The sequence below is a fragment of the Rhodnius prolixus genome, unplaced genomic scaffold (genome assembly GCF_049639745.1).
Source record: "Rhodnius prolixus isolate KJV_2025 unplaced genomic scaffold, Rpr scaffold_7, whole genome shotgun sequence".
NCBI classification, from domain to species: Eukaryota; Metazoa; Arthropoda; class Insecta; order Hemiptera; family Reduviidae; genus Rhodnius; species Rhodnius prolixus.
This window is the reverse complement of record NW_027411582.1, coordinates 16,984,621-17,044,287: the sequence shown is the minus strand read 5'-3', so window position 1 is coordinate 17,044,287 and position 59,667 is coordinate 16,984,621. Positions and strand designations below refer to the sequence as shown.

The window sequence follows — 59,667 nt, the reverse complement described above, 5'->3', positions numbered from 1 at the left end:
ATTGGTCTAATTTTGCCGTCACAAAGAAGAAAATAAAAATTGCAGATAAGGATCAAACATACAAAAATAGAAGTAAAACTTACGTTGACTAATAACCTGAAAAAAAGAGAATACAAAAACTTATAGCCCTAATGCTTAGGTTCAAGATTACTAACACAGCATATTCCACTAATTTCACCAAGCTAAATAATTAAAAAATGTATATATTCCATTCAAATACAGCAAACTGATAATTTCCTGTTAACTGGTGCCTGGAAATCATTGAAATCTCTCACTAACACTAACTTTCCTTTCACCAATTTAACTATTGTTCATACTGTAAATATTTTTGCTCAAACTGAAAATAAATCCAGTAACAGCATCTTTCTGTATACTTACAAAACTCAAAAAAAAAAATTAAATAAATACACTATTCGCCAACAAATAACATGTTCTTTAAAGTATATTAAATGACACCAGTCGTTTTGTACGCTGAGCAGACATAACATTCAATGAAATGTTAAAATGTCGCAAGTGTCAAGGTAATCAACTCCACGAATGCTTGAAAAAAATGAATCATGGTTGATACTACCTACCTTAACTCACTATTTATTTTTGTACAGTTAATTTGGAAAAATATGACAGCATAGTTAATTAATGAAAAACTTATATAGTTATCCAAAGGACGTTATACAGGAAAGATTAAACTAAGCATAAAAACAGAAGAAAATTTCTCAAAAAATAAACTTGTGCATAGTTTTTATTTTATCAATATATACATACAATCGTAATGTTTTTAAAATTTTAATTTCAGCAGTAGAAAAATAAAATCTTTTATAATTTTTATCTGTACAACTTATCTATTGATTTTCGTCATTATAACGTCTTTTCAACGTTCTATACTTTTTCAACATGTATAGCGCTTCAATTTCCTTTTTAACAAATTCACCATGGGCAATCATTTTCTTTATCTTTTCAGGATCGGAAACATCTTTGTTTTTCATAAACGCTTTTTTCAGCCTGCTTCTAAAATAATCATAACCTTGAGGATAATCCTTCCCTAAATGTAGTAACTGAAAATAAATTACTACCTTTTATAATTATCTATGTCACAAAAACAAGTTAGAATAAATTAATTATGTGACTTTTATTAAGTTTAAAAAAGTTACTTTTATCCAGGGAAGACAAGAAATTATTGAATTCTACTCTCGATTATAACATCTAGCCAGTTACAAATCCATATCATTTCAATGAACTTGTTAAAAGAATATTCTTTTCTTTTTTTTTAAATTATGTAATGAATGTACTAACCTCTATATTAAACAAGAGAGTAATTAAAAATAATAATTACCGTCTTGTACAAATCAATTACTTTTGTACGCTGAGACATGATAAACAGAGAAAAAATGATTGCTTGACTGAAATTGTAAAAAATTGAACTTTTTAAACATCAACTACATTAGGTAAAAAATTAAAATTTTAAAACACTGTAAACATGAAATGGCCTTAACCACAGACAAATCAACCAAAAATTGAAACCTCCTAACCAAAGTTAACCTGGACTCTCGTAATAACCTTTTACCGACATCTATGGACAGAACTGGGAACTAAATTTCAACTAAAGAATTTACGGTTATGAAGGATAACTGTGTTTATTTGTTCAGAAATACAAATTTAACCAGTTGGGTAAACAAAAATATTACTGAAATTCCGCCAGATTGTTTATTAATGCTTTGTTTTAAAACAATCAGTATACAGCCTAAGGTTTATGATCAACTTAAATGCAAACCTAAAATCCAAAATGTAATTGCATATTTTATTTTTTGTATAACACAACAGACAAATCTAGTTTTTTCGAATAGACTCTTTTAAAAGGCTTTAAAGGGTAAATTAACAATACAATATTGAAAAGGAAATAAGAGTTGTTGCAACAATCTTGAATAGATCTCGGTAGAGTGATTCCATAGCAAGGAAAATATGGTATTTCATGATCTTGTTATGGACTTAATTCATTTTAGGATTCACTCATTAAAAGGATTTTATAGAAAATTAAATGGATGATAAGGTTTACCCATATTTCTATTCTGTTGATTGAAGAGATGGGAAGTCAAACCATTGCACCTAAAGACCTTCAACAGACTTAATTATGTATCTTATTTCTGAATCTTGTAGCCGCTATGAACTATTTAAATGAAATTTTGAAGTTCTGAAGGCTTTTTTATTTATTAAGCTCATTTTTCAATTTAAGGTTTTTATTATTAGAAAGAATTCCGATTCCAAATTTGGATCCGAGAGAGTTTAGCCTTCAGATTAATCAACTTTTTGCATAAAGTGAATAAAACTGTCTCGTCTTCATTCTTTTCATGCAATTAGGATACTATTATACGCCCCTTAGTAATATTTCTTAGGAAGCGTAAACAAACACTTAAATACATTTTCCTCCAATGAAAATGATTTTCAAAAAAGTTATCCATTTAGGAGTTTTTAGGGAAATCTCTTCTAGGGGCTTGAATTAGATCTGAATTAAAAAAAATAATTGGGAATGAAAATATTAAAGTATAGCTCTGTTACTAAACTACTACTAGAAACTATATTGTTTCAACTAAACCCCCATAAATTTATAGGGTTGCACTAAATCAGATGTTAAAGGCGTGATTAAATACTTTATATAACTTCTAAATTTTGTATAATGTATAAATTGACTGTTTTTGTACAAAATTTGTTTCTCAAATTCAAACATAATTCAGTAGATGGACCATTTAATTTTATTATGAACATTTAATATTAATTATGAGTATAAATGTTTAGTAATCTGCCAGAGATGTTAATTTTAAAGGTCAGTTACTAAAGCATTTTTTTTTTTAACAAATTATAAAACGCATGCCCAAAGTTATTCCATATGTATACATTTAAAAATATGAAGTATTATATCATTTTTTTTTTAATCGGACAAAAACACAGTAATAAATCTATAAAATTGTGTTTTTTAGTACAAAATTTCCACTACCTTGTTGATAAAAATAATCAAGATTAAAAACCAAAAGCCTAACTTTTTTATTTAATTTTTGCCAGTTTAATTTTCTTTTTTCGGTTTGGTAGTTGAACTTGTTATAGATTGAAATATAACTATAAAATGAACTAAATAACAAGTAAAAAGTGTATAATTCTAAACATCGATTAAGAAAACAATAAGCTAAGATAAGCTGTTAATGTAAACTTTTTTAAAACTAAGATCTATAAATATTTATTTCAATATTGCAGACAGATAAGAATGAGGTCTTAAAAGCAAACAAGTACATAAAGACTAAGCTAAATAATGTACTGAAAGAGATAATTTTTGCATTAACTCACAGTTAAAGAATTCCCAATTTTTTGATTCTGGTTGAAATTTTCTCTTTTGATTAGTACTACCAAATAGACGAATTAAAAAAAGAGCTTGATTCATTTATTTTTTTTTTTAAATTATTGATTATTTTTTGGTAAAAGCAAGAATAATTTTGCTCCATCGCTTTACACAGAGTTCCTGGTGATCTGCATTGTTAAAGGCCTCCTCAATAGCTATGAGACCAACAACAATAAATGCTAAATTATTTTGAATTATTTAGTACAGTACAAACATGTTACTTATAGACAGTCAAATAGAAACTGCAAGTTACATTGTATTTTTTTTAAAAAACGCCTTATCTTCTTCAAATAAACATGTTCTACTCTTTATTGTGGATCTGAAGTTATAATCGTAACTAATAATCTTATTTAAATTTTTAAATACTGCACATATTTTTTCACAGTAATGACGACAATTTATTTATTTTATGTCTGATAGTAAAGTTTCCCCTCTATAACCACCATTTCATGACCTTCCCTTATCACCTTGAAGCAATTTAAATTCCATTTGAAATTAATCATAACTTTTTTATCCTTTTGACGTTTCAGCAGGAATTATATTACGCATTATCTGTATTAAATAATTATTCTTTTAACTGTTTATTTAATTAAATAAGATTCTAACCATTTTTTTTTTTTAAGCCAATACTAAAGAAGCTTGTTGAATCCTATGATTGGTTAAACTACAAAATTAAGTTTCGTAAAAACGTTGCTTTTATTCCACTTTTTATAGCATAGAGAAAAATTTGGTAATATTTGGGAATGCTCACAAAATTTAGAAATTTTAAGTGAAGTAGATGATGCGAAACATGCAAGAAAATTAAAAAAAAAAATAATCATCAATAAAGCTTCCGATTTCCCGTCTTAATTAAAGGAATCAACCAAATCTGCACATCTCATTCACCAAGAAACAGTATACCCAATTTTGTGCTCTTCAAATCTGTACATTTTGTGAAATCTAAAGAAATAGAAGCGAAAGTGCTTGATTCCTTTAAAATTGTTTGGTTCTGAGGGCTGTAATTTAAAACGGGGCTGATCAATTGTTTACATTTGAATTTGTAAATGAACCTAGTCTTTACTGTTAGTAAAGTTCAGAAAATTGTAAGGAAAATTTTAGTCCAAGAATGGCGCTTGATGATTGGAAAGAAGAGTGTACACTTTATTTAACATTCAACTAAAATATTTTAGAAGAGCCCAGTGCAGAATACCTCTTCCAAATATATCATATTTATGTTCACACTATTTTTCACACTATTGCCTATTATTTTCTATCAAGGACATCCATGGTTCATGTAGAAATTTCTTTGCTTTATGCACGTGATAAAGCAATTTGTAGAGTTATAATTCAAGAAAATAAGGACAGCGAAAATAGTATCTATCAATCATATTATAGAAAATGGCCAATAATTTTTTAAACTCCCTAACTGAAAATTAAATTGAAATCAATTAGTCTATTTAAACAAAGGTGATAAACAAAAATCATTTTATTTTGCGAAAGTGCAAATAGTATTAAAAGTACATTAAAAATAAAACTCTTGTATATTGATGAGATGTTCAAATTGATGAATTTTTAAAACAAAAGAAGTGGGGTAGAAATTGAAGCTCAATTTAATTTGTGATATGAGTTCTTTGGCCTGTTTAGTCTTTAAACCCCACTTCTAGTAGCTGCTGCGCGTAGCGACGTTCAGAAAATCAATTCTAGTAACAGAACAGTCTTGTATCTCGTTTAAAAACCGGTGTCCAGCAATAGTTTTAAAAATTATTACGTACATTTATTTTGTATTAAAGAAAGTTTCTCCATTAAATTCGGTTAGTGTTTAATAATTATTGAATAGTTATTTTCGTTTAACACATTCTTCTTGTTAAGTGACAATAATTCAAAAATTACATGCTACAGTATATCCTTTTCTTACTTTTGCTTTAGTTACAATAAAAGTTATGTCTCAAATAAAAGATGTAAATATTGATGTACCAAGATGGGATCAAAGTACGTACATAGGAAGAGCCAAACATTTTTTTACTGTTACCAATCCTTTAAATTTGTTTTATTCATCTCAGAAATTAGATGAAGCAAGGGATATTGTTATAAGGCACAGGTAAATATTAATTTTTTTTTCAAATGTTTTTAGATTTACTTAATCAAACTTTAGTTAGTAACTGATTATTACTTAGTTTATTAAATTATACCTTTAAAGTTTCTGTGCCAGTTAGTTCGAAGTTATTATAACTGCTAAATATGCATTCTTATCTTGATATTGTTACAGTTTAAAATTTCATTCCGAAGCCTTTAAAATCATGTTGGTAATATTGTTTAATGTTGTAATACGCAATTTGTTGGAAAACAAAGTTGAAGCCCTCTTTTTAGGGCGCCTTTCATCTCAAATGTCTTGGCGCCCACTAAATACGTTTCATCCAATTGTAATCAGTATACTACTTTTGCTTGCTAAGTTTGATGGCAAGTCTCGCACCATTTCTGATACCTACGATTTTGTGCTAAACTTTTGCTTGTACTACAGCTCAAATTTCAAAGTTCTTATTTGTCAACTTTTAATAATCTTGCGGCAAACCAAAAAAAGTTATTTTATTTATTTATTTTTTAAGCTCGGAGCTTTTTTCAGTGCACTTCCGGCCACCAGTCATTTTCTGAGTTACTCTTAACTTGTCCATTTCCGAACAATGAGCTTTAAGAAGCTCCTAGAAAATTAATATCTATGAGCCAGCTGCTGGATTCAAATTATATTTAGAAATACTTTTTAAATTAATTATTTCCAATACTAAGACCAAATTCCTATTAATAAATAAATATTCTGCAGTTATTTATAAGATGGGAGGCAAATGGACAAAGTAACACAGACTTTCGTCCTTTAAAAGTTTTTTTTAAAGTGGAACAGGACAGGCCGAACTGGTTTACAGTTACATGTAAAATAAAAAGTGAAAGGAACAATCTTGCTTCCGAACATCAATACAGCAGTCTAACAGTTATAGGCGCAGCCTAAAAGCCAAGCTTATTGTGGTATTGAGTTCGAATCTAGGTGTTAAATTAGGATTCCTATTGTCTAAATTAAATTCCAAATATTCGAATAGTTGCGAGCAAAAAAAGTCTTGATCATTCACTCATCTGCAAATTTTCCAATCAAAACAATTATATAAACCGTTGATTGTGAAATCTGATCAACCATATTACACATATTTATAAGAATTTATGATAAGAATCAACATTTTGTTGACCTTTTATTTATGAATGTTATCACTTTAATTTAATTGTTTAGGTTATTAACATTTATTTAGCTAATATTTAAATAAATTTGAGACATATTTGCAAAAGATATTCTTTTTTTTTTAACTGCTACTTTTCCATGTTTAAATTTATGTTAAAATGGAATCCCTAAACAAATACAGAAGTAAATTTTACATACACAGGGTGTTCATTTTAAGACGGCTCAAATGCATTTCATGCTTAAACGGTTAATCTGATCAAAAAATGGTAGAGGAAAAATTTGTTGCCAGTCACCTCTAGTTTCAGAATATGTGACTTGATTTTAGATTCCGGTCCGCATACGCGGCTGACGCGCGACCAAAAGTGAGGGTTTGCAGTTGACCCCCATTTTCATATACACAGTTTTAAAGAGTATAAAAAGTTATGAAAGAAACCGGAAACCGCAATTCGATATCTTCAAAATTAAAGGTGCTAGGCCATTTCAAAATCTGGTATTTATTAATCATATTTCAATTTTTGAACTTGTTATCAAAGAGAAAGAATAGCACGCGATAGGTCATTTTTATGTATTTTTTCATCCCCTTTCTACTAAAAATATTGCCAAGGCAGTAAAGCTAGTATTTTTCTTAATATCAGGAAATAAGTAGTTTTCTGAGTGATTTTTCTAAGAAAAATCAAATGTTAAGAGCTTTAGATGTTTTCAAGCATACACAAAATGGTTAAAAATTAATTTTACATCTGTTACAAACAAGAAGGTTTAATAATTATTTGGTAATTTTGGGGGAGTTGCGTTTAATTACCAAAAAAATTGGAAACCTCCTACCACCGTATTTAATTGATCAATATCTTTCATGTAAAGGATCAAACTTATTCCTTAATTTATCAAATAATGCACTATTTATCAAAATAAATCAAAATTGAAATATGATTAAAAATACCAGATTTTTAAATGGCCTAGCACCTTTAATTTTGAAAATATCGAATTGCGGTTTCCGGTTTCTTTCATTACTTTTTATACTCTTTAAAACTGTATATAAAAATAGGGGTCATCTGCGAACCCTCACTTTTGGTCGCGCGTCAGCCGCGTATGTGGGCAGGAATCTAAAATCAAGTCACATATTCTGAAACTAGAGGTGACAAATTTTTCCTCTACCATTTTTTGCTCAGATTAACCATTTAAGCATGAAATGCATTTTAGCCGTCTTAAAATAACACCCTGTATAGAAGTAGCAACATCTGTATAAATGCAATAGGTGCCTTTGTTTCTAGAGAAGCTGATTAGCTGTGAGATTTAAGTGACGTGAATGGAAAAACCTTCGATTGAAGACACTCTCGAAAAAGTAGTTACCAAAGTTATAACTCCAGCAATGTGTTTGTATATGGAATAGTAAAGGAGCGGCTAGATTTGAGATAAGAGAATTGGCAGGACATAATGGTTGCACCGAAGTTTCTTAAAAGGAGAATTGTCAATCATAAAGGAATCTCTTTAAAAAGCTTACCCGGTAGAATCGATGATCTAATTTTATAAATAAGAACAAAGGATAATTTATTGATAGTAGACGACCTTCCAAAGCACCAATATATTTACAATAAGGCTATGAGTATAGAGGTAAAATCTATGCTGCTTACTCAGTCTTTGTCATGCCTGCGATTAAGTACCTCTCACCACTGTAGTAGAAAATTTTGGCAATGAAAAAGATTAATAAGGTCTGGATTGAGAATCAATTGTTTTGTGCAAGAATTGCCTTAGCTTTGGAAAGATTTCAAAGCAGACATCTGAATTGTTCTTAGTTGCAGCAGGTGTCAGCCAGGGAAGCAAAGTGACGTTGTATTAAAAACTTATTAAACTAAAATTATAATTTCTATCAGGAATATATCAATTAACTTTTTAGTTTCAAAAGGCTTGATAAGAAAAATATGTTTTATCGAAGAAAAATAAAAATAAAACTCTGGTTTTAAGGAGAAGGAGGAAACCTCCGCAAAACAAACAAGTCTACTAATATTTAGAAGATGTAAGCAATTCAGGAGTAATTGTGCGCTTAACTCAAGGTTATTTCCAGCCAGTTATTGCTAAATAACCATTTATTATTCAGAAATAATCCTAAAGATAATATATTTTGGGGTTTATGTACAGATTCTTCAAAGTGTTTAGTTCAAAAACACCTTCAGCCAACTAAAATATCAAAAATAATTTTATAATTTCCAAACAATTGTGAGTGAATATATCCACGTTGATAGTATCGATTGCTAAATTTAATTAGGAGGCCAGACAGAAACGAAATGAAGAGATGTGGTGACGACTATAATAGAGACAAATATTTATATTAGAACACAGTACTAGGCATCATAGTAATGTATTAACTAAAAAAAAAAAAATTAAAGACGTAGAAACATTGCCAATAGATTTATATCATACAGGCCATGTTTAATTTTGTGTAGTCTAACAGACACTAGGAAATTAAATTTAGATTATATTTTTGCACTAAAAAATAATTATAGACTATAAATTATTTGTATTTAAATTAAGCATTTTGTATAAACCTTTGTTTTTTTGTTCATAGCGTAAGGTTTTAATTTTTATCAGTTCGGTTAGAATTTTTACATAAATAGAATGTTTACAAAATTATTAAATCTACAATAAATTTTATTAAAGCAATAAACTATGTAATCAATGTTCAAGACAATCAAACATATTTATTACTTGAAAACACTTTGCCTGGTTGGCTCAGGAAGCCTTTTTATAAACATCATTACGCATTAATAAAAGTCAATTTATTTGAAAGAACTGAAATTAAAGCCTTTCATAATAATGCTGTTTATATTTATACCCTACTCTAGCGGATATTGTTGCTTTCCTCTCTTGATATCACTGTTATTTAATTTAAATTCAAGGTTGATTATTAGATAAAAAATTTAACTATTTTGTTGTTTCTCTAAACAATAGGTATAAAATTTATTTTTGAGCACTTTTTATCAATTTTTTTTTACTATTTTAATTAAGGTTCACTAACAACTGAGTTCATTGTGATGGGATGATAACAGTGCACTCTGACAGTGCCCTCATCTCATTATTTCTCGTTGCCACTAGAGACAACTCTAATCGTTACCTGAGTTTACATTTTTTGACCGTTTCAACATCCATGTATTGTTACTACCCCAGTAGTACTCTTGATTCCTAAAAACTGTACATTTTAAAAAGACCTAAATACTATATTTTCTCCTCTAACAATTATTGAGGGAATACCATTAATTCCTAAAGTTTTGGGAACTTCTACATGACACTAATTGCATTTCTAATGATTTTTTTTCAGAGCTGGAAAATCACAAAAAAGTCATTTAACGTTAGAAGAACTATGGAAAGCCAAACATATTTACGATTCAGCCTTTCATCCAATAACTGGAGAAAAAACATTTATAATTGGTCGAATGTCAGCCCAAGTACCAATGAATATGGTAATTACTGGTTGTATGATGGCATTTTACAAGTAATTAATAATTTCGTTTTAAATTCGATAAATTATTTACTATCCAAAATACGAGTAAATAATCGAATAAACATTTTCATATCAATAGAACAACTCCAGCAGTGGTATTTTGGCAATGGATTAATCAATCGTTTAATGCTGTAGTTAATTATTGTAACCGAAGTGATGCGGACATGCCTGTATCGTAAGTATAATTGAAATTAAATAATACATTGTATAAATATAATTTGGTTTATGAAATATTAAATAACTCAGAAGCCTAATCTCTTTCGTTGGAGTAACGCCAACAAAGATACGCATCGTAGGCTGGTCAAACTTCTATCAAATATTAATGTTAAGGGGATATAAAATAAAAATTGGATGGATGACAACAAAAGTATTCTGCATCTCTTTTTGAACAACTATTCTAATTAATATTCTGTTAATTAGAATAATTCTTTACGGAATTTATGAAGTACAATATTCATTGTTTGTACGTTCATGATATTAGATTTTGTATTATACAATTTGAAGGCTTTAATAAAATCTTCAGATTTAAATAAGACGAATTTAAATAAACACTCTATTTATTTTGCATACAAAACATTTACTCTTCAACGTTTCACCTATATGTACAGTGCAAGTGATTGTGAAGCCAGATCCACTCCGACTTGAACTGTGTTCCTTGAAATGTTGTCGAGTGTAAGTATTGACTAAGTAAGATAAGAAATAGAGGTCGCCAACTAGTTGCACATGTCTACATCATAGGTAGATAGATCCCAGGTAGTGAGTATCGTGTGAATGTTGCTGAAGGCAAAATAAGGTTGTTCATGATGTTAGTTTTTAACATCAACTAAAACTCTTTCTGGTTCGCTTGTCAGAACCAAAATTAGAACGATTAGATCAATTTATTATTCCAACGGCTGCTCAGAAAATGATACCAGGAAAAAGATGGCTTAAAGTCGTAGTCAAGACATATTTATTGAATCTATTTTTAGTAATAGTGCTCATTTTTTTACATTTTAGTACAAAGAATTTAAGATGATGAATGATTTTTTGTCACTGGGTCTATAAAAAATGAACTTGTTTAAAAGTTATTTATTATTATTTTTTACATCAATGATTGATCATTGAAATAATTAATTCTACGATTATCTAATTAAACATTTTTGCATTTATTTATTTATTTTGGCAGACAGATTGTAACATCTTACGTGATTGCAACTACAGGCGCAGTTGGAACGGCAGTGGGTCTCAACAGAATGGTTAAGGTAATTAAAATGAAAACTAATATTTAATTTCTAAGTTTCTGGCTTCTTCATTCAAACCCTAGAAATTCTGCTTTGAACTAGTTAATTTAAATATAAGAATATGAGAAAGTGAATCGATAAAACAGACAAAACACAATTAGCAAAACCTTGAAGATGATTATGATGGGAAACCATGAATATGTTTATTAAATTATTCAATTTTGCTTTAAGGAAATATTTAGACAATTTTTGTTACAAAGCGAATTTTAAAAAACTGTAAATCTTTCACAAAAGAAACAATTGCATTCGTTGGTACATGTGGTTTATATGAACGCAAGACAATCGGATCAGATTTCTGCGTGTTTATTCCTTTCTTAAATTACTGATAACATTTAAATATTTCTTTGTTGAATAAGCACTTAAAAGTAATTTTTATTTTTTTTATTATCTCAACAGTGGGAAAAAGATAATATTTTTGCATCGTGTGGATATTCTTTTTTCCTTCGAATCCGTTTCCTAATTCTGATGAGTTATAGAAAAGAATTGTTATTTCAAGCTTAGAAGTGACATATTTTTTAACTGATTTAAATGAAATTCTGATTGAAATTTGTATATGTATAACTTTAAATAAAATGTGAAAATAATCAAAATAGACGTATATTACTCTATTTTCCTTTTATATACCTATATGTAAAGAAAGTAAAAATATACATACATTTCATTTTTTCACCTAGCACTTAATGCTACGGATCTATTAATTTGAATATTTTGAGTAATTTTCTTTTATTAAAAAAAAATATAGTTCGAAAATATATTTTTTGATCAGAAACTGTAAAACATAGGTATAAATAATTAATTTAGTGTGAAACAATTATTTAACTGCTTTAACTTATTTAACAAGTTCTATGTTATGTTATTAATAGCGTGCACCACCGATTGTTGGAAGATTTGTACCATTTGCTGCTGTGGCTGCAGCCAATTGTGTGAACATTCCAGCTATGAGACAGAAGTAAGTTTTTTCTTTTAAAAATACTGAATTCTTTTCTATTTAAACATCTTTACCATTTATTGCGCTTCATAATCATTTATTTTTGTTTTAAGAGAATTAGTAGAAGGTATTAGAGTGTTTAATGAAGATAATCACGTTTTTGGTCAATCAAAAACGGCTGCCGTTGAAGCAACTGCGGCAGTTGTTATAAGTAGAATTATTATGGCAGCTCCGTCAATGGGTAAGTATTTAAGTATGTAAGAAATACTAGCTTTGAAGGTTTTTTTTTTTTGTAGTTTTTATATAAATACGATTCTTTTTTTAGCGATAACACCAATTGCAATGAATCATCTTGAAAAACGTAAAGTATTCCTTTGCAGACCATGGCTTGAACCACTTTTGGTAGTAGGCCTTTGTGGTATTATTTTAACATTCGCAACACCGCTTGCGTGCGCATTATTCGTTCAAAGGGTACCAATTAAAGTTCATCGGTTAGAGGCGGAAATACAGGTATTTATAAATTATCTTCTTATTTATTAAATATAAACTGAAGGTAATAAAGATGTCATTATTTCGAAGATACTATTTATTTATTTTTTATTTAATCTATGTAAAATTGATGTAAAAATTATATTGTGATAGTATAAAATATGGGGTTTTCAAATGTATTAATACCAAAAAGAATCTTGGACTAATTCTACGAGTTGTTAAACTTTGGCTAATGAATCAAAATTAATCTGGGTGAAAGCCATTTTTAATCCTTGTTGCCACAACAAAGATTTAAAAGTCCCAGCTCTGCCTTTGTAAAAAAAGAAAAGAAAAAAATATTCAAAAACATTACTCCTGATTCGTTTTTACTAGATTTTATCATGGGATAAATTCAATAGTTATTTTTTAAGAATTAAATTAATCAATATTCACGTATATATTAATGACGAATATTATGGTATGATTTCAGGAAAAGGTGAAGAAAGAGAGTCCTTCAACATCAATACTTTATTATAATAAAGGATTGTAAATAGCATAAAAGACATAATTAGTGAAAATAACAATACACCCCTTTAGAATCAAGCTTTAATTATAAAATGTCTACTGCCAAAAAACATTTTACAAATATTTGTCCTTAAAAAAAAACTTATTGTATCCTCTTTTTTTTGAAAGAAACTTATTTCTATTACTTTTTTTATCAAAGAATTTTAAGCGTTTAAATAACAAGAATTAAGAAAAAATGAATTAAATAAAAACTAAATTATTAAAAACACAATAATTAGAACTGAAAAACGCCAATTGAATTGTCACTGTTTGCAACATTAAGTTTTAGAAGTCTATAAAATATGAGAAATCTGTCTAAAAGAAGTTGGCATAAGAAGACAATGTCTACATGGAGGCAGTGTCAGCACTTAATGATGGGCCTGGTATTCTTCGATACTTCTGATGGTGTAGAAGGTAATGGAGAAGAGCTTATGGGCATGCTTTCGACGTCTTCCCTCGAGATCCTCTGTTAGCAAGGTCAGGCTCTGGACGTGCTTTTCGTAGGAGGCCTTTGTAGTGCTGATTTCTAGGTGCAACAAAACTGTATCCAGCTCATCAATATTGTGGAAGAAAGTCAAAGACAGAAGTGTTCGGTATTCTTTTTTGATATTACGCTTAATTATGGCTAGTTTCTGTTCTTCAGAGATGGGTTCAGTAAGACAGGATAATAAGGCCTACATTCTCGCTATGTAAATTGAAGAACCTTGCTAGCGTTTGCGTATTTTTGCCGTAAGTTGGTGGTCATAATCAGGATCCGAAAATATTTTCTGAATAAAACAATTTGTTATTTATAAATACTAGGGACACCCATTAATTTAACATTCCTCAACAGCTAAGAAAACCATATTTGAAAAGATTAGCTTATTATTTAAACACAAAAAATATGTATTGTAAACTATTAATACACAATTTTTGTTATTTGTAATGGAAAAGTATCAAAAAGTGATCCAGCAAATCATTGTTCCGTGAGATTCAGACATCTTTTTTTTTATGTCTTGAACTCTGGTCTATAGATAAAACTGGTCTTTATTCGCAAAAAGTTTTGACAAGAATATCTGTCCTCATCAGTGTCTCATTAGGAAATGAGCAATGTGAGGATTTATGTTATAATTGAAAATTTCTTTCCTTTACCAGAAAGATGAGCTCATGTATGAGAAAAAAGATTTGAAAAAATAGTGAAGAGAAATTCTTTAAACTAATCTCTAACCAGCCATAGTTCTGAATGTAAATGAACTTTGCAACATATTATTTCTGAAACCTCTAAATCAAAAAATTTATGAGAGGGTGAATGTGAATTAATTTTTAAAAATAAGTTCCTTTACAATATTTAAATTTATATTTAGTTCTAATTGTACATTTTTTAAATTGTGTTAACATTATAATATGTACATTATTATTATACTTATTTCTCTTAAGAGAAAAGTATTGTAATATGGATAGTTTTATAATTTTGAGTTTTAAAAATTGGAAATATTAATTTTATGGACCCATGAGAACGAAAAAGCAACATTATAGTACATTAGTCCGGTGTGTGTGAATCACTACAACTTAATTACGAAAAATCGCAGTAATTCTTTTAGATTTAATGCATTGAAAGGAAACTTTATTGAATCGGTCTTCAGTTTTTTTTTTGAGAATTTTTCAACACCGCTTCTACATTTTCTTACAATTTAGCATCTATTAATTATTTAAAATAATTAAATATATAATCAAAGTTCTCCCTGAAGAAAATTGAGTTCCGAAATTTGCCATTTTACTAAATATAATTAGTTATAAATGTTTTGTTCAAAAATAGTTCCATTCCATTAATGTGAAGATGTATACGATATTTAAGTGAGCTATCTTTTTAGTACAAAATCTAAGTTCGCTGTTAAAACGGGATTTATGGCAGCCCTAATTTAGATCTCTTAAGTGTTCTTTGCTGGAACCTTTTTAATGTTAATATCTAAGTTGTTCAAAAAATAAGATTTCTGTTACTGCTATTCTTTCATTATTACCTACTGGCATTACCACGGCGATTCGCATGTGCCATATCTTCTAATGATAAAATTTTAAGTGATATTAATTATTAATATTTATAATAAATATGCTAGTAATTCATTTATCTAGCTAGATAATTTAACAAAATTATTGTTTTTAATTTCAATAATAGTCCAAACATACTAAGAAAAATTAATATAATATCTAAACACATTCCATAACATTACTTTATTTTTCTTTATCATTCAATCTGTAGTATTTTAATTCTAATTTATTTTGATGGTGTCTAGGTTTTCCCAAACCGAAATCTCTAGTTTTTCGAATTGCCGCCTTCGAAACCAATGGCAGAATACATTGTTTAAAAAACATTTTTGTAGGAAAAAATTGTTTAATCAAGAACCATACTTGTTAAAAAAAGAAGTTGTCAAATAAATTTTCCTTATTCCAGACTAAGTCCTTCAAGATTGCAACTACTAAGTAATGTATTGAGACAAAAATCTTAGCTGACTGATAAATTTAAAAAAAAAAAAAAAAATTCTTGTCCTAAATAATATTGATTACTTTAGATTACTTAATGAGAGGCAGATTGTATTTTCAACTAACGTTATTTATTTTTTCAAATTTGTAAAAAAAATCTTTCCTTAAAAAAAAATGGTTACCCAAATTTTAAATGTATAAATGTCCTCAAAGTGTGACAATAATGTGTATTGTTAAATTATAAGGTGTTGTTTGTGATAAGGAGAGTACTAACTTTTTATAGTTTCAAAGACAGAATTTTTAATTAAACGGAAGAAATTTTATATTTATTTTAATTCTTCCCAATTTTCAACAAAAATAATGTGAAAGTAAAGGGAATTTTTCAAGTTTTGGGCTCTGCCAGCAACAAATTTAATTTGAACTAACAATTCATAGAAAAAGAAAGAGAGATCGTTCAGCTTGCCTTTCTCTTAAAAGTCAGGAAGTATATTCTTTTCTTTGCTTATTCAAGAAACTATTGTTGTCATTTCGAATTTCTTTTTCTATAACAATCTCAGAAGTAAAACTTTTTTTTTCAGAAACGGGAATTACAGGACCATGGACAAACACAATATTGTACAAGACTTTGTATGTCTACACTTATCATAACTATCACCTTTCTATTTCTAAGAGCTGGTTAGGATTAGGACAGAAATAATAATTAAAGCCTTCTACTTTTTAAATTTTTCATTCCCTGCGTCACTGTCTCATGGTGTTTCTGCTGCACATCGATTTACCCCAAAGTGTAATTCAATTGCGGACAACAGTGATAAGATTCCTCTCACAAATCAGGACAACCCATCTTTTAACTATTCATTCTAGTGAGATGTTATGTTAGAAGAAGATAAGTTTCAGTTTTTTTTTTGGAAATTGCTTTAACTATGCGGAATTGGGACTGTTTACGATGTCATGAATTCGTACAAAAAGTGGCCCTTAGGAGGGAGAACCACCAGCGCTAATGGCATGTAGTTGTGATAATTGAAGAGTGCAAGCTTCTTAAAACAAAGATGAGCTACGCTCCAGATTAGAGCGTTTGTTTTAGCCAAGATTACCACCAGGAATTTAACCAAAGAAATTAGAGTTTATTTAGAATTTCTTTTTCCTAATGTGTGTTTAGAGAATAAATTACAGTAATTTTCAAATTTATTAACGGCTATTGCGAGTTTGCTGGGGAAAAATGGGAATTTTGGATTGCCTGCGTTCCTTCCACATTTTGGTGCAACCACCCTTTAATACAATACAATTGCGAGTTTACATGGTTTGCAATTGAATATAAACATTTTTTCCTTGATAATAGGGATTTTGGATTACTATTAATTATATCCAATATAAGTATTGGTATTAATTAATTAATTAATTAATTTCTTAATTATTAGGGAAAAGTTATGACTTAGATAAAATAAAAAATCAATGGTCAGTTCAGGCTTAGATTGCTTTCTTTACCAGCTGATTGCTTCACTTTCTTCAGCAAGAGGAAGGTTATGAAATGGCTGTCCCCATTTGACTAAATGAGTAATATCTCTAATCTCTTTAGTTGTATATCAGTGCTTATATTAAGTAGTGTTAAGTAATTCATAGATGAAAGGTAAATATTTCTTGAGTTATTCCCTGCATTTGTAAAAGTATTTTTAGTGTGATATTTTTAAATTTTGTGTGTTCTAAGAATGTCTACAGTATCCCTGCAAGTTGGGCAGAGAGTTGAAGTGACTGGTAAAAATATTCAAGGAGAAGTTGCATATGTTGGAAATACGGCCTTTGCACCGGGAAAATGGATTGGAATTATACTTGATGAACCAAAAGGGAAAAACAATGGTACGGTGCAAAACAAATTCTACTTCAAAGTAAGTGCAATTTATTAAACATCTTTCTTATTTATTTCTTTAGAATAAATGTAAATTATGAGATATTTTTAGTGTAATGAGAACTGCGGAATGTTCATACGACAGTCACAGTTGTCCATTATAACAGATACAGGCAGTAAAATTGATCTTTCGAATACTTCTTCACCTATAGTCACTTCTCCTGATGATTCCGTCAGGCCTACACCTAAATCAAGACTTACAAGGTATTTTTAGTTTATAAAACAGAAATAAGACAAAAGATATGTTGATTTGATTATTGCAAAAACTTTTGATATTTTATGAACTGTGGAAGTTAAAATTTTTTACGGATTACAATAAATCTTCATAATTTTATTAGTAAATTTAAAAATGTTTTTTACTTGCTATCAATCACTTTTGGATTTTGAAGCGTGAGAAGGAAATCTTCACCAGCATCTCACGCCACATCTTCCAGGACAAGGTACTTATAAATTGAATTTAAAGGCCACTACAATTATAAAATTGCAACACTGCACTGAATTAGTCAAAAGTGATGTTAAGTTTTTGGTTTAAATCAAATAAAATAAAGTGTGTTTAACTTTTAAGCTCAAGGCAGTCACTGAGTGGTAGAAGCAGAGAATCAAGAAGTCGAGAAGATATGTCATCTTCAACATCTTCGTTAGCGAGCTCTGAGCCTCAATCATTTCCCAAGAGATCATCTTTTATTGAGGTAAGTGTGCTTATGGAATATCTTTTTTTTTTTATTCTGTTGTTTTTGCTCTTTTGTAATAATAAAAATGAAAGTTTTGGAAGTAGTATAATGTTGTTCATTAAATACTTTGAAGTAAAATGTTATAAATTGTTTTGCGATCAGTTACATTTTTCAATTGTATTTGTTAACTAATTAAAACTTTTACTTTCTTAGGTGGTTGCCCGAGACATCAACTTGTAATTAAGTTGATAATCCTGTATTTTCTCCCCTATAAAACAATTTTTTCCAACTAAAAATAAATAAGATTTCTGTTGCACTTTCATGTGATTGTTCATGCATTTTAGCTTCTATTACTTCTACAATTTTTTTTTTTTTTTTTAATTTTTGTTTTGTCTTTTCTTCTCTGGATTTCCACTATTTAAATTTTTTTGTTTTCCGCACTGTAATCGAAAAACCCTTCTGAATCTTATTTACTATGAAGGACTTTGTGGCACATTTATTTTGTTATAGCTGACTTTTTTTTTTAAGCTCAAGGCAGATCTTGTTTTAATTTTGCACTTGCTTGTTTTTTTCCCACCTTGTATTTTTAATGGATTTTGTTTTAATTTCGGCAATTATTATTAATTAATAATTATTGTTTTTAATATCATTAATTTGCCCTTTATTTGTTATATTTTTTGAGAAGTTTAATTAAGTTTCTTATGATGTTGCCCTGAGAATTCTATATTTTTCTAAATGGCTGCAAACAAAGCCCATCTTTTTTAATTCTTTTAAGGAGTAAAGTTAAAGGCTTCAAACTATTAGTTTACTTACAATATTCCGAATAGTAAATTATTCAAGTTCGGTAATGCGATACGTCCCACAATTAACAATGCAGCATGGAATACAATGGAACACATCCCAATTTGTTGGGATTTTTGTAAGCTAATTAATTTTTTCTGGTTTTAAAATTTTTGTAACTTATTAGCTAAAACTTTGATATTATCACTTTGATATGGATAAAATTAAATATATCTTCAATTTTGACATTCAAGCTCTTGTTTACAAAAAACTTATCCTCAATTAGAGGATTTGAGCGTCTATTGGGTCTTCAAATAAACGAAAAACTGGACTTGTAATAATAGATAATGGGATTGAAAAAATAACTGCCATTTCAGTCTAGTAAAGTTTATTTTGCCGAGCTTTCGACCTAGGGACTAGGTCATCTTCTGGGCTAGTTTAGAAAGTAATACTATTACATTTCAGGGTTGGTGTGTCTTCTGTCTTGTCTGTTCATGGACTGAGTGTGATCGGTCTATGTGTAATATGTGTTAGGTTGACACATACGAGGTGTGTTCAAAAAGTAACGGGAATTTTCGTTTTTTGAAAAAAATATTTATTCATCTACATTAATATTGTCGCCTTCAAAGTAGTCCCCTTCGCATACAATACACTTGTGCCAGCGCTTTTTCCAATCCTCGAAACACTTCTGAAACTCGATCTTTGTGATAGCTTTCAGCTCTTTCAGCGATTCGCTTTTAATGTCATCTATGCTTGTAAAACGACGGCCTTTTAATGTTCTCTTTATGTTTGGAAATAGAAAAAAGTCACATGGAGCCATGTCTGGCGAATATGGAGGCTGGGGCATCGTTAAAGTTTTGTTTTTGGCCAAAAATTCACGAACAAGCAATGAAGTGTGAGCAGGTGCATTTTCGTGGTGCAAAATCCATGAATTGTTTTGCCACAAATCCGGGCGTTTTTTTTCGGATTGCTTCACGCAAATGGCGTTGAACTTGTAGGTAGTACTCCTTATTGATAGTTTGACCTTGTGGCAAGAATTCATGATGCACTATGCCATTAAAATCGAAGAACACAGTGAGCATAACCTTCACATTCGACCGCACTTGGCGATCCAGAATGCCTCCACTGGGATGATTGAGCCTTAGTTTCGACAACATATCCGTAAACCCATGTTTCGTCACCTGTTATAACACGTTTCAGTAGATCCGCATCGTTGTCGACTTCATTGAGTGACTCTTGAGCAACTTCCATTCTCCGCTGTTTTTGTTCGAAATTCAACAATTTTGGAACAAATTTTGCTGCCACACGTTTCATACCCAAAACATCCGAAAAAATTTCATGGCATGAGCCAATTGATATGGCAACATCATCAGCGACTTCTCTGATTGTGATTCGGCGATCGTTCATAACCATTTCTTTCACTTTTTTCACGTTTTCATCGGTTGTTGATGTGCATGGTCGTTCGTCATCTTCAACGTTTTCGCGGCCATCTTGGAAACGCTTATACCACTCGTAAATCCTTGTTTTACTCATAGCAGACTCACCATATGCCTTTATTAACATTTCACACACTTTATTTCATTTTTTACGCAAAATTTAATACAAATTCTTTGATCCATTTTTTTTAACAAACAAAAATCGCCAAGCTCGAAAAACACGTCTAACCTTAACGGCCGCCACTTAAGAAGTAAACAATGAATATTACTGAAAATTTTATCGTACTTCAGGGGCATGTGTACCAACATAATAAAAAAAAAAATTTTACAATCAGACTCTCCAAACCCGCGAAATTTAAAAATTCCCGTTACTTTTTGAACACACCTCGTATGTTAGGTTGTTAGGATACACATAGACCGATCACACTCAGTCCATGAACAGACAAGACAGAAGACACACCAACCCTGAAATGTAATAGTATTAATTTCTAAACTAGCCCTGAAGATGACCTAGTCCCTAGGTCAAAAGCTCGGCAAAATAAACTTTACTAGACTGAAGTGGCAGTTATTTTTTCAATCCCATTGAAACTATGAATCAGTCACCAAAAAAAATGAACATCATAATGGATAATGTTGATCCACCACCGATGTTTCTCTTGGCTTTTGTGAAGTGTGACTATCATAAATAGTAACTTTCTACATGGACGGTAGAAGTGAAGAGCAAACTGCGCTATGTAAATTGGAACTAGGTTATCTATACATTAAACAAAGAATCTTTTCCATCTAAAGATGCACGGAATGAATTCTCATTTTCAGTGGTTTAACTTCGAGTTTCACTGTCTTCGGGCAATTATTGATTAGGTTTCTCCCTCTGTCTCAGTTTTATATCTCATGCCCTCTGCTTGAACTTACCAATTACTACTTAGGTAAATGTAAATAAGCTGTAAATGGTTTCAAGCCTACAATTTTACCTCTTTGGATAGGGCAATTTTTTTTTGCCATTTAGATTTTCTGTAGTTAGTGATCTAAGTTGTTTTTTTAATAGTTACTCGTATAGTTTTTTTTTTCCTTTAAAATTTATCTCAAAATTGTTATCTACTAAGATTATTTCTCTGCAAAGTCTGGACCAATTTTTGCATTCTTGGTTTGATTGCTCTACGTTGTTCGCATAAAGTCAATTACGTCTGATCCATTTTAATATTTATTATTTATAAAAACATTTTTACACAGCTGGGGTAAAGCCAGTTTTTTCAAGCCTTCTATTTGAAAACGCATGTTAGACTGGAAACCTTTGTTTATTCTAGCAATGCACTTTCATTTGTTGTGATTAATTATTTATCACAATTATTTATTCGTATCGGTTCGATCAAGGTTATCGAAAAAGAAGTTATCTTTTTGGTTGCTTATTACCAACATCTTTTATTTTATTATGTCATGTTCAACTTATACTTAGTATTATAACAATGAAGAATATTGCGTGAAAGTGTTCAAAATTTTTATATTTTTAGAAAAAGACTGGTTTAAATTTTTTATTTAAGTGTTAGATTTTCATTGTTGATTTAAAGATGCTTGGAAGTTTTTAATGTTTTCGACATTATAAAACACAGTTGAACAAAGGGTCAACAGGGTAATGTAACCTTCTTTTCAAGGCTTCAGTATCTACATTTTATGAAATTACTTTTAAGTTTATGATACTTTATTTTAGTGTTTTAACGATATAAGCTAGAATATTTGAAAATAATTTATATTTGAAAAATGCACATGCGAAATTTTCAGCCAAAAAAATAATATTTGGTTTTTATTAATTTTGTTTTATTAAATGCGGGATAAAACGACAGTGCTTTCTTATCTCTGAAATAATATTAAAACATACAATGATGCATCTTGATGTGTTAAGTAATCCTAACGGATTACGATGAATTGCTCTGCAATTTAATTGCTTTTTAAAAAGATTTAATTGCTTTACTGTTATCTCACGTAAGTGGAAAGGTTGTGTTCTATGTTCTAATAAGTATCTCTACAAAAAAAATCTAGAATCTCACCGTTTCTTTAATCATTTGATGTTGTCTTCCGTGCAGAAGAGTATGGTTGCTGAGCAAGGTAGATTCAAAAGCCCTGATTGAGTTGTGAGATATTGCATTTAGGCTTAAAATGTTTATAAAAAGAATTAGGTCGGAAGCTAGAAGTTTCGGTTAAGATGCAATTAAGAGTTTGATACGTATGCTGTTGACTGGTCCATTTGATAACAAAGAACAGAAGTGAACATCAGTTTTTAGATCAGTGATCGCCATGTGTACGGGAAACTCTTACGTCATTGTAGTGGAAAGGATTGGAGATGGGGTATTAGGCTCCTCTAGTCTCGCTCCCTTGGAGATAGTTATTGCAATTAGGAGGTTAATGTTGCTAAATTAAGTCGAATGCAATACGTTAGCAATCTATAAAATTGATGATTTATAAGTAGGAATAACAGTAACGAAGAGTGTTGTATATTTATCAGTTTCAGTCTGATTTACTTAACTAGTAATCAAAAAAGTCCCTAATGTTTTCTAATTTCAAATATGAGTGGTTTCATGTTCAGGTTTGAAAGGCACTGGATATAAAAAATTTGTCCAGCATCAATCTAGCCTTAATAAAAGATTTTTCGTTTAAACGGTTAGTTTTCTTCTTTATTACAAAAATAATTTTGAGAAGTTTATATAGAAACCTCTTATATTCTTATTCATTCTTTTTTAGTGTAGTGCATATTTCATCGCTTTTATTATTTTTTTTATTAATGTTTATTAGTTGTAATAGTAGTAATTAAAAGTTAAAGTTTATATATCTGTATGATATATATTTGTATTTTTATATACTCTTAATAATTGACATTTAAGATAAATAAGTTTTATTTTAGTTATTAACTATTTTTAAAAAAATTTAACAAAAAAGTATAAATAATATTTTCAAAATTTTTTATTTATTGTTGCAATCATTTCTTTTTTGTTTTCAACTTTTATTTTTTATTTAGTTTATAATTATAAAATATATATATTAAGGATGTGAAGTTTTTGGATGCTATGGCAGCGATGGCCGGTCTTATGTTTCAGAGATCCTCATTAGGGAGGAGCGGAATACCACAGTTTACTCCTCGAAGACCATCAAAAACTATCTCACAGACTCCTCCAAGCAAACAAGTAAATGTCATTAAAAAAAAAAAGCAAAAAAAAAAATTTTTTTCCAAACAAAAAATTCTAACATTTTCCTAAAAACTTTTAATTTTTAATTTTTAAATAATTAAAATTAAAATCTACTTAAAAAAAAAAAAACTAAGAAAAACACTACCTCTCTTTTCTTTGGCATCCATTTTGTTTATTTTTAAATTCAGTTTAGGGGCTGTTTTATCACCTTTTTTTTTTGTTTTTTTTGTTTTTTGTTAACAAAGCATGTATGAGTATTTTTCTATGAATAATACCCTTTTTTTAAGAAAAAAAATAAATATCCAAGCATTCTATTTTTGGTTTAATTTTAGAAGTGGTGTAAAGTAAATATAGGGGCCTTACTTTTTTCCCTCACTGTACTTCCTTTATTCTTCTTTTATTTATTTATTTATTTATTTTTACTTACCTCACATCTATTCATGTACATAATTCACAACTAGCGGTGAGGGTGCTGAAATTGGTTGCTAATTATTGTTAGTTTTGTTAATATTTTCTTCCATTTTGCTTCCTCATTTATCCGACGTCATCTTAAATTAAGAATTATGTTAAATAATCAGGCAATTAAGAGTTAACAGAGAAGTTGAGTTTAAAATTTTAAATAAATTACAATAAATCTTAACAACAGTAAAATTTAATAATTTTATCATGTAAGTTTGTCTGGAAAAATATAAGGACTTAGTTATTGTTTCTAATGTAAAATACTTTACATTAAATGACCACCAATTTTTAAAGTCATTTTATTATTTACATTGTTGTTCATATCGTTTCAGATGAAAATCTATTTTTATTATCTATTTATGGTTTACTTTCTTGTATCGGTTTTAAAAGATTTCATTGATTTATTCTTGACATTTCACTACTAATCAATTTTGAAGTCACCTGAATGCGAAAAAAATATTCTCTCGCTCCCTTTTTTGTATATGTTTTTTATAGATATTTGTGTAGTGGTAATTCTGTAATAAAAGATAGCTGTAGCTCCATTTGTTAATCGATTAGGGAGTCTCTTTGAGTTACTAAAAATTGAGCCAAATTTTGTATTTGAAAGGTTTTCTCCGTAGCGCTTCTTTTACTTCCAAAATTAGCTAAGTTCAAAGGAGATATTCTTATAGTATTCATCTTAAATAAAATCACTTCAAGAAACTAGAACTTAAAAAAACTAGATTGATTTCCATTCAAATTTGCTAAGTTTTCGTTCGATGTATCTATTTCAGTTTTTCGTTTCACTAGATTTTGCTTGTTAACTTAGGAAACACTTGGAACATTTTGAATCTCAAATTTGGATGCTCAGTTCTTCTTTTGCAAATATTTTTGAAAATTTACCGAATGAAAATCTGAAACACTTATTATTTTCCAAACAATCTTACTGATAATTAAATTAGTAATTAATATTAGTATTAATTAATTAATATATCTTTTGCTTCTAAATTACTTGCATTTTCAACTCCTTATTTACGTCAACTTAAGGCACATATGTTCTATTTGGTTGGCACTATTCGCTGTTTTTGAAATAATAAGGTGAATCGATATTCATACCAATTCACCTTCTCTGAATCAGTGCTTTTTTTTTACATTAATTTAAATATATTAATAACATTATTTTGAGTATTTGCTCTGGTGTTTAAAGGATGCTCAGCCACTGTCTAAAACACCACCAGAAGATACTTCCCTCCCACAAGGGAATCAGGCAAGCAAAATAACTAAAAAAAATAATAATCAAAACTTCTAACAATCTAGTATTCTTTCATCGAAGTGTTGCCTGATTTATTTTTGTGTTATTATAAATTAATTAAAATTATTCCGAAGCTATTTTGTTTTTTTGGATTTGCTTTGTTTAATCAAACTTTATTTTGATTACTATTGTTGTAAAATAATTTCTTTATTTAATAGAAATTTTAATGAGTTCAGTAAAATGCTACTTTTAAACCCCTTCTTAATATTTAAACAGAAAGCTTGTTGTGTGGAGTGTAATTCCTCTTTATGTTTGGTTAAATGCTTTAATTAGTAGAAGTACATTTGTATGTGTTTAATAATTAGGAGAGAGGAAACAAAAATTACATTATTTGAAAATAAATAAATTAATATTTAGCATAGTCATTTAGTAAAACAACAATTTTTTGAGAAAAGTTCTTATTGGCAAATTATAGCCTTATTAAAACCTTTCCTTTTTTTAAAATGAATTTTAAGGATGTTGCTTAGCGAGCAAATGTTTTTCAGGATGAATATTTTATGGTTAGCGTCTTTGTAATAAATGAAATGAGCCTCGTATTATCTCCCTATCATTTACAATGCTGATTTTACTAAATATTAACAGTTCTAATTCGTCAAACTACTGTCCAATAAGTTTGTTCACTGTTTCCGTTTAAAGTTTCCCCATATCAACCTTCAATTTCTCCTTTCAGAATTTAGGACCATCTGAGACTACTTTGCTTTCTGGCTTGCCGATATGATCCATTTTAAAGGTCAGTATTCTGAGCATAACTCCTTGTAAAATCCAACCATTCCTGGATGTGCCAATCCAACCGATGATATACTATGATAACTGTCGATGACACAAATTTCTGTTGCCGCCATTCCAAATAAATAAAAAATAATAATAATAAACACTTTTCTTTCTCAGAGAATCAGAACATAATTTATTATATAATTACCTAAGTAGATTGATATTTAGATAAATCTTTTTTTAACGCTCATTATTTCTCGCCCCACAAAACCTGGTCTCCGTGATATTATGGTTGTCTGAGATCACCAATCTTTGATTTAAGTTGGACATGGTTCTTCTACATCAATACTTGAGTATTCAAATTTTTGTCCCCCATTGCCTTTTTTAGAGTTTACCATCAACAGCAAATATGGTTATTGTTAAGTTGCTGTTAGTAGCTAGTACAATGCAAATTTATGTATTCTTGTTTGCACACTTATAGAAGTTTGTATTGTAAATCTATGAAGTAATACAAACTCAGGTCTTTTCTACTGCAGTTCATCCATAACCTAATAATAATTATTGTTGAAATGCATTTATTAATAATCAACTCTCTCCTTTTATAGTCTTAACATTTTAAACTTATAGTCTAATCTCAAAACTTTATATTTGTATTTTTACTTTATTTACATTTTTTAATAATGTCCAAATGTTTTAAAACCATTTCTCTTTGTTTATATTTTTTTAACAAGCTGTGCACAACAAGCTAGAGTAACATTCTAACCTAAAACTTATATTTCGATCTGCAGTTTTGTTTTTTGTATCTATATGTTTAGTTTTCGTCTTACCTTAAACATCGTCAGCTCCATGCATTTAAATAATATTTGGCATCTCTTTTTCTAACTTATAATATTTTTTAATATGTAAATTATGTTGAAGGAATTGATTATGAAGATATTGAAACTTTTGAATCTCTATAGCAGAAATCATTACAAAACTATTTGGAAAGTTCCATTCTTTAACTTCAATGATACAATTTTATTAATTAGTTAATGCTAATAATTGAGATTTTGATTGTGCACACTTCTAGGAACAAGGGGTTTTTAGTCCATAAAACAACTTTTTCAGTTATGATAGTTCTTTCTTAACTTATAAGCTATAAATTATCATAAAGGGAAACATTCATTAAGCTCATATATTTCATTTTTTTGTTTTATTAAGTTGAAATATTACAATATTATTTGAACCTACTCATTTTCCAAAAATTTAATCCTTCCCTTTTTATTCATGTTGGCATGTGGTTTTTATATCATTTATTTATCTTTAATAACAGTAGGTTTAAATATTATGTCGGTTGTTTATTTCCGTATACTCTTGGTGGGAGCACAGTTATTACTATTGCTTATCTCAGAACAGAAAAGAATAGCATGCTAAGTTATCTCTCTTCGTAGATGCAGCAGTAATTGAGCACCGCAATTTCTATTTTTTTAATTTTTTTGCATCAAAGCAATTTTGCACACAGCATCGCTTTTCTCCCATTTTCCACTCAATAGTTTTTGAAATAGAAAGAAAGTCTTATGTTTACAAATCAGTATATGTCTTTATTTTTTTTTAGATATTGCCTCAAATATTCCCCCTTTTTATAAATAATTATAGTATTAGTAAAAACAGTTTTTTTTTTAAATTTAAATTATTTATATTGATATTTCTATATTCATAAACTGTGTCATGTTTTTTAATACATGCCTTTGGTATACTTATTTTTCAGGATTATTTTTATTATTATGCGAGTAAAGTTTCTAAGTGCACTATCTTTTATATTGTTCTTGATTTTTGTTAATGACAAATATATGCTGGTGAAGATGTTAAAAGTATGGAATCCAGAGTATCTACCAAAATGGGTTTATCCATTCTAAGCTACATTTCAACGTAATGTGTAATACCTCCTCATCTGTTTTACTCCATTGAGAGTAATATTAAAGTTAAACTTTTTTTTTACAACTTCAGAGGTTTCTAATATTTCTTTAAATTCTAAAAGGTTCCTCAACAATGAAGTATTCCCGCATCCTTAGAACTCAAAAAATTGGCAAATATTATTTATTTTTAATTACAATTTATAAATGCTTATTACCACGTCATCAAATTTAGAATTTAGCGTTCTTCGAACTGATAGGCTAATAGCATGACTGAATAAAAAAATCATCGCTTTAGAACGTTGAATGAACCCTAATCACTTGCTAATAACATTATTGGTGAGTGAAGAATGCATAGTAAAAATTAATTTCAATGTTAAAAAAATTAATCTTATCTCAGTTTTTAATGATTTAAACTAATTTAATTTTTTTTTTTTAAATCTTTTATTGGAATTTACTAGTGCAACGATTATTGCAACAAGCAAATATGATACCTGATAGCAAAAAATAAAAGAAAATCATGCGTGGAGAAGGCAACCAGTGGTGCCACCTCAGTAACGTGCTTTGCTATACTGCTCTCACGATAAAAGTAGATCACGAGGCCATCTCCTGAGAGGATTACCTGGTAATCTGGAGGAAGATAGGTGTTCTATGAGAGGGTTAGGATGAGCTGCTGTAGAGGAATGAAATTTGAGAAAATGAGTGTTAGCAAGATCTTTAATGAAAGGGATTTTGAGGTCATTATGGATAGTGAGGTTAGATACATAGAATGGGAGCGTTAAGAAGTTTTCGAAGTATTTTTGACTGTAATGTCTGGAGACGTGGAACGCTGAATTGGAACGCTTAGTCGATCCCCATATTTCTAAACTTAAAAGAGTCTTTTGTTATGTAGGTTAAGTTTCGAACGTTTGTCAAGTAAATTATTAAATACAATCATATTAAATTGTGAAATAAGAAGTTTCCATACTTTTATCTCTTTGTCATTTAGCAAACTGGTGAAACCTTGCACAAAAATTTTGAACTTTATACTTTATAGTGCATTTTAATGTTGCTTGCAGTTAGTATATATATAACAAGTATTTATTTACATTATTGGATGTTCATTTGGTAAAAGCAGATTTCATATTCATAATATTTATTTGGAAGAAAAATGCACAATTTGAAATAATATACTCCTTTGGTGTGCTCAGATTCAAGTTCCATTATTCCCCCTTTACCGATGACATAATTTGGTTTTGCTTGATGTTAGAATGGTAAGATTTGTCTACAAGGAATACAAGGGGCTTCTTTGGCGTTTTAAAGCATTTTTATATATGCTCTTCCTTTAGTTTATTCTAGTTTCTTCCGCCATATCTCTCAGGAGGATCATCTGGAGAGAGAGAATAACTTTACGGAATTACGTTCAGTATGTCTAGTCAATAATGTGAAGAAAACTGGATTCGCAATAAACGCCAAGGAATCGATTTTTTATAAGCTATAATTTCTATCATTGAAGTTTTAATGTATCCACGATGATCCCAGAGAATCAATAAGTTCGCTTAATACGAATTTAAAAATTTAATTATCAACAAAGGGCATCTAAATGGGAAGGTAGTTACAGAATTATAATACCCCTTATAAGTCATGTTTAAGTTAATAACCTGATCTTTGACGTCATGTAAACAAATCTTCAATGAATTGTTTCTTGGATTACCATCACTTAGGCTGAGTTGATTTTGATTCGCTGTTGATTTTATCACTTCATCTGTGCAACAATGTTAATCTGCTTGTACTAATTGAACATCGTATTTTCATATTTTTGACATACTCGTACTTAACATGTATTGTTTTCAATATTTTTCAGCAAATTAAATTTTCAAAAAAATCTACATAAATATGTATATTTCATTGATGAATTATTTGTATTTAAACTTTATATTAATAACTCTTTCAATCCTTTGCTTATTTTAAAAATTAATTCATTTAATGCCCTCAATCTGTGTGTTACATGTTGTCGAAAACTAATAATTGTAATAACACACGTTACATCTCATTAATATTGATTGTATAAATGTGAATATAATAATGTATATAGTTAGTAATAATGTTAGCTTTTCTTCACAATTATTAACACTGTAAATTTTAGCTAAATTATTATTTAATTAATTTGTATTTTAAAACAGATAATTAATTGGAGAGTACTTGTTTAGTTAAGCCTTATATTAATATTTTAATTCAATTTTTGTCTTTAATTCCGTGAATTTAAGGAATTAGCTGATAAAAAAAAGATGCTCTAGCTGGGCAATGTGCTTTCTAAATTAATTTAAATGAAGTAGGTGTGCACTTATTTTTCATTTTAATTTCTTTGGAATATTCATAATTACAAAAGATGAAATGATAGGAACACAAAAAGTTGTATTCTTGTACTGATAGTATGAAAGAATTTTACTCGCATGAGTACAAAAATTAGCGAACACATAGTTTAGTTTTTTCCTTAGCATTATTACCATTTATATTTCAATTAGGGTTTAAATGTAAATATATATGAGAAAAGTAATCAATAACTTTAATGTGTGCACCAATTTCAATAATGTTCTCATTTTTACTATTTTTTTTATTTTATTTTTTTGTTTCCATTCACAATAAATGTTCGTATTATATATTTATTTTTGTGCAGACAGGATTTGTGGAGACACTTAAACCACAATTTACACCTGGACAAGTTGTATCACCACCAAATCCTTCATCTTTAACACCAACACCAAGGATTTCACAAACTCCAGAACCAAATCCTGAGATTGAATCATTAAAAGAACAATTAAAAGATCTTTCAGAAAAATTGGAAACAATGAGAAGTAAATATTTATTTTTTTATTGATTTATTGCCAGTTATTTAATTATATTATTAGCTCGTGTTTAATTTTATTGTAGAGTATTGTTAAACGTTTTTTTGATGACTGATTCATTAATCAAATAGGAAGAAAGAATGTTGCCAATTTCAGTAATATTTTTTTTAATTTTTTTTGGCCAAGCTTTCGAACTAGGGACTAGGCCAGCGTTTCCCAAAGTGTGGGTCGCGACCCTGCACCGGGTCGCAGAAAAATTCAGCTGGGTCGTGGCAAAAATTGTAAAAACACAAAAAATCTATAACATTTTGCTCTAAATTTAATATTTTTCGAAACTTTTTCAAGTACTGCAGGTGGCAACCCTTTACTACCGTTTCCTACCGGACCGTTTAAATTCGGATGCTCTGATTGGCTGATTTCGATTCGTCATTCAGTACCTTCTCCGGTACATGCGCCGTAAACTCACGTGTATCAAAACAACAAATTAATATCATTAAGTCCTAATTTGAAATTACTATGTGATGAAAAACAACATCATCCTGCGCACTAAGGTCAAAATATGTAAAACAAAATTTACTTTAAGTTCTAAATGAAGATAGTGGATTGTCTTTAATTACTTATGTTTTTGCAATTTTTGTGTATGAAATAAACAAACAAATAAATTGAATTTTGATTTTTATTAAAAAATAAAATTTGTTTTGTAAATAAATGTTTTTTTTATAAGGTGGGTCGCGAAAAAATTTAAAATCTCGTACCGGGCCGCGGTCAAAAAAGTTTGGGAAAAGCTGGACTAGGCCATATTTTACAGTAACAGAATATAATGTACATTATTGCATTTCAAATTAATGCACAAAAAAGGATTGTAATTAGTTGACGGATTAATATACGAAATAATTATCTAGTTAGATTTGCTTTTAATGATAAAATAATAAACCAACAAGTAAAACACATTGCTAACCAACTTTTTGTTTTTAGTAAAATATAAGGATAAAGCCAAGGAAATAGAAATGATATCCTTACAATTGGATCAGTCTGCTGAATTCAAAGCTAAAATCATGGAAGCACAATCAGCTTTAAAAAAAGAACTTGAACGTGTAAAAAGAGAAAAAGATGAAGCTTTAGAAGCGAGAGAAGAAATGTCTGACATGGCCGACACTTTAGAAATGGCGACTCTTGATAAGGAAATGGCTGAGGAGAAGGTATGCATATTAGATTTCAAAGATTCTCAACTAATTTAGTGCCTGTTTGTAAATTTATTTGTTTCTTGTAAATTGTAATATCTAGCTTTTACTTTTTAGGCAGAATCTTTACAAAGAGATCTTGAACAAGCACAAGAAAGAATTGAAGAACTTGAAATGGAAATAGAAATTTTAAAATCAGAATTATCCGATAAAATGGAATCAGCTGGTACACTTGTTTGTGAAGAAGATGGTGAAATTTCATCATTTAAGATGAAACAAATAGTTCAGCAAAATGAAAAATTAAAAGACACTTTGGTCAGGTAAGTCTTCGTATAATAATTTGTTAAATATATTATTTCTTTAATAAATTATCATTAAAAAAAACCATATAAATAATAATTTACGTTAATGGTAATAGAATGAGAGATCTATCTGCTCATGAAAAGCATGAAAAACAGAAAATTTTGAAAGATTTTGAAGAGAAAAACGCTGATTTTGAACAAATACTAAAATCTAATGATAAATTGAAAGCTAGAGTTAAAGAAATGGAAGAACAAATAGATGAACTCCATACAAATGTTAGTATTTTTTTAATAAGAAATTATAAAAAAAAATAGAGGATAATTTGACACAGTATTTTTTTTTTTTTTTTTTTTTTTTTTTTTTTTTTTTTTTTTTTTTTTGGCGCATCAACAGCTGAGGTCATTAGCGCCCGGAGCTTTTCCAGTGCACTGCCGGCCTCCGGACAGTGTTCTCTCGTTACAGACAACACTGTCCATCACCGGACAGTGAGCTGTAAGAAGCTCCTAGGAAGAGAAAATCTAAGGGTCAGCTGCTGGATTCGAACCCGGGACCTCCGCGTGGGAGTCCAGTATGCTAACCTCATAGCTAATCCCTTCCCTTTGACACAGTATTGTTTCTTGTTTGTAGGTTGATGCTGCATTAGGCGCAGAAGAAATGGTAGAAACGTTAGGTCAACAGAAATTATCTTTAGAAGAGAAAGTCAAAGAACTAGAAGAAGCTGTTGCCGAATTAGAAGAACTGCAAGAAGTAAATGATCTTTTACAAGAAGGTTTTAAAGAACAAGAACAGGATCTTAGACAAGAATTGGATGCAAAAAATTTACAAGTATGGGAGGTAAGAGCAAACAGAGAAATTCGAGGTACGAGGGGAATATTTTTTTTTTTTTTGGCATTGGCTTCCGCCATACAGCCAGCATCGTCTAGGTGCTTATCACTAGAATATCACTCACTCTCCATTCTTACCTACAAATACATTCGCTTCACACATTCATCCCTCTACTATATACCGCTATTTACATAAACTACTGCTAATGGATGGAGCAGCACTCTGTGCTCCTGCCATCCTTATAGCTTAACCAAAATTAAAATCACGTAATCCTTCTCTAATCATTTTCTTCCATTCATTCTAATTCGGCTATAACTTTTAAATACATTCATATTTCATTGCTAGCTCTGCTATCGACTTAAGCACATAAATGTTGGTGGAGAATATAATGTCTTCGTAGCGAAATGGTGCATCTAAATACCTGTATATATCGTCAAACATTCGTTTCCTTTCTACCACATAACGTGAACATATCATTATTACATGTTTGAAATCCTCCTCCTCATTGCAATCTACGCAAAGAGGAGAGGACCTTTTGTTCATCCTGTGTAGATACGATCCGCACACCGCGTGGTTCGCTCTCAGCCTGCTTATTGTCGTAACAACCCATTTATTAGTGACAGTTCCCTTAAACCATGGTTGTCTAGGTAACTGATCTGCCATAGTTTTATAGAATCTACCTTTATCACCATTATTGTAATCTGTCTGCCATTTTTGTAGTGCTGCTTTTGCAATTATACCCTTTGATATCGGTGTGTGGTAATTTATAATTAGCCATTTCCCCCACTATTGGTGGGCTTCCTTTGCAAGTGTATCAACAATTTCATTCTCTTTTACACCACAATGACCCCCTTACCCACAAAAAATGAATGCAGACTCCCTTCTCTTTAAAAATGGCAATAGTTTCTACAATCTCTGCGATAATGTGATTCATTCCTGTAGACTGGTTGTGTATATGTGATAATTTACACAACGCACTCTGGCTGTCACTAATAATGGTATATTTTTTCTCCGACAACGAATAAATATATTTTAAAGCCCGCTGTATAGATGGACGCCTCATCTTCTAATTTAATTATCGTAAAATAGTTCCGAACCGGATCATACACAGCACTTCCGACTTTATTATTGATTTTGGACCCATCTGTAGATAAACGATATGAGCCCGGATAATGGGAAGAAATGTAATATTATTTACAATAGAGAATCTCTCCTTATTTTATATTATCTTGTTTTAACAGCATATTATTAATAAATAAGATATAAAAGAACAGTTTTTGTAAATGTACAAATTGATGGAAAAGTTGGTATTTTTTATTTGTTTTAAATTTATGAATATCAAACAGTGGATATAGCTCTTATATCTTTTGATATTCCTCGATTTTTGGTTTTTGTAATGTTTTGATTTTACATTTATCATGTGTCGGGGATATTAAAACAGAATTTCTAAAATTTGGCATTCATAATTTTTCTTTTACACTATGCTATCTCTTTGTACTGGGAATAAACAAGTTTTTAATTTTCTTTTTACTAATTACAGGCTCAGCGTAAAACAGAATCAGTACTTGAAAGTTTAGCCGATCGAGAACTCACAATAGTAAAATTTAGGGAATTAGTACATAGAATACAAGAAGAAAATCAAGAATTAAGATCACAATTGGAGATATCTTCTAAAACTTCTTCTTTATCAACTTCAGTCATCCCAGAAATGTTGGACTTTAAAGTATGTTCTATTTACAATGGAGAAGTAGATTTGAAAAAGTTGTGGTTTATTTGATTAAAGTAAACAAATCTGTAAAATGTACAACATATAATCGTGGGTGCATGTTTTCTTGATTTAGATTACTACAAGGGCTATTAAAGTGAATCTTTCATTATGATTAAAATATATAAGCAACTTTACATATATCATTTTTCGAGATAGTGCACGCACTTTCTCCGCGTAAAATTGCATGTATACATCTTGAGAAAGATTCTTTAGGATGGACTATAGTTTTTACCTGACCATCGATTCCGTATTTTTTTTTACCTCTAATCGCTTCTTTGATCAATCTAACGCACGAAAGTCATCAAAGTTGTGCGTTGTTATTTAAGAATACAAGTAAAGTTAGAAGTCCTTGCCGTTTATACTTATTGTTTGGCGAAGGTAACCCAGGCTTAATCTTTTGTAATAGTTGATTTCAGAAAAACCATCACCTTCAACCTGAAAACCACCATAAGTTCTGTAGTGCCATTTGAACAACGGATTTTAATTTCAGCGTCACTCTTATGGTTAATATTGTATGATATGGGGAGTATTGTGTGCTGAAAACCAATACGTTTATCCAAAATAATAGCTATTTCCATCAGAGTAATATACTTGTTTTCCTTCACTTTATTCTACTGCAATGTTTCGTTCGCCTCCACCCTTGATGGATCTGACCCAATTAAAGATGCCCTCCTTGGAGTTACGTCAGTTTTAAACTTCTACTCCAACAGCTGACGGGATATCTCCTGCGTAGAATTTCAATTTGTTCAAAACGCGTGCTAATTAAAAAAAGAGAAACAGATAGCTGTTCTAACGTGGTGCGGACTACACTGCTTCGTTTTCTTTGAAGGCAAAATGCTGCCTCATTGTTCAAGCTTTGTAACCCAAAATTAACTTCTGCCTATGCCAAATCAATCATAGAACTTTTATTGCGTTTAAATTTTCACCCTAGAAAAAGACAAGTTTTTTGTGTATTATAGCCCATTTTATTTTGCTGTTTAATCCCTTAATGCACAGTTTTTTTGAAAAAACCGCTATATTTTATATTTGAATAAGTAAGTGTTATAGCTTACAATCCCATGTAAATGATAAATATCTATAAAACGATTGCTTTTCTTTGCTTTCACATTATTTTCAATTCTCGATTATATTCGAGAGTGAAAAATTATAGTAGCATAAAGTGCAACGCCGCTCGAATTATCTCGAGTGTGAACAGTTTGGCCAGTTTAGCGTGCTCGAGTTAACTCGAGCGTGCACGTTAAGGGGTTAATATGTATTTAATATTTATTAAATTCTTTAAGATTAATATTTACGATCTTATTGTGGTTAAGAATAATTGATTTCTTAAATAATTTTTCTGTTAAAAGTTCGGTCAGCACTCGCCATAGGATTTTTTCAAAATTCATTATATTAAGAAATCACTGCTATATAAATTTTGAGATTAATAATATATATGTATACTTATATTTTTTTTTTGTTTGTTTCAAAGAAAATGTTTGCTGAAACTAAAGCTCATGCAAGGGCGATCGAGCTAGAACTGAGGCATATGGAAGTACAACAAGCTCAGCTGCACGTGCAATACTTAATTTCATTTATGCCTGACACTTTCCTAACACGAGGAGGTATGAATTTTAAAAATTATTAGTGGATTTTTATTATTATTATTATGGTCTAGTGGTCAAGAGCGTGGCTTTGTGTAACGGAGATCACCGGTTCGAATCCCGCGTATGACTACTTTTTATTTGTTAGAAAAATTGTTTGTAGTAAAGTATGAGCTTCTGCTCCCCGTCCACGACACCTAATTGGTAGTTGGACGTTAAGCTCCGCCCTAAAAAAATAGGCGATTACTTTAGATATGAAGAAATAGATCAAATAAGAAGAAGTTTATCATGTAATGTCTGCAACATTTATGAACATTTTCATACATTTCCAGTATGCAAACTCTCTTTATTCGTTTAAACTTTCGGTTTTTATTAGAAAATAGTTAGTTGTAACAGAGTGAAGGTTAATTGCATAGGAGTAATATAGCTTGCCTTCTAAATCGCCAAAAAAGTGCATGAAAAAGCTGGCACATTCCTATTCAAGTAATGAAGTTTACTATCGCCATAATTATACTTCTATCATTGTATACAATCCTAATTATAAAAAATATTGGTACATTCTCTGAATGATTCAGTTAAAATTGTAATTATCTTCTTCTTTTTTTTTATAGATATCATATAACCTGCGAAATTCATTATTTTAATATTATTTTTTAAAGGTGACGGAGATGCTATAATGCTAATACTGTTAATGCCTAGAATGCTAGCAAAATGTCAGGTATTGATCTCACAATTAAGAGACAAATTCCCTCCTGTGGCTACTATCGATAAAACGAATACTACACCAGCCCTTCAATTTTCAACAATGTCTCGTTTTTCTGCGCACATACATACGCTACAGGTTGATCAGATATTATTTTTCAAAGAAGTCATTATTAATATTTTGTTTTCCAGTGGTTGTTAAGAATTTGTGCCACTTATTCTATTATTATTTGTTTAGGGAATTCTTCATCAGTATGTACATAGTTTAAACACATGTAAACCGGAAACATTGCTTAAAGTTGGAGCTTCATATGTAGATATGGCACAGCAAGAAAAAGCTCTAGATCAGTACATCGAATTACTTAAACGAGAACAGGTATCAAAAGATTTTAAACTGGGTCACTAAATGAAATAACCGAAATTTAGTGTAAAAAAATAAATATTTTTTTTTACAAACCAAAAATCTTTGATGAAAATATAAATTGTGTAATTTCTTATCTTTAAAGGTTGATGAAAACTTAAATACCGAAAGCTTAGAAAAGATAGTTGGTTATTTCAATACATTACATCCTCAATTGTTGTTATCCAGTGGAGATTGTAGTATTCATCAAGGACAATTATTAGCAGATTTAGGCAAAGCAGTTCTATGTGCAATTGATAGTATTCAAGCAGATGCAAATATTATATTAGCACATGTTCAACAGGTTTGTGAACTTGAAAGTAGTAATTTTTTTTATAAATTTTTACATTTTATAAGAATTAGTACTGAAATATTTTTTGAAAACTCGTATAATGTTTTATTTTAGGGTGATGGTGTATCATTATTAAAGAAAGTTCAACCATGGTTTGAACAATTAAGAACACATTTAAGACAAGTTAGAAGAAGAGCAGAATTTTCTGATTTAATGCTTGGACCTACATCTGATTTATGTAATACAACTAATGCAGTTGTCATTTTAAATAAAATTCTATCTGCAACTGCTAGCGGCATTATACCAGCAGGTTTGCTATAAATAGATTTCATTTATTATCTAAATTGGTAGTTTTTTTATTATCCTTTTATGACTAGCAATTTATTGATTATTGCAGCCTTAGAAAATTTCTCTATTTAGTATAAGAATAACTCAGATTGTTCTTTAGTTGTATATTCCATTTCCATTAAAGAGTTTTTATATTTAATAAACAGATAGTGAAAACAGTGCTGTGGATTCAGAAAAATTGTTACAAATTTTAAAAGTTTCTTTTGATAAACAAAGTGAAGCCTTAGGAGAAAGATTTCAAGATTTTCGCAGCCCATTGGCTTATATTGAATATACGATGGAAGCGATTGCTACTCACATTTCAAATGTTGTAAGAGCTTTACAGGACAACGAAGATAAATATCTAGCCATTCAAAAAGATAAGGTAAATTTTATATAAACTAACATTTGCATTTTTAAGTAAATATTGCAGCTGCTCACATATGTCGATTCTCCTGAATGAGGTTTTCTCGATAAAGTGACCTAAGATCCTAAATAAGAGAAAAAAAGTGCGTATTTGACTGCTCTAATTATCATCTACTTGTGTGAAACGACTTTATATAAAACTTAACTTTGTTTTTATTTGAAAAAATAGTTGTTATAGATAGTTTTCAAAATATTATACCCTGTGGTAATAATTTTAGAATATCTCTTATTCATAAGGTTGTGCAACATTTTTTTTTTAAACAAAATCCTGATTTATTAAAAAATATTAAAGTAAGTTTCATTCTTTTCTTTCAAGCATATTCTTATCATGAATTTTTTTTTTTTTTTTTGCCTTTGCTTTAGGAAAGTAATGAACCTCCATTAAGACTTCGAGCACGCCAAGTTAAAGCAGATTTAAATGCTATGGCTGGACTTAGAAAGAAGATGGAGTCTAAAGAAGAAGATCTTAGAGAAATGAGATTAACATTAAGATCTAAACAGGAAGAATTACAAGAAATGGCGCTTAGAAAAGATTTAGCCGAAAAGAAATTAGCTAATTTAACAAGGGATCATGAACTTACTGTAGAAACTCTAAAGGTTTTTTTTTTTAATTTTAATTTTGTAAAAAAAATTCCGTTTTATTGCAATTTATTCTTAATTTCAAGTTTGTAGTATTTTATTTATTTGTTTGTTTTTCTTTTTCAATTCTACAGCGAAAATTGGACGAATCTCAGCAGCAATTAAAAAAGAAAGAAAAAGAATTTGAGGAAACTATGGATCATCTTCAGAAGGATATTGACTCTTTGGAAATGGAAAAAGGAGAACTTAAAGATAAATTAAAATCATTGCCAAAAAAAGCTGCAATGGAGATGATAAAAACTGCGCCAGCCAGTAAGTATTGTTGAAAGCTAAAAACACTTATTGATAAAACTCACGATATCCCAGATATACTCGTATGAGTTCCACCATTTTGGAATAAATTCTCAAAAAGTTCAAAAATCTATTCACTAAAATGCACTTACTTCCAGTTTCTTTAGATTTGGAATTTTGAGAACATTTTTTGATCCTCCTTAATGTTTAATAAGTCCATAGAGTTTTGCAGCAATAAACTTAAAAGAAAGAAGTCGAATCACCTTTCGCCTACAAGTGCCCTTAATTGAATTTTACTAGAATAATGTTTCGTATTAAAGTTGTAGAACTACTTATGTGCAATCAGTGTACGAAGTTTGAAGAAAATTGTATTAACTGTTTTCGAGAAAATTGTAGTAACTGTTCTCGAGAAAATTGTAGTAACTCTTTTCGAGAAAATTGTAGTAACCGTTCTCGAGAAGATTGTAGTAACCGTTTTCGAGAAAATTGTAATTCTTTTCGAGAAAATTGTAGTAATTCTATTGGAGAAAATTTAAAAAAAAAAACAAACTGAAAAATTGATTTAGTAATGTGGCACTTTCGTTTAGTGGACTTATCAAAAAGCCTTATTATCGGATCTTATAGTGGGACTTAAACTAGTTATAAATTTTGACCTTAACTGCAATTTTTCGTTTTTGAGTAATAATGACTACGCGGACTTCCTTTTTTTACCCAGTATATATTTGTGACAAGTTTCGGATTTTCATCCAATATCAGAAGTGATTCATCAGTTTGATATAGAGAATTTGACTTACACTTTTGTCAATCACAACTACTTGCTGACTGTATATAAAAAAAAGAAGTGCCATGAAGGATGAAATCAACGTTATTATCCATTCCTTCGCAGCCAACCACATTTTAAAATTAGTAAAAGATACATCAATATCATATTTTGTTTGCAGGCCTAATAGGAGAAGTGCGTGATTTTCCAAACACGGGAAGTGGAGGTCCAGTAAGAGTTATAGAATCTCCTGTACTACTCAATGAGATTAAACATCTTAAATCTCTTGTTAGAGAGGAAAAAAGAGCCAGAATGTCTTTACAGGCCAAGAAATATACGGAAATATTAGATAAATTACAACCAATCACTGTAAGTGAACTTCCTTAATGTATGCGATCTTTGAGGCAATAGTTAGGGTGTGTTCCACATGACGAAAACGTCATTAATGACGTCATTATTTTCGCTCACAACGCCCCACCTTAAGAGCTGGGTCGAAGTAGGTGTTCAGAAGTTTGGCACAATTTTTAAAAGAAAAGATGGCGACCGAAAAAATTATATCATGTAAATGAAAGTAATTATCTCATGTAAATAATTGAATGTGTTTCTCGAAAGTCTAAAAAAAATAATAAAATTACTTATCCCTTTACATACTGATTCACTGAATAACGATCAATTACACTTTTGATAGTTAATAATACGTGGCCCAAGTTTTCGCTTTTCACCATTGCGATTTTGTAAAATTGGATTCCACTCTTCATCGGAACTAGATGAAGAATTTTCTAAAGCATTATTACGTTGCATTAATAAATATCCTACTGTTGCCACAAAAGACATTTTAATTTTATTTAAAAATGAATTTTATAAATACTCCACTAAAATGTAATATAAAAAATTGAATTATATATATTCTTTTAATATAAGTCAACTTTACCAATAATTATAAAGTTTATTATAACTGCATATAAACGGGGTTAAAATTAAAAAATAACCTCTTCAAGCTTCTGACATTTTCGAGGTCGCCATTTGTAATGTTTACATGAACGGTTAAAACGCCCCAAAGTCCATTCCACTTGAAGTTTTCGATTGTAATGTTCGCAAGCAAGTGGAACGGGCAAAACCACGGTCGTGAGCATGATCGTTGTGAACGCTTAGTGGAACGCACCCTTAGTATTATCTTATCGGTGCTGAGTATTGATAAAAAAATCCTTAAGATGTTTATTTTACAGGGAAATATTTGAGAGAATAAAAGTCTGCCAAAACTACTTAAAATTTCAATAACTAGCTAATTTAGAATTTATCATTTTTGCCATCAGACATTTAGTGGTTTATAAACTTTTATTTTGTTTCTTTACAGACTGGATGACGTATTTTTCATTAGCCTAATCTCAACTTTAAACAGTTAATCCCACTAAACACTTCAACCCTATTTTTCCCTTAAGAGAAATTTATTCTATAATAATTTTATAATTCACTGAAGAGTAGAGAGAGCTCTTTTTTCATTATTATGATTACTATTTCTCTTGCAAGAAAACATATCACTTTTAGTCCAATAACGCAGAATGACCTTTAAAAGCATAAAAGCAAACTGAACTAATTCTAATTCTTGTATTTTTTAATTATATATTTATATATATATACTTAGTATGGAAGTATTTTTAGTGGGGAAAAGCCCAGCATCTCTGGGGTCGTAGATTGCTTATGACAAAAACACTCTTCCTCGATTTGGTATTATAAATTGTTTTAATATTTTCCAGCAAATTTATTTATAGAGTAAATTTTTTGGGTTTTAGGTTCCTAAGAAGATACCTGATGAGGATATGAAACGAATCGATGGATTAAAGAAAAAATTGAAAAATTTACAGAAAGTAAATTATTTCCTAATTTTAGATTGATACTTTTTTATTTGTTTAAAACAAAAAGTGTATTGCTATATACATAATGTTTTTAGGATTACATTAATGCTCTACCAACCGTGATTGATCTTAGTGATAAACGACCAGAGCTTTGGGGTAATCTCTTAAGAGGACATATTATGAAGGATGAGATGAAAGAAATTGAAATTAGAGAAAGAACGCTCGCATTGCAGGTAAAAGGAATTGTTTGAACATTTCATGATTACATTACGTAATTTTTAAATTAAAATGAATTTTTCAAACCAATAATATTATTTCTTTCTCTTCAGAATGAAGTCACGCAAGAAATTCTTCGTCAAAAGAAAGGTGCTTCAATAAAAACTGATTTCACATTGTTCCCTTCAAGGGAAATGGTTAAGGTAAGTAAGATTTTGAATCTTATAAGTTACCAGGCGATCACATGGTGGTTTCTATCATATGATATGATTAGGTGTTTTATTTTATTTTTTTTAAGAGTAATAGAAGTTAACTGATTGCTGCAATAGAACGTTTCCTCTTAAGTCTGTGCTTTTTAAAAAATGCCCTTGCTTTGAAAGTTATTTAAAAAAAGCACTGCTGCTTATTCTAGCTAGACAGCTCATCCCTCACCTCAGCGCTGTTCATTTAAACAAAACCAAGTTAAGTTCGGTGTGCTTGTAGTCAACCTGTCGATAAAAATCTTGAAAAGTTTATGAAGTTATTAACAATAACAATATCATTGTTCTTTCAGTCGAACCATGGTTTAATGATGGTTATACTACATTAGATTTTTTTTTTTTTTCAAGTATAGTTACCAATTGCATTACTTGCATATGTGAGAAACAAAACCATAAAATGAAGTCCGTTATACTATCTCTTACTTCTTTATTAAATACATTAAAGAAAAGTAATTATATTTACTATTTTCAGGCGGTAAATGAAGGTGATTTTGTTAAAGTATGTGAAGTGGCCATACCAACTAAAGATCCAGAACTAAGTGGTAAAGTAATATCATTAAATGTTGATATGCAAACATTCTCCTTAATTAGAAATAAAATTTCGCAAATTGGCATATCTAATTAATGTTTCAACGCTTTCTTATTTATTTTTATATTTATTTTATTAAACTACGCGCTTCATGTATATACTATAATAACTGTGTTATTTAATTATAATAATTTTATATTTCATTGAAAATGTTATTTATTTAAAAAAGAATAAATAGCCATAGTAAAAATAAATGTGCATTTTATTTTGTATTTTTATAAAAATAATTTTTATCAAATCCTTTTGACTTTCAAAAATTTTCAACAATCCAGATAACATTTACACTGACAAAACAAGTACAAAAAATCCCATGACTAATATAAATATATATATTTTATCTATCTATACATCTTTCTCATGTGTATATGAGTGTTACTGCTTCTTGGATTCCAGTTCGTTGTTATTCTTGTAGATGTAATAGTTCAGTGAAGAAGCCAAACCAAGCCAGGCAAGATATGGTAACATTAAAAGTCCCGCTGTTTTATCAATTTTATAGAAACTTACAGCACAGTATCCCGCAGACGCCGTGAGTAGGCCGATATCCACAAGGCTCTGAAAGAAAATATATGAAAATATGACGAAGTTAACACCGTTGGAGATAGTTTGGCACTCCGCAAAATAAGGCACGGCGAACTACATATAAATAAAGTAATTGTTTTTATTTTTGGTAATGCATATAAGACAAAACATTTGAAGTAAGTACACATTCGAATTTCAAGACCAGACAAAACCTCAGATTTAGTTTTTATCCACATCATCAATTTAGTCCAACGACATTTTTATGTACTTAGGTGAATTGTAATTAGGTTTAAATTTTCTAACTACTTCCAAAATTGTAAATTTCTGACTTTTGCCTTCAAAAATATTGTTTGTACGGATTTCATGAACACTACGTATGTAAATACACGATGTTGAATCAGTAAAGTTTGAATCCTCTATTCTCTCTAAGATAAGTGCACTTCATTTTTAAGTACACTATATAAACATGGATTTCTAAAATCTTCCACAAACTTTAAATTTGTGAATGAGAAGATCTGAACGTTAGTAGCCGTAATAAATAAAATCTTTACTAGATAGATAGATAGTATTCTGTATTTATTACAGGGGTCTGTGTTACATAATAGATTAATTTACAAAAGTTGAAATGATAAAATAATAATCGTAATATAAATGGTAATAGAAATCATAATAACTGCAGTGGCCACTTATAAATAAAAATGAATAATAATAATACTAGCAATAAAGGAAATTAATAATTTTCACAAGAACAAATAAAAATAAAATGAAATAAATCGAAAACAAACAATGCAAATAAAAAAATCTTTACTAACCCACTTCAAAGAATGACAACTGAAGAATAACGGAGTCCACGCCCAATTTAAAGCCAATTGTGTGCCGTATGCAATAAGTGGTAAGGCTGCTTCACCTAGCGAAATCAGATATTTATTCGTAGTATGTATAATTCGTATTAAAATAATCAAATAATAAAGAAATTAATAATATGATTACAAAGTTCACGAAAACAATAATCAGCAATGACTGCAATTTTTAATACACCATGAGCTCTATTGGCATTACAAGATAAGCAATTATTTCTGGGCATAATATTTTGTTTGCATGCATACCATCAAAGCCACCACCATTTTTCCATACAAGATACGATGCATATCCCATTCCACAATACAGTGATGTCCAAACTGGAGCAAAAACATATTTTGGAGGTGTCCAATTTGGCTTATTTAAAGTCTGAAAAGATTTTTGAATTACTTAAATTAATTTTTCTTGTTTTAAATTGGCGATTAGTCCAAATATATTGTAACCAGGGTAGCATAAATAAAATAATCATAATAATAATAATAGCATTGTCACCGGGTAGACAGGTAGATTTAACCCATCAGGGTAAAGTTCACCATAATAATGCTACCCGCTGAGAGCGAGTGGAAGCACTCCGCTACCAGTGCTCCCGGTGAATGTTTCTTATGTATCTCCTATCTTATTACAACACATTATTGTACATATTTTATTATATATCTATTGCCTTCAATATATATGTGTCTTATGGAAAAATTGGAGTGATTTTTGGTGCCCACCTACGGACCCCTCCCTTCCTCACCTGGTCTGGCCGAGGAGGAAATAATATTATTTTTTATGACCCGGAAAAGCCAGGTAAGATTACCCTCTTTGTACCTTGAGCCGAAGTTGTTTTCCGGTTCATAAAAATTTGGCGCCCAACGCGAGGGGCCCGTGTGCACGGAAAAATACACTAATAATAAAAAAAAAAAATAAAAAAAAAAAAAAAAAAAAAAAAAAAAAAATTGTAAATATATTTAAATAGTGATGCGAATATAAATCTAAGTAAAAATTTTAATTATTTCTTTTGTGTTTCATTTTGCTTTTTTTTCCGTTCATTTCATTAATCATTTTATCTTATTTTCTTTAGTGGGGGAAAAAATTGGTATTATCTTGGTAAATAAATTTAAATTTTAAAGGAATTTTACGTTAAAAAAAAAAAAAAAAAAAAAAAAAAAAAAAAGTGGTAGATTACAATCAGAAATCTCCTTTCAAGGGTTTGAAAATTACGTAAGAAATTGAACGAATTTTAATCGTGGGATCAGTCAGTGCATTAGTTGTGTTGATAGGAAAGTACCGTTAGGCGGCATTGTTAGTTTGCCAGTCAGTCGATAGTTGAATTTTCTATCCACCTAATCATAATCATTAATTGAGTACTGAGTATTGGATTATTACTTTCTTAGTAGTTAATTCCCTTATAATATATTGTATATATAAGATAAATAAAACTGAATGTTTACAAATTTTAAGTTTTGATAATTTTGAAGGTAAATTGATTTTTTTTAGTTTATTTATCTCTTATTAATTTCTTTGTCACCATTTTGTACATAATTTCTATACTTATACTTGATATTTATTTTGTCGATTGGTAAATAGTCGTGGAAACTTGCAAGTGTAACATTTTCTAGTACTAGTAAGCAAGGAAAATTGACTTATTTATGCATAAAATTATAATATTTAGAATTTTTCTATTGATTCCCGTTTAAATGAAAAGTTATTCTTGTCTTTATGAAATTGGGAATATTACTTAGCATTAAATATATGTTAAAATAATTGTATTAAGGAATTTATTTTATCTATTTACTGGGTTTAATTAAGTTTAAGATTACATGTCTACTTATTTTCAGAAGTGAATTTATTTTCTTTCAGAATTTATTTATTTTATTATTTGATTTATTTTATTCATTTCTGTATTTGTTAATTCACATTAACTTTATTTTACTTTGTTTTCTTTGAAATTATGGTTTTGTCATAGGTATATTTTCTTAAAGGATTTTCTTATTTCTTTTATTAGGGAATTTATTGTATCGATTTACTTGGCTTAATTGAGGTTGAGATTACCTGTTTACTTATTTTTAGAAGCGAATTTCTTTTCTTTCAGAATTTATTTATTTTATTATTTGATTTATTTTATTCATTTTTGTATTTGTTAATTCACATTAACTTTATTTTACTTTGCTCATTCAAAATTATGATTTTGTTACAGGCATATTTTCTTGAAGGGTTTTCTTATTTCTTTTAATTGTAAGTTGGCAAAACTTCAGGGCGGAAGCCGAAACCAGACACAGATATCTATTTTACTTTCTTTTTCCCTGATTAACTTTCTTGGCGTGAGGGGCTCAAGGATATTACTTAATTTAGTTAACTTCGACTCTTACGCGAAGGAAAATTGAATATATTAGTTAATGTCTGACTTCGAGCAGGAAGAACATACCCCAGAAGAACCGTTGTTAAACTGGATCTACTATTTGAAGAAGCGGGAGCTTTTAGAACTTAATAGCCTTTGGAGACTAGGTCCCCCGGATACAGTAGAAAATCTACGCCTAAAAGTTAGATCCTTCTTCTTAAATCATTCGGAACTGTGGACAGTAGCTTCCGATATTTCAGTAGGAGAAACAGATATGGCTAATATGGAAGAGGGCACTAAGGCCCCTGCTGCTGTGATACCACCGTTGGCAGGCGCTACAACTATGTATCCTCCAGATTATACCTTACAATTCTTCAGTTCTCTAAAATTCGACAATTCTTCATCTCTCAGTCCCTATGATTTTCTACAACGAGTCAACGAGAAACGTAAGGCTTGCAGAGTTAGTAAAGAAGTATTGTTAGCATATTTGCCGGAGTTACTTGATGGAACACCCCTCCAATGGTATCGCCTGGAAATCGATAACTGGCATAGTTGGGAAGACTTCGAAGCGTCCTTCCGTACTACCTTCTTCCCTCCTAATTATCAAGAGAAATTAAAGAAGGAGATCGAACGGCGAACTCAAGGGGAACAGGAGAAAGTGCTAGACTTCGCCATCAACATAAGAACCTTATGTAAAAGATTGACTCATCCACCTCCTGAGGCGGAAGTGGTGTCTACAATATATAACAATTTGTTACCGAGGTACCAGCTATATATCAGGCGGGCAGAAGCCACTTCAGTGGGAAGATTGGTTGAGCTGGGTCAAGAGTTGGAAAGGATAGAAGAACGGGCAAAAACCTTCCGACCTCCACCTAGTAAGGCCAGAAGTATGGTCCCCGAGGCGGCATACCTCCCTCCGCAGACGAGCAGCGGATCTTCTCGGAAGGTCTCCACTGTTGCAATGGTGGAGCCGACACCGAAGATAAAAGATAAAAGGAAATACAAGGGCAGCAAGAATAAAGAGAAGGCCCCAGATAACCGTCAGGAATCTTCAGCTGTCACCCGGATCATAGAAGATAATTCTAATCTTTCTTTGGTTCAGTCCCTTTGCTGGAATTGTCTAAATATAGGTCATCGCTATCCCGAATGTTCAAAGCCTAGGACGATTTTGTTTTGCTACCACTGTGGAACTAGAGGAATTACCCGTAAAAACTGTCCCAATTGTACACAGAGGGGAAACGACCAAAGGGCCAGCTTGAAGAGGTCTCCTCTGGTCCCTTGAATACTACTATTGACCTCGAACCTTCCTTATCTCCAAGAAACCAAATTTCTTCGTTATCAGCAAGAGGGGATAGACTCTTTGTCAACCTCCATGTGGGCGACAAGATACTGCCCACACTGATCGATACCGGAGCTAACCAGTCCTTTATAAGCTCTGAAGGTCTATCTCTATTATCTTCATCAGCGTACACTTTAAAAGCGATAACGCCCTTTAAAGTATCCGTAGCCAATGGAGCTCAAGAAGTGGTCCAGAATGCTGTTGTCTTGGTAGCCAGCCTTCACGGACGCCAATTAGAGTTGCACCTCACCCTGTTGCCTAACCTGACCGTCCCATGTCTTCTTGGGGTGAACTTCATGAGATCATTAGGAATGGTCATCGATGCCAGTGACAGTCAGTGGTGGTTGAAGGACCAACCACTCAATCCCTTACCTTTTTGCGGAGAGCCTCGGCCCCGTACAGAGATTGCAGGAATAAGGCGGTTAGAACCTAAGGAAGCTGAAGAATTGGAAAGGTTACTGCAAGTAGAGTTGGCCAGGGGAGATGGTTCAATGGGACTGACGACGCTAACCGAGCACGTGATCGATGTGGGTAATCAGCGCCCCATCAAGCAGCGGGCCTACCCCGTGTCACCGGTGATCCAGGATGCGATTAACCAGGAGGTTGATCGCATGTTGCAAGAGGACATCCTCGAGCCATCGCATAGTCCCTGGTCTAGCCCGATTGTGATGGTGAAAAAACCCGATGGGAAATACCGCTTCTGCATCGACTACCGCAAGGTGAACGCCGTAACTAAACCAGATGTTTATCCTCTCCCTAATATGTCTTCCCTCTTAGATCAGTTGAGAGCGTGTCGCTATTTATCCAAGATCGACCTGGCGCATGCATATCATCAAATCCCTTTAGCAGAATCATCCAGGGAGATCACGGCCTTCATCGCACTAGGACGCGGTCTTTTCCAATTTAAGCGTCTACCTTATGGACTATGCGGGGCCCCGGCGACCTTCCAGAGGCTTCTAGATACCATAATTACTCCCGATCTGGCTCCCTCTTGCTTTGCTTACCTAGACGACATCGTCATAGCTACAGCGACTTTCAAGGATCATCTCCAGTACCTGAGGTTGGTACTGGGCAAATTACGCCAGGCTGGTCTGAGGCTTAACTTACAGAAAAGCGAATTTGGATGCAGTGAGATTCAGTACCTGGGCTTCCTGGTCAATGAAAATGGACTACAGGTGGATCCCAGTAAAGTGGAACCTCTACTCCAGTATATAGCTCCCAAGAATATCCAGGAGTTGCGGAGACTAATTGGAATGGCCTCATGGTACCGTCGCTTTATCCCTAACTTCGCAGATAGAATACGACCTCTAACCTCATTGCTGAAGAAAGGGCGAACCTTTCTTTGGGGTGAAGAGCAAGAGAGGGCCCTTCAAGATATTAAATCAACCCTCACTACCGAGCCAGTACTAGCAAGGCCCGATTTTAGCAAGGAATTCGTTCTTCAAACGGACGCCAGCTCTACTGGGGTCGGGGCGGTCCTCACTCAATATTTCGATGGCGTCGACCGAGTAATAGCGTATGCCAGCAGATCGCTCAGCCGATCGGAAGAGAATTATAGCGTCACCGAAAAGGAGTGCCTGGCGGTTCTCTGGGCCGTCCGGAAGTTCAGGCCATACATTGAAGGCTATCGTTTTACGGTGATCACGGACCACGCCAGTCTCAAATGGCTGAATAATCTGAAAAACCCCACTGGCAGATTGGCCAGATGGGCGCTCGAAATACAAGGGTATCAGTTCGACATTAAATACCGAAAAGGCACCGCGCACTCTGTCCCTGATTTCCTATCGCGGTTACCTACACCAGAGGAGCACCGAGAAATAGGACTGCTCCAGGAGGAAGCCATCCCGATAACTGACCCGTGGTACATCACCAAAAAGGAAAAGGTGAGTCAAAGGCCACAGCATTTCCCCGACTGGAAGATTGAAGAAGGTTATCTATATCATCATCGGTCACCAGACATATCTTGCTTCCCTGAAGACAACTCGTTGGAATGGAAATTGGTAGTCCCTAAAGATCATATCCCACGTATACTCCAGGAAAATCACGACCGTCCGGAGGCAGGGCATCTAGGATTCGACAAGACTTACCATCGTACCTCTCGACGATACTACTGGCCCGGAATGTACAATGAAATAGCTAACTATGTTAAAAGGTGCAACGTTTGCCAAAAAATCAAACCTATCCAGCGACTCCCGGAAGGGAAGATGTCAGTCAGGAGTTATACCGTTCCCTGGGATACTGTGTCGGCCGATATTATGGGACCGTTACCCCGATCCTCGAATGGCTATTCCTATCTACTGATTTTCTTGGACAGCTTCACGAAGTGGACCGAGGTCATCCCACTCCGGACTGCCTCGGCGCAAAACGTCTGTAAAGCTTTCCGTCAGACAGTCGTATATCGGTGGGGCACTCCTCGGGTACTCCACACGGACAATGGTACGCCCTTTGTCAATAAGCTAATGGAGGGCCTCGCGGAACGTTTAGGGGTAAAATTGAGTCGTACACCCCCTTACTGGCCTCAAGCGAATCCGGTGGAAAGAACCAACAGAGTAGTAAAAGGAATTATCTCCTCATATTTATCTGACCAACACAGGAAGTGGGACCAATACCTACCTGAGGTAATGTTCGCCATTAATAGTTCTCTGCATAGCTCAACAGGATTCTCACCAGCTTATCTAAATTTTGGCCGAGAACCGCGAGCACCTAAGACTTATTACGCGGAACGCAATAACGGTGAAAACGCCAGTCCTCCCGATACTTGTGTCTGGTCGCGGCATTTAAAAAAATTAAAGGAACTGAGGGAGGTAGCGGAGTCCAAACTTTCTAAGGCTTCGGCCAAACAAACCTATTATTATAATTTACGCCGAAGAGACGCCAAGTACAAAGTGGGCGACCTAGTTTTAAGACGAGCGCACCCCCAATCGGCAGGAGCTGTAGGGTTTGCAAGCAAACTGGCTCCAAAGTACGAAGGTCCTTACCGCATCGTTGGACAGAGAGCGTCCAACACCTACACGCTGGAGACACCAAATGGGCGGCCTGCAGGACTTAGCCACGCCGGCCAACTAAAGATCTTCCAAGACGCGTGAGAGGTCTCACGCTCCCGAAGGAGGGGAAGTGTAACCAGGGTAGCATAAATAAAATAATCATAATAATAATAATAGCATTGTCACCGGGTAGACAGGTAGATTTAACCCATCAGGGTAAAGTTCACCATAATAATGCTACCCGCTGAGAGCGAGTGGAAGCACTCCGCTACCAGTGCTCCCGGTGAATGTTTCTTATGTATCTCCTATCTTATTACAACACATTATTGTACATATTTTATTATATATCTATTGCCTTCAATATATATGTGTCTTATGGAAAAATTGGAGTGATTTTTGGTGCCCACCTACGGACCCCTCCCTTCCTCACCTGGTCTGGCCGAGGAGGAAATAATATTATTTTTTATGACCCGGAAAAGCCAGGTAAGATTACCCTCTTTGTACCTTGAGCCGAAGTTGTTTTCCGGTTCATAATATATTGACAACAGCACACAGGGGTTCACCTTAGGTAACCCAATGTACATTGCCCAGTGGAAATCGCAGAAAATATGAATATTATTAATGTTTTCTAGGTTTTAGTTCCTTAATTGGAGAGATTTCCATGAAATGAAAACAAATTTATGTGTAAACCAGATCGATTAGCCCATTAAATAACAAGGCTGGCTAGAGCGCAATGGGCTCACCTTTGGCTATTAGTGAATTACAATTTCATTGCATTCTGGTTAGCAGAATAGTTAATGTGCAATATATTAAGAAAGGTACGTTTTAATAATTTCATAATTCGTACAATTGAACATTTGTTTTAATGTTTATGTACTTGAGAATATCATACGAAACTATAACAAAGAATGAAGCGAGTGTCTCACCATATACCAAGTGTTGTAATTATTTCTTACAGCCAAACTGCCCACCCATCCACCAACATTTGGAAGTATTGTAGCACCAGCAACTGCCAAATGGCAAACCATATTTATTTCGAAATTTCACGAAAAGAATTATTTCAATAAAAATCTTAAGCTTTTATGCACACTCACTATAGGCCACCTGTTGATGATATAATCACTAATCATCTACCAAACCATATCATTAGTTTGCTAAAGAAACGCTAGAGAGAAACTACCTAATCGAATTTAGAATCGACAGATGTTTTCAGATAGCAAAAATTACATTACTTTCGATTTACCCCTAGTAATTAATAAATGAACTACAAAACACTAAGTATGAATTTTAGTATTAGGAGATAAAAAAGTTATACAATTCCTGAAATCTAGATAACTTAAGTTAGAGGACAACTCTAATCGATTGCCAGATTGAAGAATAGTTAATGTTTTCTCCTTAATACGGCGTTTATAGTGAGTTGGAAAACCGCGGCTACCTCTACATTATTTTATAGCAACGGGCAGAACGAGTCATTGGAATCATGAATTTGAATCAGTTTAAGGGTTCGAATCGATTCCAACAATTCGTTCATTGATTCTAGTTTCTGTACTGTAATACATGTCTGAGTTAATGGAATAGCTAGAGATGTGAAAAACGTGCAAAAAACTATTATTACTTCATTACAATTATTTACTCCATCTATTGTAATTTAATACTTAATTTACACTTATCAAAGTTACTTAAACTAGGAACATAAAAATGGAAATAATTACATGTTTTGGATGAAACAAAAACTATAAATTATGCATGCCCATGCTATCTAGTGGAAGAACTAAAAACTAATAATTGCAGAGTAGTTATTAATGTTGCCAATAAAGCTCTCTTAGCAGCAGTTTTAGTTGCTTTTTTTAAGTTGGAATTGTCCACATATTCAGAGCCCTGCAAATTAAAATATCATTAATTTTAATTACTTTTTTTTTCTATTGCGAAGTGTATATTAATAAAGGCTTTAGATCAATAATTAAAATCTAGTAAAACTAGAATATATAAAATAAAAAAGTAGTTTTGCAATTAACAGTGAGTAACTTCAATCTTCAGGCAAAATAAGCATAGGTTTTATAATTTTTAGTTAGTGGTGAAAAATATTATACTAAAAAGATTTAGTTAAAGAATATAACTTCTTTTAAAGAAGTGAGTCAATAATATTAAGCAATGTTAAGTACTATTAAATTATTAATTTTGAAATATTAATTATATGTATTTGAATTATTAATTTGAAAATTAATTATAAAAATTATTGTTTTAGAAAAGAACAATGATCCAAAGCTCTTATTTCTATAATTCTGAATCATTAGAATGTTTTTAAACTAAAATTTTGGCATGCATTTGGTACGATTTATAACACAAATCGTTTTTAAATTAGAATAGGCCAGTAACTCGTAAATGATAGCCTCAAGGCAATTAAAAATTGTATTTCAGTGTAACATTTTAGTAACTTCAGTATTTTTTCATTTTAAATTTCCTTAATTTTTTGGGCGGATTTACTTTTTATAAAAAATAGGGATTTGAATCAACTTGTTCTACCATTGGATTTGTTCCAGCGTCTGCTACTGTTATTTACATAAACTCCCTCAAATTAGTTCAGAAATATCTTCCTTCCAGATTCTCATTTTTTTCTGCTACTAGAAAAGTTTTAAAATCATTTGTCCGCTCATAAGAATAGAAAATAAATTCAGTTTCTTCGGCCTTAACTTCCATAGGACTTAAGCAGTATTTTTGCTTACGGTTTTGTGAAAAATGAAATATGTAAACTTGAGGAGTACGTTGTGTAAGATAAGACAAGATTAATACGAAATTATGTGGAGCAAATAATTTATCTCCAAGAGTTGCAACTGATAAAGAGTCCAAGCCACACATGTTCTAAGTATTTTTAGTCAGTTTAAAATTAAAGGACTTGTTACAATGAAGGCTATGTTCTTCGAAAAGCGTACTCACATAAATGCTCCTAGCTCCAGCCTCAGATATCGCTCCTACCTGCAAGATGCATTTCCATCTCTGCTTCACTTTTTGTAACATGTATCGAAAAGGCAAAGGTGACAAAGTAATAAGTAGCTCCATTAACAACAACTTGTATTTTTACCAACAGCCCCTATAAATGAATGTACATTATTTTATTTATTTATTTTTTGTTTTTAATGTTTTTAAGTATGTATTTTCTACTTAAAAAAAGAAGAAGAATCGATTGATAAGATAAAACCTAAATAAAACGAAACCTTATTTTCTGGACCACAATTTAAGGGATCCATTTTACATTAAATTTGATTTAAATAAAAGAACACACCTTCTTAAAGTAAACTTTTTCTTCAGTTTGGTTTTAACTTTTAATAATTAATAATAATGCGTACGTTTATAATAAATTTTTCTTTATTTATATAGACACTTATCATTACAGTATTCATTAGAAGTAAATAATTTTGTGTATTAATTACTTTACGATTTATAAGTGGAATGTTTTATGCCGTGGATTGATTATTTCTTAATTCCATGCAATTATTATTATTTGTTTAAGGCAGTAATCTATTAATTAAAATAAATTTCTAGACTTCACCATTTTATTTTAAATTATTATTTTTTAATATATTTATTTCATTTTTATTTTTAGGAATGTGTCCTCTTAACAATAAAGCAATCTATATATTTTCCATAAATTTGATGTGAAACAAAAAACATACACTTACAAACTAATGTAGCTGCCTTTCCTATAATTACGGTGAGTTCTGTAAAAATTGTATAAATTAAAATAGTCAACGACAATAGTTCAGAACAATAAAATCAAATAAATCTTTAAATTAGTGATTCATTGTTGAAAATACAGGATGTTATTACTTTTTTAAACATTTATCAGCTAATTTTATTTATTTACTTTTCATTTATTGTTTAATACTTCCAACACTAGACACATTATATTTTAAGGTGCATTGGGCTACAGATACTTTTTCATTATCCTTAAGTCTTCAAATAATTTAAAATACAACAAAAAAAAAGGCTCTTCTTATATTTTTTAATTATATTTACTTATTTTTTGAGAATCAAAGCATTTATTACTAAAAGAGGCAACCCAGACCCCCAAAACTAAATATTTATAAATATTTTTTCCACGTATTACTTGTTTTTCATTTCTACACTACATATTTCTCTTGTCTTTTTTTTTTCTTTTTTTTTAATTACTTGTATATCATTAACTTACTTCATCAATTTCTAAAGTTATTTTAAAATTTATATACACTATACAAATAATTTTGTTTTTGGGTCAATGGCCGTTTACATTTTTATGAACACCCATTAAATGAAATAGTTTTACAATTTAATTTCGTCTGTTTTTAGCAGCTTTACTCCGGAAAAATAATAAATAACTAAAAAACATTTAAAATACAGTTCTAAGAACTACAATATTCAGAGTTATTGTTACTTTTTTATTTATTAATTATTGAAACTTTTTACATCATATTTAAGGTTTTTTTTTTCCTTTTTGGTATGCTTTTTATTATGTACATGGCTTTTATTACACAACTTTATAGCAATTATGATTCTTTTTCAAGGGATTTAGGGGCCTTGTATTGAAATGTGGCCAAAGGATCAATAATATGAAACCAATGAGATTGTCTCAAAATACTGGATGCCAACAAAGATTTAAAATTTCGATTCTTTATTATGCTTCAGATTCTCTTAGTTGCATGGCGTCGTAGCAAATAAGTTCTCGTTATATACTACTATTTTTATGTTTTCATCAGCTTTTTAAAAAATAATTAAAGTTGAGTTGATTAACAAGTTATATAAAAAATTAAGATTACGTTCTTACTTTTAAACCCTTCGCGTCAACTGTTTCAATTATGTTGAATTTAACAATAGTTTTATTACACAAAAATGGTGTGCAACTAATTGGCAACATTTAATAGAATTTCATTTTAATTTATAGATAAATTAATTTTATGATTATCATAAAATGATGACGTAAAATGGTTGTTAATAAGGACGATTAAATAGTTTGAACTTTGATGCTTTGAATTTTATATTATTTTTTTAATTCCATATTAATATTTTTTTTTGTAAAATCTATTACATATTTGTAATACGTAAGTGTGAGTATTTGAATGCTACAATAATCTTGCTAGGATTCCGGATTATGATCACAATGAATTCAATCAATTTAACAAATAGCCCTTCCTCCTGAGAATACTTAATAATTATTATTAACTGTTATTATTATTTTTGTGTTAGATATTGTAAAAATACAAATTTATGAGGCCATAGTTACAGTCCCTTTTGATAGAGGTTGCTTTATCATCATCTTAAAGTTGCTTCTGTATCAGATTTGTTTCAAGACCCTAAAAATTAAGGGAAAATCCTGAATGATATTTTACTAATTACTGTTTATGTAATAAAAAAAAGAAGAAGTTTTCGAACGATAATGATGTATTCAATCGATGAAAAGATTAGGTAAGCTGGAGCATTTTTGTCCCAAATATGGTTTTGAAATAAAATCTTAGAAAGAATGCTTCGCTATTATTTAGGAATTTTTCTGCAAAAATAAATAAATAAGTAAATGAAATTTGATTAAAATTAGTTTGTTTAATACAATATTGCTTTACATTTTAGACTTCCAGTTGATGACTGTGCAAAGAAAACCATGTACATTTTCTACAAACATTTTTTCATTTTGTATTCAGACTAACATTTAGTGCATTTTGTTATGCTTTTTCCTATTCCTTATTTTTCAAGAGATTTATGTTTTGTTTTGTTTCTTTATTTTATTTCTTTTTTTAAATATGAAGAAATAGAACGCAACTAGCCGTAACTACTTCAGCGACAACATTGATTAAAAACAGATAGTGAATGCTGAAATTTCATTATTAACTACTCTAGAAGTTTAAGTAATTTAAGAAGGAAGAAACGAATTAAAAACTTACAAAAAACATTAAATTATAAAATGATTTTATGGGGGAGAGTTTTTTAAAAGAACAATATTATATAAATTAAAAAAAAAAACAACAAATATTTTGTTTTTTTGCTGTAAATAAAAACCAAATTTACAACAACACCCCTACTCCTTGCAATTTTCAATTATTTAATGTACTTTCAGCCTAATTTTATAAAAGCTCAACTAGTTTTGTTTTTTAATATTCTTTTATTAGCTTCTTAATTATTATTAAACTTCTACAATTTCGAGTAAAAAATTGTAATTTTGGTTTTTATCTAGTATATAAATATATGATAAATGTTTGTTAATTAAATAATTGACTGTAAATATTATGATATAGCCTTACATATATTGACATTAAAATAAAGAAAAATGTATTAAAACAAATCAATATAATTTAAAACAAAAAAGAAAAAAAAAAGTTAAGGCCGCTCATTTTTGTAGTTCTTAGCTCCACATATTTTAGATTAATAAATGGGTTCTGTCAAAAATTTAAGTGAAATTATCATTTAGGTTTTATCGTAAATTTTTTGAAGCAGCATTACTATCTTATCTTCCCAAATTTAACCATTATAGTCGTAAATGGTGAAAGTAAAAGTAATCTGAAAATTTGTTAAGGTCCTTTTTTGTTAGATTTTTAAGATTTATGGAGAAATTTTTTTGCATCATTTTGTTATTTAATAAATATTTTTATAAGTGGCAGATACATTTCTTACTTAATTTCCATTTTTTTCGCTAGCAAAGAATGCTCAGAATTAAAGTTTTATGATTTTAATTACTCTTGATAATAATGTTCTTGCCACCAAAGTAATTGTTAGATTTGATGAAAGAAAAGAGACCTTAATTTACGATACCTAATTTACAAGGTTTTGCTGGTGTAAATAACTTTTGAACATGGGTAACTGATAAGATGAAAATCAAGTTGATTTAACGTAATGAAGGGTAAGTTTCGATATGAATGGAACTTCAACTAAATTCTAAAATAAATCTTAAGTTTATTGATTGATTATTCTTTTAATAAGACAAAATTTAGTTTTTAGTTAACTTAGGCTACCTTTTAGTCACCTTCTTGGATAGAAATATGACCGGAGGTTTTTAATTTAACCTCTCTTAAATCAAAATTCGAATAATTCTTCTTTATGATATTTCCTACTTAAATTTATGACATCCATTTACAACTACAACTTCTTTTCCATAATTTGAATACAGCCTCAATAAGTTTTAATAATCATAATAATAATAGTAATAAAATTAATAATATAAAAATGCCATACAAAAAATTATTATTAAAAAAAAAGAAGAGATTTTATTTTTTTTAATTTGAGGATTATAATAAAGTACTTAAATAAGACAAACTTAAATAAATTTATAGTGATTTCTTTCTTTTTCTTTTTTTTTTTCTTTAGATTAATAGAATTTGCTAAAAGATGTCTTTTTTTCAAAGAGAACGTGAAGAAGGGATTTTTTTTTTGTATTCCAAGATCATGAAATGTGTGGTATACATTGCAGCAACATTGAAACAGTAAAGAGACCATGCAATTTATATTAAATTCATTTATTAAATACTAAGTTAAAAATAAAATATATAAAGTAAAATTTATTTAGAGAAAGAGAGAAAGATTTTTTTTTTTTTTTTTTTGCTGGAAATAATGTAAAAATTTAACGCACATTTTACAAAATTCGCCAGCAAATATCTTATTATTTTACCTTTTTTTTTTTTTCTTTTTTAAAAATTATTTATTTATTACACATTCAAAGCGAAGCAACTATCTAAAACGGATAAGATAATAGACATAGAAGAGACACATTAGAGAGGTATAACTAGAAAAAGACACATAGAGCAGTAGAGACATCGGAATTATTAATTTTTGTTTTTTTTTTCTTTTTTTTTTTTTTCTTTTTTCTTTAACTGGTATCACAATATTTTTGACTCGTGAGCCTAATATCTTAAAGAAAATACCATTTAATTTTCCTAGATATGGCCCAAATAATTTTTTTAAGATTTTTTTTTATTTTATTTTTTTTTTAAAGAGGGAAAGTAAATATTTGTATTGTTTTGGCTAAAAACATGGAATATACATTATTTTTTTTTTGTAATGTTTGTTCATTTCATTTAATTAATTAATTTAAAAACAAATTAAAGTTTATTTATAATATTTTTTTAATTCTTATAATTTTTTTTTTTAAATTCATTACCTGTCATTTAAGTTTTTACTTTTTTGTTGGAATGTATTTTATTTTACTGCGTAAATACTTACCAAATAGTAAGCATGAATTCTATATGGCTCTAATATTATTTTACAACACACATTTATCTCGTTTTTCTACAACTTTTTATTTTTATTGTTTAAACATTATGGTTTCTACGACATAAAAGGTAGAGCAATAAAATGAACATATCTCACATCCATGTAGACCAGAAGGAAATGCACATTTTCGATGGTTAAAAATTTAGGGATATATATT

General features: G+C 30.4%; 4 protein-coding genes and 1 long non-coding RNA gene across 13 annotated transcripts; 3 read left to right on the top strand and 2 right to left on the bottom strand.

Annotated features, from left to right (window-relative positions):
• Positions 1 to 721: 721 nt before the first annotated feature.
• Positions 722 to 1,530, bottom strand: osi (electron transfer flavoprotein regulatory factor orsai). Its single transcript, XM_074114288.1, has 2 exons — positions 1,331 to 1,530; positions 722 to 1,052 (listed from the first exon to the last, which is right to left on the bottom strand). The coding sequence occupies exons 1-2, from the start codon at positions 1,367 to 1,369 to the stop codon at positions 840 to 842; spliced, it is 252 nt and encodes an 83-aa protein (XP_073970389.1). The 5' UTR covers positions 1,370 to 1,530; the 3' UTR covers positions 722 to 839.
• Positions 1,531 to 2,661: 1,131 nt separating this feature from the next.
• On the top strand, positions 2,662 to 16,094 carry Sfxn1-3 (Sideroflexin-1-3). 2 transcript variants are annotated; one of them, XM_074114274.1, is made up of 9 exons: positions 2,662 to 2,815; positions 5,288 to 5,459; positions 9,892 to 10,065; positions 10,154 to 10,249; positions 11,240 to 11,315; positions 12,218 to 12,303; positions 12,396 to 12,523; positions 12,608 to 12,792; positions 13,241 to 16,094. In XM_074114274.1, exons 2-9 carry the CDS (start codon positions 5,302 to 5,304, stop codon positions 13,298 to 13,300), a joined length of 963 nt encoding a protein of 320 aa, XP_073970375.1. In that variant the 5' UTR covers positions 2,662 to 2,815; positions 5,288 to 5,301; the 3' UTR covers positions 13,301 to 16,094. The 2 variants fall into 2 exon arrangements, with proteins under 2 accessions (XP_073970375.1, XP_073970374.1); XM_074114273.1 differs by lacking the exon at positions 2,662 to 2,815 and adding an exon at positions 5,000 to 5,172.
• A 1,143-nt stretch (positions 16,095 to 17,237) lies between these two features.
• On the top strand, positions 17,238 to 43,476 carry LOC141447077 (dynactin subunit 1-like). Of its 6 annotated transcripts, XM_074114261.1 has the most exons (26): positions 17,238 to 17,395; positions 17,474 to 17,651; positions 17,724 to 17,875; positions 18,061 to 18,111; positions 18,237 to 18,360; positions 23,645 to 23,731; positions 25,380 to 25,439; positions 30,744 to 30,921; positions 31,888 to 32,111; positions 32,211 to 32,413; positions 32,512 to 32,671; positions 33,024 to 33,230; positions 34,762 to 34,944; positions 36,458 to 36,590; positions 37,229 to 37,410; positions 37,510 to 37,647; positions 37,778 to 37,975; positions 38,078 to 38,273; positions 38,458 to 38,675; positions 39,080 to 39,313; positions 39,430 to 39,607; positions 40,528 to 40,715; positions 42,137 to 42,211; positions 42,295 to 42,432; positions 42,529 to 42,618; positions 43,148 to 43,476. In XM_074114261.1, exons 2-26 carry the CDS (start codon positions 17,475 to 17,477, stop codon positions 43,298 to 43,300), a joined length of 3,927 nt encoding a protein of 1,308 aa, XP_073970362.1. In that variant the 5' UTR covers positions 17,238 to 17,395; position 17,474; the 3' UTR covers positions 43,301 to 43,476. The 6 variants fall into 6 exon arrangements, with proteins under 6 accessions (XP_073970362.1, XP_073970363.1, XP_073970364.1 ...); XM_074114262.1 differs by lacking the exon at positions 18,061 to 18,111; XM_074114263.1 differs by lacking the exon at positions 25,380 to 25,439.
• On the bottom strand, positions 43,449 to 52,423 carry Tspo (Translocator protein). The gene is made up of 4 exons (XM_074114275.1): positions 52,211 to 52,423; positions 44,890 to 45,010; positions 44,596 to 44,690; positions 43,449 to 43,816 (listed from the first exon to the last, which is right to left on the bottom strand). The coding sequence occupies exons 1-4, from the start codon at positions 52,310 to 52,312 to the stop codon at positions 43,637 to 43,639; spliced, it is 498 nt and encodes a 165-aa protein (XP_073970376.1). The 5' UTR covers positions 52,313 to 52,423; the 3' UTR covers positions 43,449 to 43,636.
• A 1,708-nt stretch (positions 52,424 to 54,131) lies between these two features.
• LOC141447088 (uncharacterized) lies at positions 54,132 to 57,030 on the top strand. 3 transcript variants are annotated; one of them, XR_012454133.1, is made up of 2 exons: positions 54,132 to 54,316; positions 54,886 to 57,030. It is a non-coding gene; the product is annotated as an uncharacterized lncRNA (long non-coding RNA). The 3 variants fall into 3 exon arrangements; XR_012454134.1 differs by having other exon boundaries at positions 54,132 to 54,324; XR_012454132.1 differs by having other exon boundaries at positions 54,132 to 54,384.
• The last annotated feature ends 2,637 nt before the right edge of the window (positions 57,031 to 59,667 follow it).

Excerpts from the sequence above, each read along its gene's own strand:
- LOC141447077 (XM_074114261.1), top strand. The coding sequence starts at position 17,475 with ATGTCTACAGTATCCCTGCAAGTTGGGCAGAGAGTTGAAGTGACTGGT. Across the intron at positions 17,652-17,723 it reads AAAACAAATTCTACTTCAAA|TGTAATGAGAACTGCGGAAT; the intron begins GTAAGTGCAATT and ends AGATATTTTTAG. Across the intron at positions 17,876-18,060 it reads CCTAAATCAAGACTTACAAG|CGTGAGAAGGAAATCTTCAC; the intron begins GTATTTTTAGTT and ends TGGATTTTGAAG.
- Sfxn1-3 (XM_074114274.1), top strand. The coding sequence starts at position 5,302 with ATGTCTCAAATAAAAGATGTAAATATTGATGTACCAAGATGGGATCAA. Across the intron at positions 5,460-9,891 it reads GATATTGTTATAAGGCACAG|AGCTGGAAAATCACAAAAAA; the intron begins GTAAATATTAAT and ends ATTTTTTTTCAG. Across the intron at positions 12,304-12,395 it reads ATTCCAGCTATGAGACAGAA|AGAATTAGTAGAAGGTATTA; the intron begins GTAAGTTTTTTC and ends TTTTGTTTTAAG.
- osi (XM_074114288.1), bottom strand. The coding sequence starts at position 1,369 with ATGTCTCAGCGTACAAAAGTAATTGATTTGTACAAGACG. Across the intron at positions 1,053-1,330 it reads TAATTGATTTGTACAAGACG|TTACTACATTTAGGGAAGGA; the intron begins GTAATTATTATT and ends ATTTATTTTCAG.
- Tspo (XM_074114275.1), bottom strand. The coding sequence starts at position 52,312 with ATGGTTTGCCATTTGGCAGTTGCTGGTGCTACAATACTTCCAAATGTT. Across the intron at positions 45,011-52,210 it reads ATTACAACACTTGGTATATG|ACTTTAAATAAGCCAAATTG; the intron begins GTGAGACACTCG and ends AAATCTTTTCAG. Across the intron at positions 44,691-44,889 it reads AAATGGTGGTGGCTTTGATG|GTGAAGCAGCCTTACCACTT; the intron begins GTATGCATGCAA and ends TGATTTCGCTAG.